The sequence below is a fragment of the Dermochelys coriacea genome, chromosome 1 (assembly GCF_009764565.3).
Source record: "Dermochelys coriacea isolate rDerCor1 chromosome 1, rDerCor1.pri.v4, whole genome shotgun sequence".
Taxonomy (NCBI): Eukaryota; Metazoa; Chordata; order Testudines; family Dermochelyidae; genus Dermochelys; species Dermochelys coriacea.
In genome coordinates this window covers 74,973,031-75,045,119 of record NC_050068.2, presented here as the reverse complement: position 1 = coordinate 75,045,119, position 72,089 = coordinate 74,973,031, and positions in this window count along the sequence as shown.

Sequence of the window (72,089 nt, the reverse complement as noted above, 5' to 3'; positions counted from 1 at the left end):
ATTTTTACCTTTCTTTTTTTCTTTTTAATAAAATCTTTTTTTAAAGAACCTGACTGATTTTTCCATTGTTCCAAGACCCAGGGGTTTGGGTCTAAGATCATTTTTTAACCAATTGGTTAGGCTATTAATTTCAAGCCTCCCCAGGAAAGGAGGTGTAAAGGCTGGGGGGGATTGCTGGGGGAAGAGGAACTCCAAGTGGTCCTTTTCCCTGGTTCTTTGTTAAATCACTTGGTGGTGGCAGCATATCTCATTCCAAGGACAAATAGAGATTTGTGCCTTAGGGAAGTTTTTAACCTAACCTAAGTAGAAATAAGCTTAGGGGGTCTTTCATGCAGGTCCCCGTGTCTTTACCCTAGAGTTCAGAGTGGGGAGGGAACCCCGACACTATGTCTATCTTTCCCTGGCCACCATCTCTTCCTTCCCACTCTGTGGGGTTTAGTTCCAGGAGCAGTGTTAGATTCCCGTAGTACTTGCATTCAGGGGTATGATTATGCCTGGGTGGTTGTGAAGTTCCTTGCATCCTTTCTCTCCCTATTTGCACACCAGTGCATGGGCCAGACACAAATGATCCCATGAATATATTTCTCTGAATCCCTTTTTGTTATCTTTTCATTTAACATCACTACAAACACATTTTACTGGTTTTCCAAATGTGTGAGATCCGGGCAATGTCTTTTCTTGTCAGTGACAAAATAACACTCACACATTTCTGACATCTTCTGTCAGACATTTAATACCCGGACCAAAAACAAACAAACATAATGCTAATGAGTAGCTTGAAGCACTAAAGCTAGAATCAAGCAAAAAAAATTTTAAGTGAATGAGTACATGGTAATTCTTCAAACGCAGCTTTAGAAAATGGCGCCCTCCCACTGAGTTGTGGAATTCATGTTGGTCTCCCCTGCAGATTCTCACTTTGGCATTCATGAGCCATGCTTCAGAGAAATGGAATAATTGCTGGTGGTAGACCATGCTAGTAGACTTGTGCACTAGCAGGGATATGAGTGTCTCAGAGCCCAAGAATACAATATAACATGTTCTGCCCAGAAACCTTTTGTTGCTAATGAAAAAAAAATCTCATAAAGGACATAATATTCTGGGTGTTGCAGAAAAGGGAAGCATTTTCTTATTGATTCACGAGGGATCTTTATACTCCATAAAAGAGATCTCTCAACACTGTTCTGACTGTGGCTAATGTCTGATATCCTTTATCAGGTTTCACAGCAAGGTTATGATGATTTTTGTTCACCCTAATTCAGGAGCCTTAGCTGTTTCTGTGGCTATTGAAGGGGCTGAAGAGACATTGTCTCTTATTTCTTCTGCATCAGTTCAATCAGGCACATACAACCTTAACTTAATTTCCCGCTTTGTGAGTGCTTAACTCTACAACCTCATTTCACCCCCACCCCCCCACAGGTTATAGGAGGGCCTGGTATGGAATAGATTGAGAATTGGGTACCATATCTGACCTTTGAATGGGAAATATTCTCAATGAATATTCCCACTGCCTTAAAGGTCTTTAAATGTTTCCATGTTTAGTTTCACAGTTCAGTTAAAAGAGTGTTAAAGAAAGCAAGTAAGGAAGTTGAGTAGTTGCTCAACTTTTCATTAACATCTTTAAAAATCACTGTATTCAGGAGAGATTCCTGAGGACTGAGAAGTGTCAAATATCACTTCACTGCTTCCTTTTAAATTGTCAAGAGACAGACTAGGGAACTAGATCAGTGAATTTATCAGCTGGAGGGGTAAGGGGGGGAATTATGGGAACTCTCATGTGAGGTATGTGATGTGCAGGGAAAGCAAGAATAGCACAGTTTGATTAAGGATAGCCAGCATAGATTCAGGCAGGAGAGGTCATGCTTAACTAACCTGCTGGAGTTTTTTGAAGATATTACTGCCACAATAGATAAGGACAATTCAGTGGATGGTATTATGTTTAGATTTGCAAAAAGAACTTAACCAGATACCTTATCAGAATAATGTCTAAGGTAAAAGTCATGAAATAGGAGGTAAAATGAAAGACTGGATTAAAAATCTTTGCCTGAAGGGAAACTTTTAATTTTGGAAATGGGGGGATACTGTAAGGATCAACCTTAAAATTTCTCTTCATAAGATATATTTTCAGCCAATAATTTGTATGCTGCCACTGGGAATGAAATCTCCACATATGTAGGTGAAGGTAAAATTAGAGACAGAATAAGTAAATGAAGAACAGTATAATGAGATTCAAAAGGATTTATATATCTTAGGCAATTTAATCATTGTAAGGATGTAATCAAACAAAAACTATAATAAAGTCTGAAATGGAAAGTGGAGCTATTTATTAGCTTAGACTACAATTATTCAAGAACATGAAACATGCTCAAGTTATTATACTGAAATGTGTAATGATTACACATTAGACTTTCTTCTTCTTGTATTAGCCAGTTAAAATGACAAGTTGAGGTGGCCACATTTGATGTGGCAAGTTGAGAGCAGCAGTGAACATTGCTGAGTGATGAGTTGGCAACTGACACACCTCAAGAAGGATGCTGGTATTTTTCAAAGAGATTTATTCTCCACTACCTTACGCTCTGGGTTAGTTATTTGTATATGTGCAATTTGCGTCTAACGTGCTTACCAATTATGTGAATGTCTACACTGTCGTCTGAGGTATTTTTCTGCATAAGTAGACATACCTGAACTAGCTTTACCTACACTGGCACAGGCTAAAAATAGCAGTGTAGATGCAGGAAGGTGAGTATGTACCCAGGATAATCCCAGTATTCTTGTATAGCCAATTTGAAGCCCGTACTTCTGCTTCTAGATTATTATGGTTAGCTGCAGGTAAAGTTAGTGTGTGGGTCTGTCTATTCATGCTGCAGTCAGACTTCAATGTAGTTCAATTCTTCATTTCAATTCTACTTGCCATGTAGACCTACTCTGAGTAGTAGTATTTTATTTGCAATTTGCCTTGCTTAAGGCAGTGGCAAATAGGGACCAAATAGGAACTACCTGAATGTACTCAAACCTTGAAGATTAAATACACTTAGGTCAAAACAACAACTGAAAGTTAATATTTCAATTTAAGAAATCAGCAGCCATGCGTAACGTTGAGAAAATTGATTCTCATCCATTCTTACATAAATTGGTGGCTCACTGCGGTTTATATTTTTTTTCATGTTGTTCAGCAACTTTCTGTTATAAACAGATGGATGAGTGGGATAGTGTAATTTAAAGAAGCTTTTCAGCATAGATCACTTTGGTGGCAATCATTTAAGGTCATCAGATATGAAAGATGTTCCAGCAGGGTACGGTGGTCAGAATGAAGAAATTGATATTGCTTATATAATTATAAATGATGTATTCAGTGTGCTACATTATAATCATAACAAAAACATAAATTGTTAGAACTCCTTATGCCTAAAGGAGCTGTTAGAATCAGAAAATTTTATAAAGGCACTTTAGAGTCAGATAAGTGTCTCTTGGTCTTATTGAGCTGACAAATAAAATCTGTAGGGGAAGGGATCCTCATTTAGGTCTGAACCATATGTCAACTTTAAGAGTTACTCCTGGGTTCATGAAGGCTGGTTTGAAAAGTTGTCATGCTTCTTTAAAGGTGAAATTAAATATTTTAAAAATGAACTCTGTAATATTCCAGATTACTAACAGAACAAATGGGAAGATTTAAAAATTACAAATACACCTATTTTAAATGGGAACTGGAAAGCTTTTAAGGGGTAAGGACCCAAATTCAGACCCTCCAGATGTGTTTCCTCTGCAACTATTGGGGACATGATTGTGACCAAATACACCTCTATATTCACACTCCATACTCTATTGTAAGAATTTTTGTAAAAATATGCCTTGTAACATATTATTTGAAATCTTTAACTCACTGGTCAATAATATATTGGTGAAATGTATGTAGTGACGTGTGTAAAGCTATGAAATTCCCTTTGTGTAAAGTTAAAGGCATATATTCAAATTCATATAGACCCGATTAGGCACAATTGTTCAAGCATGTCTTAAACAAAGGGATGTATAGTTACCTCAATTTACAATGTAATCTCTAAACAGAGTCCTCAGACAGTGAGAGGGAAAAGAAAGGAGACAAAGAAAATCTACATGTCAGCACATCCAGGTGAAAGAAAACCGCATGAAGCATCTTTGCTACTAGACTCCATGTCTACTGCTCAGCTGAATAGAACTTTATGAAAGGGGGCAGAACTATAAAAATCAGGGCAAACACCCCAAGCAATCTTTCTTCCTGTCCATCTCCCTCTTTGTACCTAAGGAAACAAAAAGAAACAGCTGATGGACTTAGAGGGAGAAGTCCTGGCCTGAAAAGTTTTGTCAGTAATGCTGTTGAAAGATGTGGTAAGACTTAAATCCAGTAGAGTCTGTTAAATTAGGCATTAGGATGCATTTTACCTTTATTTTTCTTGTAACCATTTCTGACTTTTTGGCCTCATTATTTATACTCACTTAAAATCTATCTCACTCTAGTTTAAATAGCCTTTTTTTATTATTTCATTGAAACTAATCCAGTGTGTTTAAATTAAATGTCTGGGTAACTCTGTTTAAGATGAGTACGTGTGGCACCTTAGAGACTAACAAATTTATTAGAGCATAAGCTTTCGTGAGCTACAGCTCACTTCATCGGATGCATTTGGTGGAAAAAGCAGAGGAGAGATTTATATACACACACACACAGAGAACATGAAACAATGGGTTTATCATACACACTGTAAGGAGAGTGATCACTTAAGATGAGCCATCACCAGCAGCAGGGGGGGGAAGGAGGAAAACCTTTCATGGTGACAAGCAGGTAGGCTAATTCCAGCAGTTAACAAGAATATCAGAGGAACAGTGGGGGTGGGGTGGGAGGGAGAAATACCATGGGGAAATAGTTTTACTTTGTGTAATGACTCATCCATTCCCAGTCTCTATTCAAGCCTAAGTTAATTGTATCCAGTTTGCAAATTAATTCCAATTCAGCAGTCTCTCGTTGGAGTCTGTTTTTGAAGCTTTTTTGTTGAAGTATAGCCACTCTTAGGTCTGTGATCGAGTGACCAGAGAGATTGAAGTGTTCTCCAACTGGTTTTTGAATGTTATAATTCTTGACGTCTGATTTGTGTCCATTCATTCTTTTACGTAGAGACTGTCCAGTTTGGCCAATGTACATGGCAGAGGGGCATTGCTGGCACATGATGGCATATATCACATTGGTAGATGCGCAGGTGAACGAGCCTCTGATGGTGTGGCTGATGTGATTAGGCCCTATGATGGTATCCCCTGAATAGATATGTGGACAGAGTTGGCAACGGGCTTTGTTGCAAGGATAGGTTCCTGGGTTAGTGGTTCTGTTGTGTGGTGTGTGGTTGCTGGTGAGTATTTGCTTCAGATTGGGGGGCTGTCTGTAAGCAAGGACTGGTCTGTCTCCCAAGATCTGAGAGAGCGATGGCTCGTCCTTCAGGATAGGTTGTAGATCCTTGATGATGCGTTGGAGGGGTTTTAGTTGGGGGCTGAAGGTGATGGCTAGTGGCGTTCTGTTGTTTTCTTTGTTGGGCCTGTCCTGTAGTAGGTGACTTCTGGGTACTCTTCTGGCTCTGTCAATCTGTTTCTTCACTTCAGCAGGTGGGTACTGTAGTTGTAGGAATGCATGATAGAGATCTTGTAGGTGTTTGTCTCTGTCTGAGGGGTTGGAGCAAATGCGGTTATATCGTAGCGCTTGGCTGTAGACAATGGATCGAGTGGTATGATCTGGATGAAAGCTAGAGGCATGTAGGTAGGAATATCGTTACCAGCACTCCCAGCTATCTTCGAGACACCACCGATTTCCTGAGGAAACTACAGTCCATTGGTGATCTTCCTAAAAACACCATCCTAGCCACTATGGATGTAGAAGCCCTCTACACCAACATTCCACACAAAGATGGACTACAAGCCGTCAGGAACAGTATCCCCGATACTGTCACGGCTAACCTGGTGGCAGAACTTTGTGACTTTGTCCTGACCCATAACTATTTCACATTTGGTGACAATGTATACCTTCAAATCAGCGGCACTGCGATGGGTACCCGCATGGCCCCACAGTATGCCAACATTTTTATGGCTGACTTAGAACAACGCTTCCTCAGCTCTCGTTCCCTAATGCCCCTACTCTACTTGCGCTACATTGATGACATCTTCATCATCTGGACCCATGGAAAAGAAGCTCTTGAGGCATTCCACCATGATTTCAACAATTTCCATCCCACCATCAACCTCAGCCTGGACCAGTCCACACAAGAGATCCACTTCCTGGACACTACGGTGCTAATAAGCGATGGTCACATAAACACCACCCTATATCGGAAACCTACTGACCGATATTCCTACCTACATGCCTCTAGCTTTCATCCAGATCATACCACTCGATCCATTGTCTACAGCCAAGCGCTACGATATAACCGCATTTGCTCCAACCCCTCAGACAGAGACAAACACCTACAAGATCTCTATCATGCATTCCTACAACTACAGTACCCACCTGCTGAAGTGAAGAAACAGATTGACAGAGCCAGAAGAGTACCCAGAAGTCACCTACTACAGGACAGGCCCAACAAAGAAAACAACAGAACGCCACTAGCCATCACCTTCAGCCCCCAACTAAAACCCCTCCAACGCATCATCAAGGATCTACAACCTATCCTGAAGGACGAGCCATCGCTCTCTCAGATCTTGGGAGACAGACCAGTCCTTGCTTACAGACAGCCCCCCAATCTGAAGCAAATACTCACCAGCAACCACACACCACACAACAGAACCACTAACCCAGGAACCTATCCTTGCAACAAAGCCCGTTGCCAACTCTGTCCACATATCTATTCAGGGGATACCATCATAGGGCCTAATCACATCAGCCACACCATCAGAGGCTCGTTCACCTGCGCATCTACCAATGTGATATATGCCATCATGTGCCAGCAATGCCCCTCTGCCATGTACATTGGCCAAACTGGACAGTCTCTACGTAAAAGAATGAATGGACACAAATCAGACGTCAAGAATTATAACATTCAAAAACCAGTTGGAGAACACTTCAATCTCTCTGGTCACTCGATCACAGACCTAAGAGTGGCTATACTTCAACAAAAAAGCTTCAAAAACAGACTCCAACGAGAGACTGCTGAATTGGAATTAATTTGCAAACTGGATACAATTAACTTAGGCTTGAATAGAGACTGGGAATGGATGAGTCATTACACAAAGTAAAACTATTTCCCCATGGTATTTCTCCCTCCCACCCCACCCCCCACTGTTCCTCTGATATTCTTGTTAACTGCTGGAATTAGCCTACCTGCTTGTCACCATGAAAGGTTTTCCTCCTTCCCCCCCCTGCTGCTGGTGATGGCTCATCTTAAGTGATCACTCTCCTTACAGTGTGTATGATAAACCCATTGTTTCATGTTCTCTGTGTGTGTGTGTATATAAATCTCTCCTCTGCTTTTTCCACCAAATGCATCCGATGAAGTGAGCTGTAGCTCACGAAAGCTTATGCTCTAATAAATTTGTTAGTCTCTAAGGTGCCACACGTACTCCTTTTCTTTTTGCGAATACAGACTAACACGGCTGCTACTCTGAAATCTGTTTAAGATGATAAGATGTTGTGTACTCTTCTCTTAAAGGGACAATGGACTTAATATCCCTGGACTGTCCAAGAAAGAGCTGGACAGAACACAACATACATTTTGGGGAGTAAATCTGGGTCTGAGAATATGTTGGTATTGTCCTGCAGAAGTAACTGAGGCCGATAAAAGCCAGAGTGTAATGCAAATGTGACTGACAGGTTGCAGTTACACACAGATACTGAGGGTCAAGCTTGACAAAGCCCTGGCTGGGATGATTTAGTTGGGGATTGGTCCTACTTTGAGCAGGGGGTTGGACTAGATGGACTAGATACCAACCCTGATATTCTATGATTCTATGGTATGAGTTACATGCTGGAAGGTTGTGTGTGAGCAGGTGGGAGCTACAGCAGCAAAGCATTGTAAGGTACCCAAGCCTGCAAAGCAATAGTGATGCATCTCCTCACTGATCTGGAGTGCACCCTGGAATATCACAATGGCAAAAAGTTTTCTTCATGATTTAAAATGAATTACCGGTAGTTAATAAATAAAGCGGAAAACATTAGATATACGAGATATCTAAAGAGAACTGCTACTGTTGCCAAGGTACATAATTCAGGCCTTGTGAGTCTCTTTCATTCTCATTCTCTTGAGACTTCCCAGTGGCTCTCAACCTACTGACTGGTCAATTGACTGATGTCAGGTAAACACAATTGGGAGTTGGACAGAAGTCAGTGGGACTTCTTACATAAATGTGAGTACAGAATTCACAACTGGCCCAAGCAACTGAGTCTATTGAATCATAAGCTAAATAGTTCAACTCCTGTACTATTTCTTTAAAAAAATTAGAGCTTACTTAAACTCTGGCTATATTCAGTTTCCCATTTTTACTCTGTGTGTGTGTGTGTTTTGTTTTGCTACAGTGACTAATCTTAGAGCCAATATTTTTTTTTCCAAACTACATCATCTCTTCTTCTTTGATTCCAGTCTGCCAGCTCAGCAGTAACAATGGGGACAAATGAAGTCTTTCCACCACTTTCTGTCCTGCAGAAGCTTCATGGTTTGTACATCTTTAAATGTTTTAGTTCAATGTCATTCTTCACTGTTTCTATCCAACACATCTTTGGTCTTCCCCTATTATTAGTTCCTTGCACTCTGTTATATATCAGCATGTATGGGTTCCTTTCTAGATCCATTCGTAACACATGTCCAAAGCCTGGCAGTTATTGCTCTTGAATCTTCTATAATAGCACTATTTCTTGCCCTTGCCATTTTCTTATCCCTTCATTTTTCACTTTCTGATGTTTTGAAAATCTCATTAATCCCGTCAGCCAGTTCATTTCTGCAGCCATTGTCTTTAATTGTCTGCTTTCTTTACATCCAACATTCCAACCTGTACAGCAGTATTGGCATGGCAGTTGTCTCATATACACTGATTTTAGTTTCTGTAAAAATGTCTGTATCAGATTCATAGATTCATAGATTCATAGATACTAATGTCAGAAGGGACCACTCTGATCATCTAGTCCGACCTCCTGCACAGCGCAGGCCACAGAATGTCACCCACCACTCCTATGAAAAACCTCACCCATGTCTGAGCTATTGAAGTCCTCAAATCATGGTTCAAAACTTCAAGGAGCAGAGAAGCCTCCCTCCAGTCAACCATGCCCCATGCTACAGAGGAAGGCGAAAAACCTCCAGGGCCTCTCCAATCTGCCCTGGAGGAAAATTCCTTCCCGACCCCAAATATGGCAATCAGCTAAACCCTGAGCATATGGGCAAGATTCACCAGCCAGATACCCAGGAAAGAATTTTCTATAGTAACTCAGATCCCATCCATCTAATATCCCATCTCAGGGGATTTGGCCTATTTACCCTGAATATTTAAAGATCAGTTACTTACCAAAATCCCATTATCCCATCATACCATCTCCTCCATAAACTTATCGAGTAGAATCTTAAAACCAGATAGATCTTTTGCCCCCACTGCTTCCCTTGGAAGGTTATTCCAAAACTTCACTCCTTTAATGGTTAAAAACCTTCGTCTGATTTCAAGTCTAAACTTCCTGGTGGCCAGTTTATACCCATTTGTTCTTGTGTCCACATTGGTGCTGAGCTTAAATAATTCCTCTCCCTCTCCTATATTTATCCCTCTGATATATTTATAGAGAGCAATCATATCTCCCCTCAACCTTCTTTTAGTTAGGCTAAACAAGCCAAGCTCCTTAAGTCTCCTTTCATAAGACAAGTTTTCCATTCCTCGGATCATCCTAGTAGCCCTTCTCTGTACCTGCTCCAGTTTGAATTCATCCTTTTTAAACATGGGAGACCAGAACTGCACACAGTATTCTAGGTGAGGTCTCACCAGTGCCTTGTATAACGGTACTAAAACCTCCTTATCCCTACTGGAAATGCCTCTCCTGATGCATCCCAAAACCGCATTAGCTTTTTTCACAGCCATATCACATTGGCAGCTCATAGTCATCCTATGATCAACCAATACTCCAAGGTCCTTCTCCTCTTCCGTTACTTCTAATTGATGCGTCCCCAGCTTATAACTAAAATTCTTGTTATTAATCCCTAAATGCATAACCTTACACTTCTCACTATTAAATTTCATCCTATTACTATTACTCCAGTTTACAAGGTCATCCAGATCCTCCTGTATAATATCCCGATCCTTCTCCGAATTGGCAATACCTCCCAGCTTTGTATCATCTGCAAACTTTATTAGCACACTCCCACTTTTTGTGCCAAGGTCAGTAACAAAAAGATTAAATAAGATTGGTCCCAAAACCGATCCCTGAGGAACTCCACTGGTAACCTCCCTCCAACCTGACAGTTCGCCTTTCAGTAGGACCCGTTGCAGTCTCCCCTTTAACCAATTCCTTATCCACCTTCTGATGTTCATATTGATCCCCATCTTCTCCAATTTAACTAATAATTCCCCATGTGGCACGGTATCAAATGCCTTACTGAAATCTAGGTAAATTAGATCCACTGCATTTCCTTTATCTAAAAAATCTGTTACTTTTTCAAAAAAGGAGATTAGGTTGGTTTGGCACGATCTACCTTTTGTAAAACCATGTTGTATTTTGTCCCATTTACCATTGACTTCAATGTCCTTAACTAATTTCTCCTTCAAAATTTTTTCCAGGACCTTGCATACTACAGATGTCAAACTAACTGGCCTGTAGTTACCTGGATCACTTTTTTTTCCTTTCTTAAAAATAGGAACTATATTAGCAATTCTCCAATCATTCGGTACTATTCCTGAGTTTACAGATTCATTAAAAATTCTTGCTAATGGGCTTGCAATTTCAGGTGCCAATTCCTTTAATATTCTTGGATGAAGATTATCTGGGCCCCCCAATTTAGTCCCATTAAGCTGTTTCAGTTTCGCTTCTACCTCTGATATGGTAATATCTACCTCTATATCCTCCTTTCCATTTGTCATGCTACCATTATCCCCAAGATCCTCTTTAGCCTTATTAAAGACTGAGGCAAAGTATTTGTTTAGATATTGGGCCATGCCTAGATTATCTTTAACCTCCACTCCATCCTCAGTGTTAAGCGGCCCCACTTCTTCCTTCTTAGTTTTCTTCTTATTTATATGGCTATAGAACCTTTTACTATTGGTTTTAATTCCCTTTGCAAGGTCCAACTCTACTCGACTTTTAGCCTCTCTGACTTTATCCCTACATCTTCTGACCTCAATTAGGTAGGTTTCCTTGCTGATCCCTCCCATCTTCCACTCCCTGTATGCTTTCTGCTTCTTCATAATCACCTCTCTAAGATGCTTGCTCATCCAGCTTGGTCTACAACTCCTTCCTATGAATTTTTTCCCCTTTCTTGGGATACAGGCTTCCGATAGCTTCTGCAGTTTTGATTTAAAGTAATCCCAGGCCTCAACTGCCTTTAGATCCATAAGTTCTTCAGTCCAATCCACTTCCCTAACTAATTGCCTTAATTTTTGAAAGTCAGCCCTTTTGAAATCAAAAACCCTAGTTGCAGATTTATTTTTGTTAATCCTTCCATTTAGTTTGAACTGAATTAGCTCATGATCACTTGAGCCAAGATTGTCCCCTACAACCATTTCTTCTATGAGGTCCTCACTACTCACCAAAATTAAATCTAAAATGGCATCCCCTCTAGTCGGTTCAGCAACTACTTGATGAAGGAATCTATCAGCTATCGCATCTAGGAAAATCTGAGCCCTATTATTATTACTAGCACTGGTCCTCCAGTCTATATCTGGGAAGTTAAAGTCTCCCATGATCACGCAGTTTCCATTAGTATTTACTTTATTAAAGACATTAAAAAGGGCTCTATCCATAACCAAATTAGATCCCGGAGGTCTATAGCACACACAGATCTTGCACAGTCTTCTGATTTCAGTACTGGTGATCTTCATTTTCCCTTCCTCCCAAGCTCTACTTGTTCTAGTTCTTTGTCTCCAACTTTGACCTTTACCTCTTCCTCTTGCCTTTCAGTTGCAATAATTTAGATTTGGTAGATGGGGTTCTGGAAGGACTTGACAATGTATGACACCCTTGAGAAATTGATCAAGTTGACAGCTGATTGATAAGTGCAGTAAGAGTAGACAAGCTGATGGAGTGGTTAAGGATGACCATAGGAGAGTCAAGAATGTGTGTTATCTCCAGATTTGTTCAGCATGGTGCTGAAAGCAGGAAAGGCTGTAGCACTGAAAGATTAAATGAAAACAGTCATGTTATGTGGCAGGATAGTGAATAACTTTAGATTCGCTGTTGATATTGACTTCAAAGCTTTGACCAAGATGGATATAGAGAGAATAACTGACAAGATAGCCTGGGGAAGCAGAAAATTTGAACGGAAGATCTGCACTGAGAAGACAAAAAATATGGCAACTGGAAGACAAAAGGGAGAGATAAAGATCAAAGCCAGAGACAATGAACTAGAACAAACAAAATACCCCCAAATTAGAATATTCTCTAGTTACAAACATCTTGACTTTAATTAAAACAAATATGAGAACTATAACTGTTTGCTCTTCTTTTCCATCATAACCCAATATAATATTGCATAGACTAAATTGATATATTTCAGTTTTACATTTCCACCAGTAGGTGGTGCTAATTTCTACATTTTCTAATAATATAACTTAAGCAATCTTTTCTCATACTAAGTAAAAAATGTTTCTGTTCTACTGAAAATAATATTTATAGGTGATGAAGTTACACTCAACAGATGTAAGAATGCAAGGCCTGATTTTAGATCAATCTAATGTACAATAATTGATAACTGAAATAAAGTGGCAGCTTAGCTTTCATTCTAAAAATGTAGTTAAAAGATTGGAAATTTTCTTTTGAAATTCTTTTAGAAATTGTTCCAGTGGCCCAGCTTTGTGGTTGTCAAGTCACAATTTTTCAAGATAAATCCGAGTCCTACATCCTCAATCAGTGAAGATGCTATATGTAGTATTATTGGGAGTCACCAGAGGGCAACATTACAAATAGTCCTAGAAGTTCTATTTAGCTGACAGTATCGGCAGTTGTTTGCAGTGTAGTTTTAGCCATGTCAGTCCCAGGATATTAAAGAGACAAGGTGGGTGAGGTAATATCTTTTATTGGACCAACTTCTGTTGGTGAGACAGACAAGCTTTCAAACTACACAGAGCTCTCCTTTAGGTCTGGGAAAGGTACTCAGAGGGTACAACTATGCTCACTGCTTAATTTATAATGAACGAAGTGTCAGGGTCAAGCAATTAGGTACTGGGGCTCAAGCAAGTTTTTTACATTCATAACTGATGCAGCAAGCCCAGAGGTGCCAGAGCTATGAACTGCTAAGTCTAGAGGTGTCGGAACTCAACCCTGGCACAAATTAAGCATTGTCTATACTGCAATTAAGCACCCATGGCTGGCCCATTTCAGCTGACTCAGGCTCGTGTGGCTGTAAAATTACAGTGTAGATGTTCAGGGTTGGGCTAGAGTCCAAGCTCTGCGATCCCGTGATGGGGAAGAGTCCCAGTGCCTGGGTTCCAGCCCAAGCCCAAATCTCTACATAGTAACTTTTGCAATGCTGTAGCCCAAGATCTGTGAACGTAAGTCAGCTAATATGGGAAGACTGTAGGTGTTTAATTGAAGTGTAGGTGTACGATGAGTGTCACAGTTAAATGGGCTGGAACAGATTGCTTAGTATAAGTAGATAACACATATTTTAAGGGACCATTCAAGGTGAAACGGCCAGTTAACACCCTTGCTGTCATAGGACAAAAAATGGGGGTTAGTGGGTTACAGATTGTTGTAATAAACCATAAATCTAGTGACTTTATTAATACCATGATTTTAGTGCCTATCAAAGTTATGAATTTAAGCTCCCAGGCTTGTCTTTTGAAGGTGTTGTACAGGTTTCCTTTAAGGAAGGGACTGATAGACCAGATACGGAGTGATAGTTTTATGAAAAGTTAAATCTTGGAGAAATACAGATTGTTCTTTTGGTGCGATTTTTTTCAGCATCTGAGCATAGAACAAGGAAGGTTTATTTTCTACTTGAGGTGCTCTCTGAATAAAATAAATCCTTAGATGCAGAGTGCTGCATACAGGGTATACCTATGCAAGAAAGCAAAACACTGCATGGCGTCAGGCACCTAGAACTGCGAAGAGGTAGCACTAGAAGTTCTGAAAGTTGAGGGCAATAACATCGAGGAAAGGGACATATTGGACTCTGTGGAATATGCTGGACTTTAGCAGTTCATGATCAAATGGAAAAGAATGAAATTTCCACAGGAGTGGCGAAATTCAAGCATGCAGAGCTGCTTTTCAAGAGTCCCATGAAATTCAAAAATAAGAGGAAAGATGCTGTCATCTGCTAATCTGGGTCGGTGAGCAAGAGAGTCATTTATGTTTGGAGATGTCTGCTAAAGATAAAAAAGAGCAAATGGCATATTACAAGAGACTTGATGAATATCTTATCCTCAAAGGATAGATTCCACTCATGATTTCATGGTCAGCAGGATAATTCTCCTCTTCCGTTTCACCTTCACAGGCCACCTTGGTATGCAGATATACTGCAATGGGTGATGAGAGAGAAAGAGAGAAGATGGTTAGCACACCTGTAGATCTGAGCCATCTGAATGAAATATATTTTTAAAAAAGGATCTGGTTAAAGTTAACTGGCTGCATCATAAAAAATATTATCAATTCCGGTGTGGTGGATGACTAGTAGGACAAAAAAAGAGGTTCCTTGCTTCTACCACAATATACACAAACCAAGATCATAAGATTTGTTTCAAGTGATGGGCAGTTTTGGTGACTTGTCTTCTTCCTCAGAGACTGATTTCAGTCCTTTCTGTAAAGAGGAAATTTCTTACTACTTTGGAGATAAAGATGAAGCAAATTACATCCAACTTGTCATTTTCTCTGGATAGAGGGTGGAATCTGGAGAAGATACAAGGATTAAGCTTTGAGTTTCAGCCAATAATACTCACTGAATCACTTGATGTGTTGGGAGGCCATCACCCACAGCCTGTCTTTTGGATCAATGTCATTCCTGGCTGGTGAATGACAACAGGGAGAAACTGGGTTGTTTAACGATGGGATTTGTGAATGGTTTCTTAAAGGAGGGGAAGCTCTCTAGAGGAACTTACTGTGCAGCTTTTCTCAAGAAACTAACACTTGATGCTGACAATCTGTCTAAATATATTACAATTTTGGTTAAGACTAGAGGCTATCGGAAAGGCATGTGAGCATCTAGATCAGAGGTGGGCAAACTAAGGCCTATGGGACCGACCTGCTTGGCCCCTGAGCTCCTCACCTGGGAGGCTAGCCCTACTGCCTCCCCGGCTGTGGGAGCCAGGCCACCGCATGGGCAGCGCTCTGGGCGGTGTGGCAGCGTGTCTGGCTCCGGCCGGGCAGTGCGGCTGCCAAACATGCTGCTCTGAGCAGCATGGTAAGGGGGCTGAGGCTGGGGGCGTTGGATAAGGGGTAGGGGGTTCTGGGGGACAGGGGACAGGAAGCAGGGGGCGGTTAGATAGGGCAGAGGTTCTGGGGGAGGGTGGTCAGAGGATGGGGAACAGGGGGTGTTGAATAGGCGTGGGAGTTCAAGGGGACCTGTCAGGGGGCAGGGGTGTGGATAGGGGTCGGGGCAGTCACAGGACAGGAAGACGGGGGGATAGGGGTGGGGTCTCAGAGGGTGGTTGGGGTGTGGATCCTGGGAGGGGGCAGTCAGGGGACAAGGAGCAGTGGAGGTTGGATGGGTCACGGGTTCTGAGAGGGACAGTCGGGGGCAGAAAATGGAAGGGGGCGGATAGGGAGTGGGGGCCAGGCTATTTGGGGAGCCATAGCCTTCCTTACCCAGCCCTCCAAACAGTTTTGGAACCCTGATGTGGCCCTCGGGACAAAAAGTTTGCCCACCCCTGATCTAGATGCCTCAGATTTCCTTTTACCATGTCATTCTGGGTACAGGACAGAAACTGCAGTAGCAATGGATGATATGCAGGTGTCTATACTGATATTTTAGATGTCATCTGTCTTCAGTTCCACAGATCATGAGGTGCTGCTTACTCCTCTGCAAACTTTAGTAATCCAGTATAGGGCTGCCCTGAGCATTCTGACTGTGGTGGTAGGTTGTTCTATTCACCTCTAATGGTCTTAACAGATAGCAGTCTAGGGCTCCATCTTATCTTCCCTCCTGTTCATTGTTTACATGGAGCCATTGGGAGGGTTAATGAGGAGGCCCTGGTTTCAAATATGCTGGTGACACCCAGGTGTGTATTTCCATATCACTTGACCATTCCTGTCAAACATCTGCTGCAACGTTTGGCAGATGCTGCAGCATGGATGAGAAGTAACTGGCTGAAGCTTAATCCAGATAAGATTGGATATGAACCTTGTTACTATGATCCCTGCTTTTGTCTCCTGGCAATTACACTGCAGAAACACTTACAACATGGAATCCTTGTGGCACCTTAGAGACTAACACATTTATATGGGCATAAGGCCACGAAAATTTATGCCCAAATAAATGTGTTAGTCTCTAAGGTGCCACAAGTCCTCCTTTTCTTTTTGCGGTTAGAGACTAACACAACTGCTGCTCTGAAACCTGTCATTATGCAAGATTTGGTTTGGACCTTCTATGCATGCTGCACTAGACGCTCCTTTTTAGGAGGACTGGGAAGTAATTTTTTCCTCACCACCAGATTGGCCTACGTGGAGTGGTTGTAGCTTTTTATTTTTGTCTTTACCACAGTAGGTTCAGGGAGGGCTTTGTTATGGTGAGTAGGGAAGGGTGTTAGGCTACGAGGTCATTGTACCAGTGTGGGGCAGATGGTCCATGCTGGTACTCCACAGGGAAGGCATAGAGTGACCAGATAAATGGCTTGGTAAAAGAAATAAAGAGAAGGTGTTGGTTAAAGAGGTGGAATGGGGAAGCACCAACCCCACTTTATTATAGCTCACCTTAACCCTTGTTCGGGGGGGGGGGGAGGGCAGGGGGGAAGGGGCTGGTAACATCCCAGCAATGGGTTGGCTGCATGATCTGGATGGATAAAATGGGGCGGGGGGCTGCAAATGGGGTGGCCGGCAGAAATCCCTTGTGTAGTTAAGGAATGAATATGAAGTTACCTGAATTGTACACTTTTATCTGCCAGGTAGTCTCAGACATCTAATAATAAAGTTGTGGCCTGAATAAAACCATAGCAAGTGTCATCAGTCCTTCCTTCAATGTAGCCGGATGAAGATTGAAATGCATGTATACTTTAAAAGTTACTTATTTATATAATTGCTGCTTTGTCTCTTGTACCATTTATGAAGTTGACCAGATGAGTTTATGTACTCTGGGGTTGTTTTGGTAGAGGATCTTGTATTTTATGTTCATTTGTTTTCTTTTAACACCCTATTTCATTTTTCTCACCTCCCCAAAGATTAGGTCTCACATCTGACACATCAATTTCCTCCTTATTTTCAGTTTACAATGTGTATTTTATTGCCTACCCTTTTTATCCCTGCAATCACATTTATTCGGTTGTTTAAGATTATATTTTAAAAAGATGCAAGCTGTACATTTGAGGTAAAGCTGCAAAATAAACACCATAATTTTATTAGGTGAAGGGCCATTACTTTTTAAAAGAACATCTGAAGTGAGAGCCAGACAATTATTTTCTCAATCTTCAAGAAGAATTTAAAGGGAGTTTGCTATCTTATCACTTGCTCACATCTGTGGCTCAAAACTGGAACTCAGACTTGTGCAAGTAATCCTTACTCACAAAAGTAGTTTCATTGAAGGAACATAGGGTACAAAACATTACAGCAGAAGGTTTTATTTTATGTGACCCTAATAATTCATGTCATAAGGAAGAAACTGATTATATTCACCACAAATTTCTGTTCCGAATAATATACTACACTATTTGTAATATATCTCACAATAGCATTAAATATCATGTGTATTCATTACTATAGTCATGATTTTATTGCATGTAGCATCACATTATAAGATATAGTCTTTGGTACAATAAAGCACTTTGGTGTGTGTTTAACTTTAAGCTTGTGAACAATCAATGCACATTTTCACAAAGGAGTGAATTCTTTGGGGATATTAATGTGCTTAACTTTAAGTATATATTTACATGCTTTGCTGAATTGGAGCCTACATAAATATAGGGTCTGCATGTAATACATTTCCTCTGAGGAAAGAGAAAAATTTTTAGATCATTTTTCATCTACTGTGTGCAAGTTTATTTCTAGTTTGATTACTGATTTTTTTTAGCTAGTAATTCTGATTAAGAGGACACTCATTATAGGAACTTCTTGGTATATTACTCTGTTACTTAATGACACCAGTCATTTTTCATTTATTTGTATCTGAGATACCCTTTCCTATCTTGAACATCATGCTCAACCACACACAAAAAATGATTTATTTCAGCTCAGCACTTTTTTCCCTTTTTTTTTTACTCTACCTATGTAATAAATTGATTGGTAGAAAAGTTATTTTTTGTACCTAACTGTAGACAGGCCATTAGTGCGTGATTCTGAATCACCAAGAGCAGATAGTGATGAATGGATATTGATCATAATTTTAATTGTTTCCGTTTGATAATGAATGTTGGCCAATGTTAGAAAATTACTATTGCTTAGAAAAAAAGGTATATCTTTTAAGAAAATGAGAGAGGGTATGGAAAGAATATCTTACAAACAGCTCAGGCAGCTGTAGAGCTGAGGAAAGCAGTTATATTTAAATAGTATAAATATTTAAACGTTAGCATCTCTTTACCATTTCTAAAAAGTCTCCAGAGATTAATAGACTGAAAGCACAAAAAGCACTCAGAGAAATGAAAGCATATTTTATTTTGGGCCAACACTCTAGAAACATTATAAGGTAAATATGTTTCATAATATTGGCACTGACAGCAGACAGACAGTCTATTGCTGTTAATGGCTCCAACTTGAAGAGGACAGAATGAAAACCTAATTATGTGACACACAGGATTTGTTGACTTTTTGGTTCCAAATTTAAAGCAGTTACATTTAACCAGTGAGCTGCCATTCTGTGTTTGGTACCTTTAAATTCTTTAACCCCATTTGAGTAATCACTGTAAGTAGAAGCTTTTGAATGTTACTCCTGATGACACCAAATGGCAAAACTTTGCCTTGTTGATTTGTTTGGGAGCAGAATCATGGCCAAGTATAGATGAAATCTGGAAATTTTGTCACAACAGCTGATGGATGTTTAATGAAATAATATGAAACACAGGAGTTTAGCAGATATGAATAAAGTTGTGATTTCCCTCATTTTAAATTTTAAAACATTCCAGTTTATGTATGCATGTATTTCAATTTCTGATCCCAGAAGTGCCTTTCCATAACTTGTGTAGCCATTTGGACATCAGTCAAAAGTTACAAGTGTAGTAGTTAGTCCAGGGGTTCTCAAACTTCATTATACTGCAACCTACTCTGACAGCAAAAATCACTACACGACCCGAGGAGGGGGGACCGAAGCCTGAGCCCCACTGCCCCGAGTGGGGGAGTCAAAGCCTGAGACCTACTGCCCTGGTCAGGGTAGGGGACAAAGCCAAAGCAGAAGGGCTTCAACCCCAGCCAGTGGGCCTGTAATCTGTACCCTGCTGCCCAGGGCTGAATCCCTCAGGCTTCAGCTTTGGCCCTGGGCAGTGGGGCTCAGGCTTCAGCCCTGAGCCCCAGCAAGTCTAAGCCAGCTTTGGCGACCCCATTAAAATGGGGTCATGTCCCACTTTGGGGTCCCAACCCACAGTTTGAGAACTGCTGAGTTAGACTAATGAAACTCATTGTTATGCAAAGAATGTCATACAGATTGCTTAATTTAAAAGCACGGATAACAAATTAAGTGACAAGTAAATCAATTAATTAATGAAGATCTGGCAGATAAACAAATATATCAAGTGCTGTGCTCTTTAGGGTCCCCATAGTAGTGCAATTATATCAACACAGTTTACTAAATGAAAAAAAATATTAAAAATTATTCAGCTTATGTTCTGTTCCCTTTTCCAGAGACAATTCAGTTTGTTTTAAATTTATCAGAAAAAATCTATCAAGACTTCATTTCATAATGTATCTGTAAATGTTTCCTTGCAAGAGCAGAAATGAGCAGTTACTTGTTTCCAGTAATCTCAGTTAACTATCAATATAAAGTCATTTTAAGAATATATAATCAAATAATAGTATCAGATGCAAGCTCTTAGGGAATCTTCATCCACAGTAAAATAGAATCAGCACAATACTTGGACAGTACTCAAGCAATCAGTTTCTATTTGGAAATTTGCAAATGTTTTTTTATAAGAAGCAAATCTGAACATTCAATAAACCAAAGGAAAAAAATCTGTACAAAACATTGCAAACCTTGGGAAGATTTAAAGAATTTCTCATAAAGATTGTAGTGCTCCAGCACAGCATTCTTCTTTACATTATGTATTGCCTGCAGGATTGGGAAAGCAGTAATCTGATAATGCCTTTTTAGTGAATATGGGACTTACATTCATTATTCAGTTTAGTTTACATTATTTTTAACAAACTCAGAAACTCAAAGACAGTAATTTGATTTCTAGCACCATAGTTCTAGATTAGGAAAGCAATGGCAAACTTATTTAAAAAAAAACTACTTGTCTATGTATGTCGACAGAAATTACATCTATTTAAGAGGAACTTTCATGCCACAGTTATCAAATTTGTATAAACGAATATATTATATTATTATAAAGTGTTTTATAATTTATTTCTATGGGACTGACCCAAAGTCCACTGAAGTGAAATTACCTTTGACCACAATGGACTTTGGATCATCCCTATAAACCATTCAAATATATTAAAGTACTTTGCCATAGTGAACAACTGAAATGCTGTAACTCAAGAACTGAACCAAAAACTGGGTTCATCTTTGACTCAGACCTCTCTCTAAGTGCTCACATCCAGATCTAAACCTTACAATGATTCTTCCTTCATAATCTCTCTAAGATGTTACCTTTCCTATCCACCCACAGAGCTAAATTCATGCAATCAAAGCTTTCATCATCTCCTGTCTTGATTATTGCAAAGTTCTGTTCTCTGATCTTGACAAATGCAATCTTGCTCCATTCATATCCATTCAGAATACTGCTGCAAACATAATTTTCCTAAGCCATCATTCCAACCATATTATACTCTCTTCTCCATTGGCTCTCTTTTCTCTAGTATATTAAACATAAGCTGATTTGTCTTCATTTTCAAGGCCTTTTGTGGCTTATCACCACACTGCATGTCCTCTTAAATCCTCTATTGATATTGATTTCCAGCTCTGTTCTTCCCATGATGTCAGCCTCCATTTTATACTTGTTAAATTTTCAAACAGGTCCCTTTATGCTTTCTCCCATACTGTCCCTCATGTATGGGAGTTCCCCGTAAACATCTGCAAAGTTCCCTTTTTATCCTCCTTCAAAATCTTCCTTAAAACTCTCCTTCATCATGATGCCTACAATATACTTTAAAATATTTAGGTCACTGCTGTGCTGATACCACTGTCTATCATGCTGACTAATACTGTCTCATTGTTTTCTTGTATTCTCCCATTTGTCTGTACTCATTTGATGTCTTTTGTCTTATACTTAGATTGTAATGGGCTATTTGTTCTGTATTTGTACACCTAGCAAAATGGGATCCTGACTAGGGCTTCTTGGCACTATGGCAAAACAAATGATTAATAGCAATAATGGAGGTTTTCAAGAAATCAAGGCTAATTAATAGGATAATGTTTTATATGAGACATATTATGAAGGATATTGTCAAATTGGAAATGTAAATGTTTTTATATCAGTGCCTCCTCTCCTCCACCTGAACACATAAGTAAACTTGGTATTTCTTTAAAGGTAAAGGATTACATACATGCTCCAGTGTGGAGCAGCTTGCAAAATCGGGGGCCAGAGAGTATGAAGGAAAATATTATGCTGTGGGTTGAAAAATTGATTTAGAGTTACTACTATGGTTAGCTTGTTTAACCCAAGGAAACAATTTTCTATAAAAACTAAAAAAACCTGTGATTTATATCCTTTTACAACTCAATATATTTCCCCACTTAATGTGCTGCATCTTTTGTAATCACTATGTAAAGATCATGTGACTATATCAGCTAAAAGCAGTAACAATGATAATAAACATCTTGAATAAATGTAAGTACAATTGTTACAATAGTTTGTATAGCCTTTATCCTTCACCTTCACTCTAGAATTTTATTTTTAACTCTGAACAGTTTTGTATACATCAGTGAGTATTTCCAAGTATTTCTTTGTTGCTTTTTTCATGCCCTTTACCATCAATTTTGGTGTATCTGACAAGCCTAAAAGTAAAAGATGGACTTGGATAGCCGTGTTTTGATTTTCAGCTTTTACCTTTTGCCTTATAGCAATAGTCTCAAAGAGCTTAATCTATTTAGCTTAACAAAGAGAAGGTTAAGGTGATTTGATTACAGTCTATAACAGGGGTTCCCAAACTTGGTTCACAGCTTGTTCAGGGCAAGCCTTTGGTGGGCTGTGAGACATTTTGTTTACCTGAGCATCTGCAGGTATGGCTGCTCACAGCTTCCAGTGGCTGCGGTTCTCCGTTCCTGACCAATCGGACCTGCAGGAAGCCGTGGGCCAGAGGGATGTGCTGGCCGCCACTTCCCGCACTCCCATTGGCCAGGAATGGCAAACCGTGGCCACTGGAAGCTGCAGGGGGCCGTGCCTGTGGACGGTCAACATAAACAAAATGTCTCGCGGCCCACCAGTGGATAACCCTGATGGGCCGTGTGCTGAAGGTTGCCAACCCCAGTCTATAAGCATCTGCATGGGGAAAAAATATTGAATAGTGGGCTCTTCAATCTAGCAGGGAAACGTATAAAATCATCCAATAGCTGAAAATAAGGCATATATTTTGTATTTTTAGTATTTGTGTGTGTGTGTGTGTGTGTGTAGGGGCCTTGTGCTGGGAGAGAAGCTGAGCCCTGATTAGGGGGTGGGGCTTTTCCGACTAGGGGTCCTATAGAGGTAGCCAGCCAGTCAGGCCGCAGCACAGACAACTGCAGCGATAGAGGAGCCAGCAAACAGAGCTGTAAACAGGGGAGTTTGAAAGGGGAGTTTGTATTGTGGTGCTTGTTTGGGGTTTGCTTTTGCTGGGGGGGGGTCTTTCTGGTGTGGCATGTGTTTCCCAGATTAACAGGATTTAGGTGGGAAGGAGATGACAGATACGGAGGCAGCTGTGGGAGTGACTCGTGTAGTGGAAGACACAATGAGGATGACTGGATGTGGAAGCTGTGGTATGTACATGATCCTGGAGGGGGGACCTGGTAAGAGTTTTTTCTGCATGAAATGCCGTCTGATAGAGCTGATGGAGGAAAAGATCCAAGGTTTGGAGATGCAGGTGGAAAGTCTGGTTGAGTTTAGGAAGGGGTTTGAGCAGATGATGGAGCAAAGATATGAGGTATCTGAAGGGAAAAGCTCAGACTCACAGATGGAAGCAGGGCTGGGGAATTTTGAGGGGAGACTGGGTAAGGAAAGTGGTCAGTGGAAGCATGTGACTAAAAGAACCAGGCAGAGGAAAAGACGGGCTAGTGAAGGAGAAATAGAGCTTAGGAACAGGTTTGCAGAGTTGTAAAATGAAGAAGGGGCTCAGCAGGTACTTGTTGAAGGTGGAAGGGTAAGAAAGAAGAGAAGAGAGGCTAGTCCTATAGGAAAAGGGGAAGAGTCAAGGGAGACTACACCAAATATGAGCCCCAGGGGGATACAGGATGGGTTAGAATCATAGAATCATAGAATCATAGAATATCAGGGTTGGAAGGGACCCCAGAAGGTCATCTAGTCCAACCCCCTGCTCAAAGCAGGACCAAGTCCCAGTTAAATCATCCTAGCCAGGGCTTTGTCAAGCCTGACCTTAAAAACCTCTAAGGAAGGAGATTCTACCACCTCCCTAGGTAACGCATTCCAGTGTTTCACCACCCTCTTAGTGAAAAAGTTTTTCCTAATATCCAATCTAAACCTCCCCCATTGCAACTTGAGACCATTACTCCTCGTTCTGTCATCTGCTACCATTGAGAACAGTCTAGAGCCATCCTTTTTGAAACCCCCTTTCAGGTAGTTGAAAGCAGCTATCAAATCCCCCCTCATTCTTCTCTTCTGCAGACTAAACAATCCCAGCTCCCTCAGCCTCTCCTCATAAGTCATGTGCTCTAGACCCCTAATCATTTTTGTTGCCCTTCGCTGTACTCTTTCCAATTTATCCACATCCTTCTTGTAGTGTGGGGCCCAAAACTGGACACAGTACTCCAGATGAGGCCTCACCAGTGTCGAATAGAGGGGAACGATCACGTCCCTCGATCTGCTCGCTATGCCCCTACTTATACATCCCAAAATGCCATTGGCCTTCTTGGCAACAAGGGCACACTGCTGACTCATATCCAGCTTCTCGTCCACTGTCACCCCTAGGTCCTTTTCCGCAGAACTGCTGCCGAGCCATTCGGTCCCTAGTCTGTAGCGGTGCATTGGATTCTTCCATCCTAAGTGCAGGACCCTGCACTTATCCTTATTGAACCTCATTAGATTTCTTTTGGCCCAATCCTCCAATTTGTCTAGGTCCTTCTGTATCCTATCCCTCCCCTCCAGCGTATCTACCACTCCTCCCAGTTTAGTATCATCCGCAAATTTGCTGAGAGTGCAATCCACACCATCCTCCAGATCATTTATGAAGATATTGAACAAAACGGGCCCCAGGACCGACCCCTGGGGCACTCCACTTGACACCGGCTGCCAACTAGACATGGAGCCATTGATCACTACCCGTTGAGCCCGACAATCTAGCCAGCTTTCTACCCACCTTATAGTGCATTCATCCGGCCCATACTTCCTTAACTTGCTGACAAGAATGCTGTGGGAGACCGTGTCAAAAGCTTTGCTAAAGTCAAGAAACAATACATCCACTGCTTTCCCTTCATCCACAGAACCAGTAATCTCATCATAAAAGGCGATTAGATTAGTCAGGCATGACCTTCCCTTGGTGAATCCATGCTGACTGTTCCTGATCACTTTCCTCTCCTCTAAGTGCTTCAGGATTGGAGAAGGGCTACTAAGATGATCCGAGGAATGGAAAACTTATCTTATTGGAGGGATTAATAACAAGAATTTTAGTTATAAGTTGGGGACGTATCAATTAGAAATAACAGAAGAGGAGAAGGACCTTGGAGGATTGGTTGATCATAGGATGACTATGAGCTGCCAATGTGATATGGCTGTGAAAAAAGCTAATGCGGTTTTGGGATGCATCAGGAGAGGCATTTCCAGTAGGGATAAGGAGGTTTTAGTACCATTAGACAAGGCACTGGTGAGACCTCACCTAGAATACTGTGTGCAGTTCTGGTCTCCCATGTTTAAAAAGGATGAATTCAAACTGGAGCAGGTTCAGAGAAGGGCTACTAAGATGATCCGAGGAATGGAAAACTTATCTTATGAAAGGAGACTGAGGACCTTGGCTTGTTTAGCCTAACAAAATGAAGGTTGAGGGGAGATCATGAGCAGATCGAGGGACGTGATCGTTCCCCTCTATTCGACACTGGTGAGGCCTCATCTGGAGTACTGTGTCCAGTTTTGGGCCCCACACTACAAGAAGGATGTGGATAAATTGGAAAGAGTACAGCGAAGGGCAACAAAAATGATTAGGGGTCTAGAGCACATGACTTATGAGGAGAGGCTGAGGGAGCTGGGATTGTTTAGTCTGCAGAAGAGAAGAATGAGGGGGGATTTGATAGCTGCTTTCAACTACCTGAAAGGGGGTTTCAAAGAGGATGGCTCTAGACTGTTCTCAATGGTAGCAGATGACAGAACGAGGAGTAATGGTCTCAAGTTGCAATGGGGGAGGTTTAGATTGGATATTAGGAAAAACTTTTTCACTAAGAGGGTGGTGAAACACTGGAATGCGTTACCTAGGGAGGTGGTAGAATCTCCTTCCTTAGAGGTTTTTAAGGTCAGGCTTGACAAAGCCCTGGCTAGGATGATTTAACTGGGACTTGGTCCTGCTTTGAACAGGGGGTTGGACTAGATGACCTTCTGGGGTCCCTTCCAACCCTGATATTCTATGATTCTATGATTCTATGAGATATGATTGCTCTCTATAAATATATCAGAGAGGGAGAGGAATTATTTCAGCTCAGCACCAATGTGGACACAAGAACAAATGGGTATAACCTGGCTACCAGGAAGTTTAGACTTGAAATTAGATGAAGGTTTCTAACCATCAGAGGAGTGAAGTTTTGGAATAGCCTTCCAAGGGAAGCAGTGGGGGCAAAAGATCTATCTGGTTTTAAGATTCTACTCAATAAGCTTATGGAGGAGATGGTATGATGGGATAATGTGATTTTGGTAAGTAATTGATCTTTAAATATTCAGGGTAAATAGGACTAATGCCCTGAGATGGGATATTAGATGGATGGGATCTGAGTTACCCAGGAAAGAATTTTCTGTAGTATCTGGCAGGTGAATCTTGCCCATATGCTCAGGGTTTAGCTGATCGCCATATTTGGGGTCGGGAAGGAATTTTCCTCCAGGGCAGATTGGAGAGGCCCTGGAGGTTTTTTGCCTTCCTCTGTAGCATGGGGCACGGGTCACTTGAGGGAGGCTTCTCTGCTCCTTGAAGTCTTTAAACCACGATTTGAGGACTTCAATAGCTCAGACATAGGTGAGGTTTTTCGTAGGAGTGGGTGGGTGAGATTCTGTGGCCTGCGCTGTGCAGGAGGTCGGACTAGATGATCAGAATGGTCCCTTCTGACCTTAGTATCTATGAATCTATTTGTGACAGTGATGATAATTAGCCACTGGAACAATTTACTTAAGGTCATGGTGGCTTCTCCTTTGGAGGAAATTCAATGTCCTGTGTTATCCTGGAGGTCAGACTACTTTTGTAATAACATTAAATATATATTAAAAATAAAGAGGACCTGGAACATAAAATACATCCTGGTGAGTACAATAACAAAAAATGTCCTGCAAATAAATTGGGTCACAGCAGGAAAGGCTCTGAATGTAAGCAGAAGGTCCTAAAATTGATCAGTTGTCTCACTGAAAGTTAATGGAGCTCTCTCAATATAGAAACAATATAGTCAATCATACTTGATAGTAGTAATTAACTAGTGATGAAAATTAGAATAAATTGAAAATATTCCAAGGATGCAGCAGGAAGATCAACAAAGTTGCTGATTTTCTGGCTTCTCTAATGCCAGAGGAAGATGATGAATGTATGTATTAAGTATTAAGATACGAAGCAACCAGTCTAGAAATTGTACTGTGCTTCCTCAAATTACTTCTAAACTGTATCATGTTTTGAAGATATAATGTTAGTTTTACCAATAGGGCCCCAACCAAAATTCCAGATTTGATCTAAACGTCTTTGTGACGGCGTGTACTTGGTCCTTTGTGGCCCCCTGCTGGAGGTCCTGTGGTCCTACTATACATTGCCCCAAAAAGAAGCAGTGAAGGTGGGTTCTCCAGGCAGGCTTTGAGAAGATGCATAATAACAGCCCAGCAAGCTCAGATAAAGGAAGCTGGAAGGCCTTAGCAGGGCACTGCTTGGCCACAGGCCTTTGACTAGCTGAGTTTGCTTAGCTGGAGGAGAGAGGACCTGACCTTTTAACTCAAAGCTAAAGGACCAGGAACAAAAAGGCCCAGGAATGTAGCAGCAACTAATTAAAGTAGTGGTACATGCCTGCTGTTTATAGGGTCCCAGGATTGGAAACTGGAGTAGTGACTAAGGCTAGGTTCCCCCAGTGGTAATGTGGTCTAACCCCTGAGAAGCGGACAAGACTCTTTTAAAATTCAGGTGAAGGGGGGATTTAAAAATCCCAGAGATGGAGCTGAAGACCTTGGTAAGAGCAGACAGACATTTTGTTGAACTCCATGCTATCCTGGAAGGGATCCATTTTGACTGAGTGACAGGCTAGAGGGCTGAACCATCTAATTAGATCAGAAAACTACAGAGGGTTGCAGGAGAGGGAAAAGATTGCAGTGCCACACCCAGCTGCTAGGAGGCTCTCAAGAGGTTGGTGCCTCCATCTCCCATATTACAATTTAGTACAAGAAGAGAGGTTTCTTGGACTGGCCCCTGAAACAAGGGGACATTGGAATAATTGATAAAACTTTTAGCCCAGCAGCAGCACAGCTCTGCTGAAACTCAGCATGTACTAGCTGAAGGGTAACAAGAGGCCTGGTTAGCCACCGAACAACAGCAGGCTGCATTGCTGGAGGTGATTCAGCTATAGCAACAGCAGTGACTCCAGGAGCACCAGGCTTTGCAGGGAGCCCAGTGCTATGGGTTGGATCACAGAAACCCCCTGGGAGCTGCCACCTGATGTGCCAAGACTTCTTCTGCTCCTCCTTTAGTGCCCTGCCTGGTTTGAGCCGGACCTGCTAGCCTGCTGCCAACCCAGACCCAGGTCTAAACCACTTATTAATTAACCAGAGTATGTATTAATACTTGGGGGGAACAGCTGTGCATATCTTTCTATCAGTGTTATAGAGGGCGAACAATTTATGAGTTTATCCTGTATAAGCTTTATACAGGGTAAAACGAATTTACTTAGGGGTTGGACCTCATTGGGAGTTGGGCATCTGAGTGTTAAAGGCAGGAACACTTCAGTAAGTTGCTTTCAATTAATCCTGCAGCTGTTAGGGGACATAGTTCAGTCCTGGGTCTGGGTTTGCAGCAGGCTAGTGGGTCTGGCTCAAACCAGGCAGGACACTGAAGTTTTAAGCTGACAGGGCAGAAAGCAGGAGCAGAAGTATTCTTGGCACATCAGGTGGAAGCTCCCAGGGGGTTTCTGTGATCTAACCCATCACACCTGCCATCCACGACAGCATCCAAATAAGCCTAGCTATCACAAACACCAAAAGGAAATGGGATCAGACAGGCCAACCCTGGGGATGCAGGTACTGTGGACAAATGGGGCATGAAGTATGGGCTTGCCCTTATACAGATCCTGATTGTAAGGCTGGCCTGATTACGAGTACCAGAGAAATTAGTGGGGCCACGCTACTGTGAAAGCAGAATAGAGGATGGTGGGGACTCCATTTGGCACAATCTGTTTGGGTTGTGGAGAAATGTGGCACATACAAAGGTGTTGCCCTGGGGAAAAAAAACCCTCAAGCTCTGGAAAACAAGATTGTTACTATCATGAACCCAGGCTTCATAGGAACTGGCTCGCTTGGATTTGACAAGGAAAGAGGACTGAGGACCTTAAGTTAAAAGTGGAAAGTCAGTCAGGAGTTTTAAATGCCCCTTTTTCTGAGGGCAAGACCCAGCATCTAGTATCAACCCCAGGGAAGAGAATTTGGGAATATATATATATTTTTACAGGAACTGTAAATCAGAGCTAGGGGGCTAAAAAGACTCCAATGGAGAAGAGCCCAATGACATGTTGTGGGGACAGTACAGTTCCCTGACTGGAACTGTTAGAGAAAGGGGGGATCTGTTTTGCACAATCTGAAATCTCATGGAAATGCTGATAATCAGAACCTTGGATGAGTACCAAGCACCCCTACAAACTACAGAATCAGATAATGGTTCTCTGGCAGAAACCAGATAATAGGATGAAGGCTTATGCGAGCCCAATCCAGGGAATACTAGTGTTTCCAAGTTATGAAGAAGCTGATCAAATAGCTGGAACAAACCAAGAGTGCAAAGCAGGTTCTGAAGACTGAATGTACAAATGAAAATTAAAACAAGTCTACCTGGTGAAGAAAATATTGGTCAGACACACAAGGATGTGACAGAAAGACAAGTAAGCTCAAGGAGCAGCCCAAGACAACCAATCTTTTTGGAAAGTAAGGTCTGGTCTACACTAATAAGGTAAATTAATCTAAGTTCCATTAGTTATGTAAGATATTTACAGAGTATTTTAGATTGACTTACAGTGGTGTCTACACTGCACTTTGTTAATGGGAGATGCTCTCCCGTCGATATAGCTTCCAGATCTCTGGGAGGTGGAGTACTAAAATCGGCAGGAGAGTGCTCTCTCATTGACTTATCACGTCTTCACCAGACTGACTAAATCAATTCCTGCTGCATTGATTGTAGCAGTGCTGATTTAGCCCATAGTGATGACAAACTGTAAAGTATTTAAGCCAGTGGATAAATTTTTAGATCTGGGGAAAGAATGTCCAGTCTAAATGATATCTGAAAGGAGTGGGAATACTTGCTTCTTTTGGAGAGGGATCCAGTAGACTGGAGACCTGAAACTGGCCAAAAAGATGTTATGGTTGTGGCCAGATGGGACATTTAAGAAGGGTGTACCCTTGGAATAGAGAGAACCCTGAATAAGGAGAGTAAAGAGTGTGACAAGCTCTCCAGGCAGAAATGCCTGGTAGAGTAGACCCTGAACAAGCAGGGCAAAGTCTGGATAGGAGGGAATGTTACCCACAGATCAAACTACCACCCCAAATCCTTTCAGGGGGGAAGTATATGATGGGATTACCTGGAGTTCCTGCAGTGCTACTATACCCTGCCCCAGGAAGGAGCCATGAAGGTGGGTCCTACAGGCCTGCCTAGAAAGACCTCCTAAAAGCAGCCAATCAGAGCCCAGCAGGCTTAGATAAAAGCCTTAGCAGGTCAGGTTTTTCTCTGGCCAAAGGAGCATATCTGACTACATTTACTAGACCCAGGAGGGAGAGGACCTGAGAACTTTAACCCTAAGGAAATGGGTAAAGATAAAGAGACCAGGTGGGAAGAGGCCCTGGGAATGCAGCAGCAGCTAATTAAAGGAATCTGAATGTGGCTACTGCTTTTGGGATCCCTGGATTGGAACCCAGAGTAGTGGGTGGGGCCAGGATCCTCTACTGGCAAAGTGCTCTCAGCCCCCAAGGGGGGGGACCAGGCTCTTTTAGAAGCCCAGGCAAAGGGCTGAATTTAAAGGGCTCAGAGAAGTGGCTGTAGACTCTGGTAAGGGCAGAGAGTTTCTTTAACAATTTGCTATCTGGAAGAAATTCACTTTGACTGTGTGACTTGGCCACTGAAGACCCACCTAGCGATTATTGAAAGCCCTCATGGGGCATCAGGAGTGGGGGAAAAGATTGCAGTGCCACACCAGCTGCTAGGAGGCACTCATGAGGTGAGTGTCCTCTTGTTACAAACTTTCCCCTTTGAACTATGAGGAAATGCAGGTCTGGTTCCCAGATTTATGACTCAGCAACATCGGTAAATGTAAACTTTCAGAAATGGCATACAAATCTTTGATATTCAGCTCCTAGTAATTTTAAGACATTGCAGTCTGTATGTCAGTAGACAATCAAACATCAGGTAATGAGTATGAATCATACTTCAATGAGTAAATTTTAAAATGAACAAGGACAGTGAGTGATAAACCAAATTCAATGACATAGGCAAAATAATAAGACTTCACAGTCAGGATCATCAAATTCCGTAGACTAGTCCAGCATGGGGAAATCAGAAAGTCACCCCTGTCAGCAGACAACATGAAGTCACTGCAAACTTGTACAGCAAATGTCTCAGTGCCGTGAACTGGATGGAAGCCAGGTTGAAATTGATTATATAAATCATGCCTGTGTGTTTCCAAATAAACTATGGCTGAGTGACAATCGCTTTTCAATAACGCTTGGTAATAACAATAGTTTTTTAAATTAAATGGCAGTTTTCAGGGTCATCTCTTGTCAGGACTGGTTTCCTGAGGATTAGTGGTAGCATAATTACTTTTTTAAAACAAAGTGGTACTGTTTTTGCTGATATAAAGATGTGAACTAGTGTTAAATATTAAAAATAACCAGACCTAGGATACCTAATCAACTAAAAAGCAGGAATCCACAATTGTTTTCTTAGCCTCAGCTGCCAGTGGTAGAGTTAATATGCACTTTGTCAGATAAGATTTTTTTTTATTTTTTAGAATAAAGAAAGCATATGGGGCCCAGTCCAATGGGAGACTTTTAATTGAATTCATTGAGTTTAACAATAAGTGTGGATACACTTGGTGCAGCTGGAGATGTTTGCAATAGGGCAGAACACAATGGTGCTCTCACTCACTGTGTTTGGGACAGATACAGGCCTGATTTGAGGGAGAATGTCCAGTAGTGTCTCTTGCATGTGTTACATAAAGATGCAGTCTGTGCTTTCCCTTGTACTTGTGGTTCTCCTCCAAGTGCTGCCAGATGTCTAATGGGAACCCTTGGCCCAACCAACCTGGCCACACACACTTATGGCAATGGACCCATGTAGTTTAAAACCAGATGGGACCATCAAGGTAATCTAGTCTGACCTTTGGCCCTCACCCACTCACTCCAGTAAACTCAGCCAGAGGTTATGGGTCTAATTACAGAAGTCCTCAAACCATGATTTAAAGATCTCAAGTTACAGAGAATTCACCATTTACACTACTCTAAACCTGCGAAAGATCCATGTCCCATGCTGCAGAGGAAGGCAAACCCCCCTCCCACCCACAAGATCTCTGCCAATCTGACCCAGGGGAAAATTCCTTCCCTACCCCAAATATAGTATAGTTGGACCCTGATCATTTTTGCAAGACAGTTAAACATCTTGTAAAAATTCTTTATAGTAACTCTGAGCTCTCCCCATCTTGTGTCCCATCGCCTGCCATTGGGGATATTTGCTGTTAATAATCACAGATCAGCTACATGCCAGTTTCATCATACCATCCCCTCCATAAATTTATCAAGCTCAGTCTTGAAACCAGTTAGATTTTTTTTTTTGCCCCCATTGGTCCCCTTGGAAAGCTGTTCCAGAACTTCATCTAATTCCAAGTGCTGATGAATTTATATCTATTTGTTCTTGTGTCAACATTGGTGTATAACTTAAATAACACCTCTCTCTCTCTGGTATTTATCCCTCTGTTGTATTTATAGAGAGCAATCATATCTCCCCTCAGCCGAATTGTGGTTAGGCTAAACATGCAAACTCATAAGGTAGGTTTTCCATTCCTCTGATCATCTGAGTAGCCCTTCTCTGCACCTGTTCCATTGCTATGTCTGCTAACTGCCTCCTTCTTTCACTCAAGGACTAGTGGTGTCCACAGACAAATGCACTTTGTTCTCAAATATCACCATGATGGATACAGTGATAGGAATTTATGCCCTGATCCAATGCCTGTTGAACCAAATGGAAAAACTCTTGCTTTCAATGGGCTTTTGGATCAGGGCCTAAATTTGTAGGTAGATGGGAAGATGCTCACCTGCTCTTCCTCATAGTGTACCTGTGGAAGGCAAGGCAGAATTTCATCCTTAAGGTAATGCATACCGCCATAATAAATACCAATCATCAATACTCCATGGTATATTAAGTCTCACAGATTTTGAGAAGAAGCAGTAAGCAACATAAATGATGGAGTACATTGAAATGGTGTTCAGAAAGATGAAGAGGAAGATACCAGTCCTGTGGTACTGATGGCTGACCTGCTCCTGAAACTTTATATACCAACTACCTTATCTCCCAAGCTTACAAAAGAATACACTCTGTAACATTCACTTGTAACAGACATTTTCCCCAGGTGTGCAAGAAGTAGGGAAGATATATGAAGCCAGTGAAAAGTTCATGAGCCTGCAAGCAAACCACACATCAGAAACCTTTTGTAAGAACTAATCAAAAGTTTACTCAGTTTAAATCTGCATATGGAATAAAAGAAACAGATCTTCTCCATTTACAAGGATTATATCGTATGCAGGTACTTTCATGTTAAGAAATACTTAGCTGAAACTGAAAATGTCCAAAGAAAAGAAAAAAGGAGATACATAGAGATATAGTAAGACTTTCTGTGTGTATGATAAAAGACCGTAAATCCTCCATCTTACGAAGAGAGGGAAGAACATCTTTGCCAGCAGGCTGGCTAACCTAGTGAGGAGGGCTTTAAACTAGGTTCACCGGGGGAAGGAGACCAAAGCCCTGAGGTAAGTGGGAAAGCGGGATACCGGGAGGAAGCACAGGCAGGAAGGTCTGTGAGGGGAGGGCTCCTGCCTCATACTGGGAATGAGGGGCGATCAACAGGTTATCTCAAGTGCTTATATACAAATGCACAAAGCCTTGGAAACAAGCAGGGAGAACTGGAGGTCCTGGTGATGTCAAGGAATTATGACGTGATTGGAATAACAGAGACTTGGTGGGATAACTCACATGACTGGAGTACAGTCATGGATGGTTATAAACTGTTCAGGAAGGACAGGCAGGGCAGAAAAGGTGGGGGAGTAGCCCTGTATGTAAGGGAGCAGTATGACTGCTCAGAGCTCCGGTACGAAACTGTGGAAAAACCTGAGTGTCTCTGGATTAAGTTTAGAAGTGTGTGCAACAAGAGTGATGTCATGGTGGGAGTCTGCTATAGACCACCAGACCAGGGGGATGAGGTGGATGAGGCTTTCTTCCGGCAACTCACGGAAGCTACTAGATCGCATGCCCTGATTCTCATGGGTGACTTTAATTTTCCTGATATCTGCTGGGAGAGCAATACAGCGGTGCATAGACAATCCAGGAAGTTTTTGGAAAGCGTAGGGGACAATTTCCTGGTGCAAGTGCTAGGGGAGCCAACTAGGGGGAGCGCTTTTCTTGACCTGCTGCTCACAAACCGGGTAGAATTAGTGGGGGAAGCAAAAGTGGATGGGAATCTGGGAGGCAGTGACCATGAGTTGGTTGAGTTCAGGATCCTGACGCAGGGAAGAAAGGTAAGCAGCAGGATACGGACCCTGGACTTCAGGAAAGCAGACTTTGACTCCCTCAGGGAACAGATGGCCAGGATCCCCTGGGGGACTAACATGAAAGGGAAGGGAGTCCAGGAGAGCTGGCTGTATTTCAAGGAATCCCTGTTGAGGTTACAGGGACAAACCATCCCGATGAGTCGAAAGAATAGTAAATATGGCAGGCGACCAGCTTGGCTTAATGGCGAAATCCTAGCGGATCTTAAACATAAAAAAGAAGCTTACAAGAAGTGGAAGGTTGGACATATGACCAGGGAAGAGTATAAAAATATTGCTCGGGCATGTAGGAAAGATATCAGGAGGGCCAAATCGCACCTGGAGCTGCAGCTAGCAAGAGATGTCAAGAGTAACAAGAAGGGTTTCTTCAGGTATGTTGGCAACAAGAAGAAAGCCAAGGAAAGTGTGGGCCCCTTACTGAATGAGGGAGGCAAGCTAGTGACAGAGGATGTGGAAAAAGCTAATGTACTCAATGCTTTTTTTGCCTCTGTTTTCACTAACAAGGTCAGCTCCCAGACTGCTGTGCTGGGCAACACAAAACGGGGAAGAGATGGCCAGCCCTCTGTAGAGATAGAGGTGGTTAGGGACTATTTAGAAAAGCTGGACGTGCACAAGTCCATGGGGCTGGACGAATTGCATCCGAGAGTGCTGAAGGAATTGGCGGCTGTGATTGCAGAGCCCTTGGCCATTATCTTTGAAAACTCGTGGCGAACGGGGGAAGTCCCGGATGACTGGAAAAAAGGCTAATGTAGTGCCCATCTTTAAAAAAGGGAAGAAGGAGGATCCTGGGAACTACAGGCCGGTCAGCCTCACCTCAGTCCCTGGAAAAATCATGGAGCAGGTCCTCAAAGAATCAATCCTGAAGCACTTAGAGGAGAGGAAAGTGATCAGGAACAGTCAGCATGGATTCACCAAGGGAAGGTCATGCCTGACTAATCTAATCGCCTTTTATGATGAGATTACTGGTTCTGTGGATGAAGGGAAAGCAGTGGATGTATTGTTTCTTGACTTTAGCAAAGCTTTTGACACGGTCTCCCACAGCATTCTTGTCAGCAAGTTAAGGAAGTATGGGCTGGATGAATGCACTATAAGGTGGGTAGAAAGCTGGCTAGATTGTCGGGCTCAACGGGTAGTGATCAATGGCTCCATGTCTAGTTGGCAGCCGGTGTCAAGTGGAGTGCCCCAGGGGTCGGTCCTGGGGCCCGTTTTGTTCAATATCTTCATAAATGATCTGGAGGATGGTGTGGATTGCACTCTCAGCAAATTTGCGGATGATACTAAACTGGGAGGAGTGGTAGATACGCTGGAGGGGAGGGATAGGATACAGAAGGACCTAGACAAATTGGAGGATTGGGCCAAAAGAAATCTAATGAGGTTCAATAAGGATAAATGCAGGGTCCTGCACTTAGGATGGAAGAATCCAATGCACCGCTACAGACTAGGGACCGAATGGCTCGGCAGCAGTTCTGCGGAAAAGGACCTAGGGGTGACAGTGGACGAGAAGCTGGATATGAGTCAGCAGTGTGCCCTTGTTGCCAAGAAGGCCAATGGCATTTTGGGATGTATAAGTAGGGGCATAGCGAGCAGATCGAGGGACGTGATCGTTCCCCTCTATTCGACACTGGTGAGGCCTCATCTGGAGTACTGTGTCCAGTTTTGGGCCCCACACTACAGGAAGGATGTGGATAAATTGGAAAGAGTACAGCGAAGGGCAACAAAAATGATTAGGGGTCTAGAGCACATGACTTATGAGGAGAGGCTGAGGGAGCTGGGATTGTTTAGTCTGCAGAAGAGAAGAATGAGGGGGGATTTGATAGCTGCTTTCAACTACCTGAAAGGGGGTTTCAAAGAGGATGGCTCTAGACTGTTCTCAATGGTAGCAGATGACAGAACGAGGAGTAATGGTCTCAAGTTGCAATGGGGGAGGTTTAGATTGGATATTAGGAAAAACTTTTTCACTAAGAGGGTGGTGAAACACTGGAATGCGTTACCTAGGGAGGTGGTAGAATCTCCTTCCTTAGAGGTTTTTAAGGTCAGGCTTGACAAAGCCCTGGCTGGGATGATTTAACTGGGACTTGGTCCTGCTTTGAGCAGGGGGTTGGACTAGATGACCTTCTGGGGTCCCTTCCAACCCTGATATTCTATGATTCTATGATTCTATGATTCCTAGGATTATTTAGCCTAGATTATGCTGTTTTGTATCATTCTGTAGGATGGGGACAATGGATTTAAATAAATGGAGAAAGTATTTTTAAAAATGAAGGAAAATGTTCTTCACACAACCTCTGGAATTCAGTACTATAATCAGAGGTCAAACCTAGATTTTTGGGTTTATTTTTATAAGGGGAAGGGAAGATTGTGTTACTGATATCAGCATAATTAAATGCTTCATGACGTAAAGATAATCACATGTCATGATGCAGGGTGTAAGCTCTTTGCTGCAGAGGTCAACAAATGGGTGTATTCTGTTTTAGCTAGTTCATTTTTTCTTATGGTGATTTTATGAGTATTCTTGCATGGACTTCTGGGATCTGTAATTCCAGCAGGTGGAATTACTAGCAGGGAGCAGACTTTCTTTCTTTTTTTGTATATTGCAAGAAAGTAAGTCAGGCCCTCAAATGAGCTCTCTGGGATATTTCTAGGATACCTGCTACTTAGAGACACAGTAGGAAAGAAGTGATGAGCTGACTTTCAGGTGAAAGAGCCAAGGAGAAGAGTTAAAATAAAATCTTTATCCAGAAGACAGCAATGGGTAAATGGGGACCCTGGAGGTTGTGTGAGAGCAAAATAGTGTCAAGGTAAATTGGCCTTTGCCAGACTTTGAATTCAACCAGATCCAAATCCAGAAGATGGATCTGGATTCAGAATTTTATATTTAAGTGACAAACAGGCCTGAACTGAACTTTGGAGACATCTCTAAAATGTAAAAATAATTGCAGTGTGGGGTCTGTCACAGTTGCAGGTTTAACTACATCCTGGTCTTCCTCAAGGGCACCCACTCAGTTTTCAGGATCCCAGACTTCACCTCTCTTGGGCAGAGACTCACATCTGTCTCCATACAGTGTCGGGGTTTAGGCTTGAAGTGCCTCTGCACCTCACAGTGATTTCCCTAGCAGGTCTATCCAGTGTCCAGCACTTATGGGTGGCATTCCACCAAGGGCTACAGCAGTTTGTACCAGTTACCAATCAGCCTTCACAAAGCAAAACGTGTTTATTCTTAGGATAAAAGCATTATAAAGAAAACATTCCTATACACACGCAATAAGCTTACCAAAGGTCACTCATCAGTCTTATTAGGTCCCAGTAAGCCAAAGTCTTTTCAACCCTTCTACAATGGTTTCCCTTCCCCCTCTCACCCCCAACCTGCCTTCCTTTGGACAGATGGCCCTGTGCCTTTGCTGAATCAAAAGAAGGCCCTGTGTCTGTATTAATTCACTGTTTCAGTACCAAAAAGCCTTTTCTTTGTCTGTTGGTCTCTGAAAACCCATTTTGAAGCAGAAAATACAAACCTCCACGCAAATATCTCTTTGTAGGTATTTAGAACCTGAGTGCTTCACTTTGTCACCCAACTGTTTTTGGTTCCTGAAGGAGCCGTGGTAACCCTCCTCCCTGGGAGTTGCTTACAATCCCTACCCACAGTCATACATAAGCCATTCATAAACTTAATACAATATGGTCCCCAAAGATATTGCAAACTCACGCGATATATCTCACAGGGGCCTTTTGATTCCAAAAGCATAATTGCCACTCTAGGTAGCTAAAAGCCACAATTCACCATTGGTCTCATTTATCATCCTTCATCAAAGGGGAGAATGGATAATTCCCAAATCAAATCTGGATTGTACTTTTGGCTCCATAGAATCATCACAAGCAAGTTTTAATGTCAAATATGGACATTCTTATTTCTTAATTTCCAAGATTTGCCTTTTCCACTTTTTCCTGGCTTATTTTTCTTCAATCTTCTATATTAAAATGATTAATCCTTGTTGTGTGAATTCCATGAGAAGCTCAGAAACATAGAGTGGGAACACTTACTTTTAATTACTTAGTCTATATTGTGTTTTAAGTTCCTTATGCAATGCTTACTGAGGTCACTGTGGGTTTTACGTTGTTCATTGGTCATTGGTCAAGCCTTAAATCAGAATATAAAGTAAAAAGGGAAACATTTTGTAAAAAACACATTTTTATGAAAATGTTTTTCTCCAAGGTGAATAAAATAAAAACAGTTATGCAGGTGTCATTTAGATAAACCACTTAGGACCCCATGAGTTAATCAAGGATATTTTTATTTCCCTTTTCTTCCTCCATTTTTCTCTGTTAATGCAGATAGAAAATGTACTTATTAATTGCCTCAGAAATTATTTTCTTTACATCTGTGTGGGGGAAGTAAGAGTAATTCTGTCAAAGAATCTAGCTAGTTAAAATCAGTGGAGTGGCTTTAAACTTGTAAGTATCAATTTACATCCTAATTTGAACACTCTTTTTATAAGGACTTGCATTGAAAGTGTGGGGTTCAAGTTAAGAAGCTTTGGAATTCTTGAAACATTTGCGGTTAAATCAAACATATTGATGTTTAGGTTCATTAAGCTGTAATCAGCAATTTGCTAGTAGACAATTATACAAATGAGCCAAAGTTGGAAGTTTTGGTTCTAGACAAATGTGCATAATGGTTTTTAAAAGACACTTATTGGAAAAGAGTAAGGAAAAGGGCTGTTTAAAAAAATCATATTACACTAAAGCCAACATTTTCAAACCTCAATTAATAAAACTTAAACTTGTGTGCCCCTAAATCGGGAAATGTAAAGGGGGATTATTGTAGGGCTGTTCCATCAGCTCTGCACTGCTCTGGGCAGCTCTTTATGCTCAGATTAATGCAGAGGGATCATTTTCTCACACATTCTCTTTATGTCCTGAAGCAGAATGAAGAATTGGCCCCAGAAGTAGCTGTTAGTTCTCAGCACCTTTAAAAATTGGGAAACTTTTCTTCAGGTGTGTGAATGTGGATTACAAGGCCTAATATTAGACAACCAAGTTTGGTCTAGAGATACGTTATGAAGCCCAATATCACAACTAATAACTAATAACTAATATAACTAATGTTAGCCCAAGCAGTCTAGAGTGAAGTAGAAAAAGTGGGCATAATAGCTAAAGGCACTGCAAATCAAATGAGTTGGCTAATGTTGACTCAGTAATACCTAGCTCTTATACAGTGCTTTCCATTATATAGATGTCCAAGCACTTTGCAAAGGGAGGTAAGTATTATTATCCCCATTTTAACTGCATGATTAGAACACAGGATATGGTTATGACATAACTTTAACTCTCAGAATACAGATGTCTTTGTAATTTTTATTCGTGGAAGTTTTGTCATTCCTCTTTCTTTCAGTTTTCCCATCATCGGGGTCAGGTCATCATGCAAGCATCTGCAGTCTTTGTCTGTCCACGGCGGGATTAAGAGCCACCTGCTTGCCATCTGATTTGATGCAATCCATCCATAACTTTTTTTTTTACCCTTCCTTGGGGTGTCTCTCCTACCACCTTCTCCCACCATGCTATCTTCGCCGGATGCTTTTTCATTCGTTCTTTGCATGTGTCTGAACCTGTGAAGTTGTGCTTCTTGGATTTTGTCAGCCACATCATGGACTTTGATTCCATCACAGTGCTTTCATTTCACAATCTGTCCGTTTGCGTAACTTTTTATTGCATGAAGATATCTCATCTCAAACACCTGTAGGCATGGAACCTACTCTCTTTACAGATCATGCTTCTGCATAAGACAGCATTGTGGGGAGCACCATTTTTCCATACAATTGGGCTTTCAGTCTCAGGGGCATATACTTGTCAGATACAACCCATGAGTTGTTTGTTCCACACTCTTGCAGCACTCCTCAGTATGGATGTATCTCATGTTCAAGTTTGCCATCTTCCATAACCTGGCTTCCCAGGCACTTGAATTGATGAGTCTGGTTTGGCCACACTCCATTAATCTCTAAATCCAGTTTGACTGTCATCTGTACTGGCCCATGTGACCTCTGTCTTAGTCATGTTCATTTTCATCCCAGGCCTGCTTAGTTGGTCATGCCACTAGTTAACTATTTCCTATAGGTCTTTTGAGGATGTATTGCTATGTTGTCTACAAATAGTAGCTTCTCACCTTTTCCCAATGAGATATTCCTGCTGACCTAGTCCAGCAATAAGATAAATAGCAGTGGACTAAGGGCTGACCTCTGTTGCACTCCTACTTCTACTTCACTGGGGCTTGTCATTCTCAGACATGTTAGGTCACCTAAAACAGTGATCCTATGCAGTGTATTCACCATAGTTATTAAACCCTCAGACCCTCCATATTTCCTCAGCACATGTAAAAATACTTCAGTCCATTTTATCATATACCTTTTCTAAGTCTATAAAAACCCAGAGGCTATCCTGTTGGTACTGTAGCCACTTCTCAATCACTTGATGAATTACCTAAATGGCATCTGGTCCCTTGTGCTTTCCTAAAGCTAAACTGTTTGAGGAAGGGGTTGCACCATTCTCATAATCCTAACATCCAACAGGCATTCTAGTGTCTTCATCCCACACAACAGTTACATTATCCCTCTAGTTTTCTCATTCATGGATGTCCCCCTTCTTTTTGTACTGGGTCCATCATAGACCTGCACCAGTGTTTGGGAACTTTCATATGTCACCATATAGCTTAACCACTTTGCTCATCAATCTTGTGCCACTCTCTCATCCAGGACTTTCATCAGGTCTGATATCACTTCATCCAGTCCTGCTGCCTTAATGGTCTTGATTTTTCTGGCCTGCATTTCTAATCTCTCCCTCCATTATGTCAGTCTCAGGCACCTCATTAGGCTAAGCTGTTGGCAACTCCACCAAAAAGGTATTTGTCTCATTTCAGAGATCATCACAGTATTCTTTCCATTTCTTCTTCACCTGTTCAGCTGTTACTAACAGTCTCAGAGTCTCACCTAGAAAAGGAGTACTTGTGGCACCTTAGAGACTAACAAATTTATTTGAGCATAAGCTTTCATTGGATGCAGTGAGCTGTAGCTCACGAAAGCTTATGCTCAAATAAATTTGTTAGTCTCTAAGGTGCCAAAAGTACTCCTTTTCTTTTTGCGAATACAGACTAGCACGGCTGCTACTCTGAAAAGTCTCACCTGCTCATCATTTATAAATGGTGTTGCAATACCATTCTCCTTCCCTTTATATCTCACTTTTGCAATGCTGTATATCTCTTTGCCAGCTATCCGTGGTTCATGTACAAGCTCAGCATACAAGTCCATCTAGGGCATTCTTTTTGGCCTTTTTACCCTGTCTGCTTGGCAGCTCATTTTACTTCTTTGTATTCACTTTCATTTACATTCAAGACGTTTTTCTTTTGACACAACATTTTCTTGTTTCATATTGATAGCTATACTACTTTGGTTCATCACCACTACTCTTTCCTTTGGTTTTTCTCCATCTGCACTATCCACAAACCTCTTCCTCCTCTGCAGTCAACATTCTTCTGAGGTGGTTCTACTCCTCTTCAGCTGATAACAAATCTGTTTTCAGATGCCTATCCTGTGCTATTGGCACAAACTTTTCCGCAACCCTTCCCCTTTATTTTCTGTATTTTAATCTTGTTTCTTTGAGATCAGTTCCCTCTTTGTTCAATGCTCTCTTTTTTTTAACCACAAGATGCTCATGTTTTAATGCTACTGTCTTATTAAGCATCACTTTGCAGTCCATAAATTGACTCCTCTGACATTGATATGATATTGTTTCCACCATTGATATGTGCCCAAATGACTCACATAGTTCCAAAATAGGGTAAGTATTGGCTTTTTCTCTTGAAGAAAAGGAGTACTTGTAATAAATTTGTTAGTCTCTAAGGTGCCACAAGTACTCCTTTTCTTTTTGCGAATACAGACTAACACGGCTGCTACTCTGAAACCTGTCTTTTTCTCTTGCATATTTTTAATACACATTCAGAAATACTTTCTCTTTCTCATTCATAGTGGATAGACTGAAAGCACGTCGTAACACCTTCAGTTTTTGCCTGAGTGTGCATTCATATCATCCAGCACCAACAGCAGCTCCTCTGGCACTGATTTGTTCTCTAGTGCTTGCAAGTCTTCGCATAAACTCTCCTTTTCTTCTTCATCCCATCCTTGTTGAAGTGCATATGCTGATATCACAAACAGAGCATGCTCTCTACCTTGGACTCTTAGAGCCATCTAAAAACTTCAATCACCATCGTCCTCAGCTCTCCTCTCTCTTCCACCCCAACTCCTTATACCTTCTTCTGTCATGCACAATGAAGAGTTTACAAACTAAGCCCAACTCCTTCACTGCATTTGCCATTCATTGTGTTTCCTGTATGCAAAGACCATCAATACTCTCCTTACCATCCTCTCAGCTACTTCCACACCTTTATCAGTCAAGCTGGATACAGTCAGTGTTGCAACTTCTATAATACGGTATTTCTTTAGCTGTACAGGTCACTGCTTTTCGTCTGACTCTTTACTCTAGCTTCTGGTCCCCCTAACCCTCTAGAGGACAACTCAGACACCAGAAATCCTATTAGCCTGAGGTTGCCAAGCTTGAGGCAGGCAAACTTCTATCATAAGGCTGAGATGCCCTTCCATCGTTACCAGTAGTCCCCTGGTGAAGAAGCATACAGGACAGTCTCACCCTTCCACATAATGGGTATCCAATATTGCCCTTTGGTAATTCACCAAAAAGAAGAAAGCTGCTTGCACAAACAGTCACCTGGCACTAGAAACTATATAGCGTGTTGGTAGGCATCACTGACATACATCACAGTGAGAAGGCCTTTTGCCAGTAGAACTAAGTGCATCTTTCAACCTTGTTGCTGTAGATCTGGTGGATGACTAACAGATGGTGCTAGTGTTGCAGCTGCCCTTCACCAGGCTTCGTTTAACCTATGGATTGGGGTGAAGGGGGGGTTTGAAATTTGGTGTTTTCTTTCTCCTACATAAGCTGCCCTCCCAAACTGAAGAGCCCCAGATGCCCTGAGTTGTCTCCTTGTTTTTAAAAAGGCTTTTTATACCTGCCTTTCACATCCCTAGTTTTAGTACAGACACCCCACCTTAACTCCCCATTACTTACCTTCATGTGGCAATCGGAGCTGCTGGCTTTTTTATGTGTGTTGGGAGTTCATATCCAACCCAATCCCACCGCAGCCATAAATGTCCTTTTGGGAGATTTTGTATTTTCCTTTATATATAATCACTGTAAGATTCTCCAAAATGTGCACTGCTCTGCTAAATGACATGCCTTGGTGGGATGAAGGTGCATGTACCCTAGACTTCAGATATATTCCTCCCAGCTCTTGAAACATTGTCCACAGTGTCCGCTCTTCACATACACAAATCGATAAACTGGGAAAAAAGTAATGTGTCAGCTGAAAAAAAAAAACCCATCACATGCAAACAAAAGTGTGTAACCTAGAGGTGATAAATCACAGCAACAGTGAGGGAAATGAGAGAGAAAGCGATACCCAGCTGTTCATACAGTTTGTATTGTACACAGGTAAGACCTGAACTCAGAATCTTGACTCAAGTGCAGTACAGCTCCCTTCAGGGTAACAGATGCTCAAACATTTGGAAAGGCTTTTCAGTGTAGCAAATTATACAGGTGCAGGTTGAACTTAAGGGCAGAGGCAGGTAGCCAATACCATAGCCTGATTCTTCTATTTTTGAAGTACATGAAGGAGCTCCACAGTGTGGAGTCTCGTTTGGGGAGATTGGTCAGAGGGAGGGCCCAGGCTGTGTTACCCATTTCTGCTGAGCCCTCATTCACACTCTGGAATCACTCTTACCACTTTTTTACTCATATTTTTAAAGTAGGTTCTGGAAGCCACAACCAAATGCCATTCTAATGCATCTCAGTGACGACATAGTGCATGTGGAAGTTGAGAACTGAGCCACTGAAATATAGAACACAACAATGTAGCTGGCCATTTGTCCTGAGGATAGAACCACAGCTTATTCCATGCTAGGGGTATGCTCTGCTCCAATCTCCATGGAATGATTTAGGAGTAACTCCTGGGAGAGGCTGATCCAGTAAAATGATATCTTCTGTCATCTAGAAATCAGATGGGAGAGTTCTAACACTCAGTGGTCCAATATTAATGCATTCTGTGAATTTCATCAACTAGAGAGCCCAAATAAGTAATCAGAAATGCATTAATGCATGGTTTTGGGTGCACTGGCATGGAGTCAGCCATCTTGAAAGAGACTCTGGTAATACTATAGTTGCATTTCTTTATGGTATTCTTCCTAAAGTTAAAGAGTTTGGCTGGGTATTTGATCAATTTATAATATGAATAGTTCAAATGCATTATTCAGTTCAGTGCATTATTCTTAAAAAGGATCTGTCAGAGGCATTTACGCTCCCTGTTGAAGGTTGTCTGACAGGAAATATGCGGTACAGTGTGGGCTTGATTTTTCTGCACTCAGATGAACCAGAGGAGGGAGATGATTTGCAGCTCCACAATCCTAGAGCTAGTTCAGGACTGCACTAAATTATGCCCCTGTTGTGTATGGCTCCCAAAAAGTATTCAACCAGCTGACTTTTGTAGGGTTATGACACTCCAGCAGTCAGCACCTATCTATGCCAGGGATTGGATTTTTGGTGATATGATTACTTGAGAATGACCTTAGATCAGCGGTTTCCAAACTTGTTCTGCTGCTTGTGCAGGGAAAGCCCCTGGCAGGCCTGGCTGGTTTGTTTACCTGCCGCGTCCGCAGGTTTGGCCGATTGCAGCTCCCAGTGGCCACGGTTCACTGCTCCAGGCCAATGGGAGCCACTGGAAGCGGCAGCCAGTACGTCCCTTGGCCCGTGCCACTTCCAGCAGCTCCCATTGGCCTGGAGCAGTGAACCGTGGCCACTGGGAGCCGCAATCGGCTGAACCTGTGGACGAGGCAGGTAAACAAACCAGCCTGGCAGGGGCTTTCCCTGCACAAGCGGCGGAACAAGTTTGGGAACCACTGCCCTAGACAATGGGTCAAAAGATAGCTGGTTTCTGTGGATAGACTGAGCCCAGATCCCCTGGACTGGAGTAAGTGATGCTAATCCAGCCAATTAAATAGGGCTGGGCTACCCCTGGGCCTATAAAGGGTCGCTAGTAGGCAGCTGGGGAAGGAAGGACGTACTCAGATACACTGAGCCCTGGTCAACAAAGGCCACAGTGGAGTGGTGCTATCTCTTGTAGTGGGCCCCTTGAGCAAGGGGGACCAGGGCTTAAGGAAGCAACCCTGCAGCTGTGGCTCCAAAAGAGGAGCAGACGTGGAGGAGGAGGCAAGGAAGCTGCCAGGAGCTGGAAAGCCAGAGACCCCTGGGAGGCTGAAGCCTGGGACCAGATATTGGTTTAGAATTGCCTTCTGTTTGTTAACCTTTGTTATAAAAGAATAAACTCCTTGTAGTACTGGGTGTGGCAGTCCATGCTTGGAGACTGGTGGTGGGAGGAGTGGTGGCCCTCCCTGGTGACAGTGAAACTAGGTTTTAATTAACCTCAGGACTTTTTAAAATAGTCTCCATAAATGATTGTAGCAACATTCTAGAAGCTTCCAGGTAGTGCTTTTTATTTGTGTTCATATGCAGTACTCTGATTTCAGTGTGTGATTTAAAGCAAACAAAAAGACATCTGCTCTGTCAACTGATTGATAGAGTAAAAAACCAGCCTGCTGAGATCCTTACGAATCTGTGACAAACATGTGCTGTGAATAATTCCCCCAGATAGAGGTACACCTGCTGCTTATTCCACTGCAGAGACACACTGAGATAAGTAGTAGATTCACTAGAATAGAAAATAGACTCTCTCTAGTCACAAATAGACAAACATTAGCTTCAGGTAAAGTAAAATGCCTCTGGGGGAATGTACATGTGTGGACTGCTGATAAGATGCATTTGTTTAGCTCCATTCCAGTTTCATGCATTTGTATTTATTATTTTACTAATACATTTCTGATAACTTATTTGGGCTCTTGAGGTGATATTCACAAATGCTTAAATCTATGTCTCTTCCTAGGAAAGGCCCTTTATTAAACTCCATGGTGTTACATTTCTATTGAATTTTCTCTTTAGTTGCATGCCTTGACCTCAAATCCAGATGGAATTCAGTTTTTTAGAGCTTTAGAAATAATTTAGCTAAAATACAGACTTGATTCATAAGCACCTGGAGAGTCTGTAAGAAACTGCAAGCTGTAAGAAACCCTAGACAACCTTGAAAAATGAAGTCCAGAGTTGGAGAGGCCTCTAGAAGGAAACCAGTCTGTCCCTTTTCCTTCCACTAGATCTTGTATCCTGGACTTGACTCTGGAGTCCTACTGTCGCATCAGCTGAATAGAAGTAGCTTGAGGACAACAAGTAATCTACTCTTCCTCCAGGAACTAAGTGATGTTGTCTCAGACCCCATTAGTCTGCCTGATTGTAGTTGGTTTGGATTCTGTTTTAAAGTGCAGGGCTCTTGTGACACTATACCTTGGGGGAGCACCCATATTCATCATTTGCATATAGTTGTGATCTTTAATGGGAAGGGCTATGATCTGCTGAAAGCCATTGTTCTATCTAAATAGTACATAATTAGTACATATGAAATTATGCTGTACAGTTGTCACTAAAATATGCTGTGAGTTTGGGACTCACCCAGATATTAGGTCCCCAAAGATGACAACAAGAGAGGCAACTAATGCCCGGGCACATGTCGAACAGCCATACGTCAGCAAGGGAGTTACATGCAATGACTCACTTGCATAAGGCCACAGCATGGGAATTGCTTTACCTTGCCTTGGGCATTGCTAAATCACCATAATGCCTGGACTTGTGTTCTCGAAACACATGGACTAAGGATATAAAATAGGGGACAGAGACCATATGGTTTGTCCTTCTCTTCTCCACCATGCTGAAGGCAACGAGAAGGGAACACTGGAGCTGAGGAGACTGGTCCCCAGGCTAAGACGGAGAGCCTGTGTATGATAGACTGTAACTAACCTGCAGTATGCAGTGGGGTGAGGAAAGCTGCTAAGTCCAGATATTGCCTAGTATAATAAACCTGAGAATTTAGACTGCATGCTTATTTTTTATTTTCCTTTGGTAGCTACTCTGACTTCTGCCAATCACCTGAAAATCCATCTTTTGCAATCTTATTCTAATCTTTATCCTTACCAGTGAGTTTGACTGAAGTGCTTGGTAAATCTGCTCAGGTTACAAAGGCTAGTGTATGTCCACTTTCCATTGATGAACTGGTGAACCAATGAATAAATGTGCACTGCTCAAGAAAGGGTCCTGAGCAGTGCAAGATGGTATATACCAGTGGTACAGAGCTGGGGAATCTGGCTGGTGCCTTTCTCTGTGATTCATGAGTGGCTCTGGGAACATTCATTCAATCTGGCTGGGTGTGAGGGCTCCACATGCACTTGTACTGAGTGATGATAGCGCTTGGAAGGGTCTGCTGCTTAACTCACAATGCCTTACTGGTGATAACCCAGATTAGTGAGTTTAGGGGGCACAGTAATCCCACAGTCTCAGATGAACACTGGGGATCCTGTTATAGCTCTCTGAGAGCTGGTCAAAATATGCAGAAATGATTTCATTATCTTTATTTTAATTTCCAAGTTTTCTATTTCATGGAATTCAAGACTCTGAATTTTCATTGTTTCAAATCTTCAAAGTTGTAAAATTTCAAAGTATTTTCTCCTTTGTGCCCCATTTTGCCATTTTTTTTTACCATGAAGAGCAATAAAATTAATCATGTCAGATTCACTTTTCCTTTTTTCCTTTTGCTACTTTAGTTTTTCAAAAAATATACTCAAATTTGCCAAAGTTACTTTCTTTTTTATTTTGTTCTGTAATTTTTTTCCAAAATTGAGTAATTCTTGAAAATGTAGTGACAAAACCAGAAAGAAAAAAAATGCAAAAGTGAAATAAAACCCTTAGACTTAAATTCTTTTGCAGCTAGTGTCAAAGAAGAATAAAGGGGGGGGGGGGTGAAGGAGAAACAAAACTTACAATTTTAATTTTTTTTTCTAATTTGTAGTTGAGATGAGAGAATCGAGGGTGTGGGGGTTTTTTTGCTTGTTTTTGTTTTGGAAAAACTTAAATTTTGGGAAAGTTTTGGGTTTTGAAAAAGATGCAAAAATATTTTGAATGGAAAAAGTCAACATTTCTACACCATATGGATTTAAAATTGTGGAGTTCAATGTCATGACGTGTGGACTTTAGGAGGCCTTAATAAAGAGCAGGGGCTAGAAACCTGCAATTTGGCTCTACTGCTAACTTGCTGTGAGACTTCATAACTCTGAGGTTCTACTATATAACAAAGTTTGGACACCTCCAGAATGGTGGTTGTCCATAACTCTGAAATGTTCGTAACGCTGAACAAAACACAGCTTCAGCTCCAGCAGTTAATACTCCAGGCCAGGTTCCAGAGGCAGTTTCTGATGGGGCAAACTTGTCCCCTTTCCAACCAGGGTGGGTAAAAGGTGTGGTAGTGAAAACAGTGTGCACCCCTCCTGGTGTGTGTGTGTGTGTGTGTGTGTGTGTGTGTGTGTGTGTGTGAGTGTGAAAACAGCCCCTCCCTCCCACCCCAGCCAAAGGAGGGATGTGGGTGAAGATAGCACCCACAGCTTGCAGGAAAATAGGGAAGACCCCAATGCTGTTCCTGCTCTGGCTACCTGGGGTTGGCAGCAGCGGTTCACAGCTTTACCTGCAAATCTCAGCATCTTCAACTCCTTTTGTGGGGCAACCACTTAAAGCTTAGAGGTGGGGACAGGCTGCCCAGAGGTGCCTACCTTTAAGATGCAATAAAGGCACAGTACAGTAGTTCCTGTTTGGTTTTTTTTACTTCTCTGCTGCCAGATTGGTTGGTTCCGGTTTCACATGATGTCTGGCTGACCAGTCAGTCTGTAATTCTGGTGTTTGTAGCTTTGAAACGCTACTGTAGTGCTCCAGTCTTGCCAACTCTTGTGATTTTTATCATGAGTCATGCAATATTGTCTTTTTTTTTCTTGAAGCCCCCTTGCTAGCCTGCAGGGGGCGGGCATTAGGGTGTCTGTGTGTTTGCGTCAGGGAAGCCTGGCTGTTTAAAAATAGCCAGAGCCTCGCGAACCAGCTGAGCAGCGGGGACAGCAGAGCAGCTCACAGCAGGAGTTTGCCTGGGAGTTCGCCTGGAGTGAGCCCAGTGAGGCTTACATCTTGCCAACGTCTCTGAGGAAGCTCATAGTAGGTAGGTGATATGGAAGGGGGGGGTTCAGCTGTTGTGACCTGCACTGGATGTGCCATGTTTGTCTTTCTTCCACAGGACAGAAGCGACTTTGTCTGTACAAAGAGCAAGCTGGTCTCCATATTGGAAGAGAAGATTGAAGGTCTGGAGCAACAGGTAACGACCCTGCGTTGTATACAAGAGACTGAGGATTTTCTGGACCAAACTCAGAATAGGCTTCTAGGGGCACAAAGCTCCAAAGATATAGAGCAGGTTGCACAGAGGAGCCAAGAGGCCAGTGAAGAAGCTTGGCAACATGTGACCTCCAGAAGAGGTAAGCGGAATGTCCGGGTTCCAGTAACACAGACACAGGTAACTAACCGCTTTCATGTTCTCTCCACAGGTACCATTGCGGAGAGTGGACCAGATGATAGGTCTGGGGGGAGAAAGCAGAAGGAGACTCCGCTGGTTGGGAGGCATGAGATGCGATGTCCTGAGGTTGGGGGTTCCACGACCACCACTCCCAAGAGGAGAAGGCGGGTGGTGGTGGTCGGGGACTCTCTCCTCCGGGGGACTGAGTCATCTATCTGCCGCCCTGACCGGGAAAACCGAGAAGTCTGCTGCTTGCCAGGGGCTAAGATTCGTGATGTGACGGAGAGACTGCCGAGACTCATCAAGCCCTCGGATCACTACCCCTTCCTGCTTCTCCACGTGGGCACCAATGATACTGCCAAGAATGACCTTGAGCGGATCACTGCGGACTACGTGGCTCTGGGAAGAAGGATAAAGGAGTTGGAGGCGCAAGTGGTGTTCTCGTCCATCCTCCCCGTGGAAGGAAAAGGCCTGGGTAGGGACCGTCGAATCGTGGAGGTCAACGAATGGCTACGCAGGTGGTGTCGGAGAGAAGGCTTTGGATTCTTTGACCATGGGATGGTGTTCCATGAAGGAGGAGTGCTGGGCAGAGACGGGCTCCATCTTACGAAGAGAGGGAAGAACATCTTTGCCAGCAGGCTGGCTAACCTAGTGAGGAGGGCTTTAAACTAGGTTCACCGGGGGAAGGAGACCAAAGCCCTGAGGTAAGTGGGAAAGCGGGATACCGGGAGGAAGCACAGGCAGGAATGTCTGTGAGGGGAGGGCTCCTGCCTCATACTGGGAATGAGGGGCGATCAACAGGTTATCTCAAGTGCTTATATACAAATGCACAAAGCCTTGGAAACAAGCAGGGAGAACTGGAGGTCCTGGTGATGTCAAGGAATTATGACGTGATTGGAATAACAGAGACTTGGTGGGATAACTCACATGACTGGAGTACAGTCATGGATGGTTATAAACTGTTCAGGAAGGACAGGCAGGGCAGAAAAGGTGGGGGAGTAGCACTGTATGTAAGGGAGCAGTATGACTGCTCAGAGCTCCGGTACAAAACTGTGGAAAAACCTGAGTGTCTCTGGATTAAGTTTAGAAGTGTGTGCAACAAGAGTGATGTCATGGTGGGAGTCTGCTATAGACCACCGGACCAGGGGGATGAGGTGGATGAGGCTTTCTTCCGGCAACTCACGGAAGCTACTAGATCGCATGCCCTGATTCTCATGGGTGACTTTAATTTTCCTGATATCTGCTGGGAGAGCAATACAGCGGTGCATAGACAATCCAGGAAGTTTTTGGAAAGCGTAGGGGACAATTTCCTGGTGCAAGTGCTAGGGGAGCCAACTAGGGGGAGCGCTTTTCTTGACCTGCTGCTCACAAACCGGGTAGAATTAGTGGGGGAAGCAAAAGTGGATGGGAATCTGGGAGGCAGTGACCATGAGTTGGTTGAGTTCAGGATCCTGACGCAGGGAAGAAAGGTAAGCAGCAGGATACGGACCCTGGACTTCAGGAAAGCAGACTTTGACTCCCTCAGGGAACAGATGGCCAGGATCCCCTGGGGGACTAACATGAAAGGGAAGGGAGTCCAGGAGAGCTGGCTGTATTTCAAGGAATCCCTGTTGAGGTTACAGGGACAAACCATCCCGATGAGTCGAAAGAATAGTAAATATGGCAGGCGACCAGCTTGGCTTAATGGTGAAATCCTAGCGGATCTTAAACATAAAAAAGAAGCTTACAAGAAGTGGAAGGTTGGACATATGACCAGGGAAGAGTATAAAAATATTGCTCGGGCATGTAGGAAAGATATCAGGAGGGCCAAATCGCACCTGGAGCTGCAGCTAGCAAGAGATGTCAAGAGTAACAAGAAGGGTTTCTTCAGGTATGTTGGCAACAAGAAGAAAGCCAAGGAAAGTGTGGGCCCCTTACTGAATGAGGGAGGCAAGCTAGTGACAGAGGATGTGGAAAAAGCTAATGTACTCAATGCTTTTTTTGCCTCTGTTTTCACTAACAAAGTCAGCTCCCAGACTGCTGTGCTGGGCATCACAAAATGGGGAAGAGATGGCCAGCCCTCTGTAGAGATAGAGGTGGTTAGGGACTATTTAGAAAAGCTGGACGTGCACAAGTCCATGGGGCCGGACGAATTGCATCCGAGAGTGCTGAGGGAATTGGCGGCTGTGATTGCAGAGCCCTTGGCCATTATCTTTGAAAACTCGTGGCGAACGGGGGAAGTCCCGGATGACTGGAAAAAGGCTAATGTAGTGCCCATCTTTAAAAAAGGGAAGAAGGAGGATCCTGGGAACTACAGGCCGGTCAGCCTCACCTCAGTCCCTGGAAAAATCATGGAGAAGGTCCTCAAAGAATCAATCCTGAAGCACTTAGAGGAGAGGAAAGTGATCAGGAACAGTCAGCATGGATTCACCAAGGGAAGTTCATGCCTGACTAATCTAATCGCCTTTTATGATGAGATTACTGGTTCTGTGGATGAAGGGAAAGCAGTGGATGTATTGTTTCTTGACTTTAGCAAAGCTTTTGACACGGTCTCCCACAGCATTCTTGTCAGCAAGTTAAGGAAGTATGGGCTGGATGAGTGCACTATAAGGTGGGTAGAAAGCTGGCTAGATTGTCGGGCTCAACGGGTAGTGATCAATGGCTCCATGTCTAGTTGGCAGCCGGTGTCAAGTGGAGTGCCCCAGGGGTCGGTCCTGGGGCCCGTTTTGTTCAATATCTTCATAAATGATCTGGAGGATGGTGTGGATTGCACTCTCAGCAAATTTGCGGATGATACTAAACTGGGAGGAGTGGTAGATACGCTGGAGGGGAGGGATAGGATACAGAAGGACCTAGACAAATTGGAGGATTGGGCCAAAAGAAATCTAATGAGGTTCAATAAGGATAAGTGCAGGGTCCTGCACTTAGGATGGAAGAATCCAATGCACCGCTACAGACTAGGGACCGAATGGCTCGGCAGCAGTTCTGCGGAAAAGGACCTAGGGGTGACAGTGGACGAGAAGCTGGATATGAGTCAGCAGTGTGCCCTTGTTGCCAAGAAGGCCAATGGCATTTTGGGATGTATAAGTAGGGGCATAGCGAGCAGATCGAGGGACGTGATCGTTCCCCTCTATTCGACACTGGTGAGGCCTCATCTGGAGTACTGTGTCCAGTTTTGGGCCCCACACTACAAGAAGGATGTGGATAAATTGGAAAGAGTACAGCGAAGGGCAACAAAAATGATTAGGGGTCTAGAGCACATGACTTATGAGGAGAGGCTGAGGGAGCTGGGATTGTTTAGTCTGCAGAAGAGAAGAATGAGGGGGGATTTGATAGCTGCTTTCAACTACCTGAAAGGGGGTTTCAAAGAGGATGGCTCTAGACTGTTCTCAATGGTAGCAGATGACAGAACGAGGAGTAATGGTCTCAAGTTGCAATGGGGGAGGTTTAGATTGGATATTAGGAAAAACTTTTTCACTAAGAGGGTGGTGAAACACTGGAATGCGTTACCTAGGGAGGTGGTAGAATCTCCTTCCTTAGAGGTTTTTAAGGTCAGGCTTGACAAAGCCCTGGCTAGGATGATTTAACTGGGACTTGGTCCTGCTTTGAGCAGGGGGTTGGACTAGATGACCTTCTGGGGTCCCTTCCAACCCTGATATTCTATGATTCCTGAAGTCATGGTTTTTATTTTAAACAAAAAATGAGCTTCTCATAAAAGTACATTTCTAGTCCTCCTCATAGCAGAGAAAAGCTCAAATATGTAGTTTGAGAATGAGAAAGCAAATATTTTTTTTAACCTCATGATTTTTAAGCCCAACTAATTGTTTTTTGGGGCTTGACTCATTATTTTTAAATGCTGGGGGGTTGGGGTGACATTCCCTTGGTGTTAGCAGATCACTGGTCCAGATAGGTCACACCAATCCTCAACTCTTGGAACCAGCCTTTCCCTGCTCTGCTGTGAGATCCCCCAACTCCCGGGCTGTTCACACACAGTCTCTAGCATGTAAGCTACTCCCAGCTACATGAGTGAGCACTTTTGGCCAGTCGCTGCTTGGATTGTGTAACCAAATGACACTAGCCAATATTTCCGGTCCCAGACACAACCCTAGGAACCTTCATCTTGCAGTGTCCGGTTATGACTGTTGGACGCTGAAAGCGTATATGAGTTTGTCAATTTAACAAAGAAATTGATTTGTGCCAGGCTTGTTATCCCAAGGGGAGTCTCTGACATGTTTCAAACATGCACTCCCTTTTACACATACACCAAAGCTTGCATGACTTTTGGGAAATATATTCTCTATCATATCAGCCCGGTATAGTATGGCATAGGTGTACATGTGAAAAGATCAAGGGTTGGACTGCCAAAGCTGCTTAACGAGCTGTGAAAACTGTTCATATAGAACTTCCAAACCTAGTTGAACTAAGCACTACACAAGAATGGCCATGCTGCATCAGACCAATGATTCATTCCGATGAAGTGAGCTGTAGCTCGCAAAAGCTTATGCTCAAATAAATTTGTTAGTCTCTAAGGTGCCACAAGTACTCCTTTTCATCTAGCACAGTGCCATGACTCTGACAGGGGATAGTGCCAGATGCTTCAGAGGGAATGAACACGGCAATTTTTAGTGATCTATCCACTGTCATCCAGTCCCAAATTCAGGCACTTAATTCATGGGATTGTGTCCTTGACTATCTTGGCTTATAACCATTGATCCTTCATGAACCTACCCAATTCTTTTTTTAACCTATTTATACTTTTGGCCTTCACAGCATCCCATGGAAACAAACTCTAAAGGTCGACTATGCATAATGTCATCATCTTAACATATACACAATGTGCCTCAGGTGGCACGTGACTAGGATTCATCACTGAATTTTGCCCGCTGGTTGTATCATTAGCTTGCCATCTCAGGTTGGATACTGGTGCGGAGTACAACGTGAACGCTGATCCATACATTATATAAGGAAGTATTTCCTTAGAATCATAGAATCATAGAATCATAGAATATCAGGGTTGGAAGGGACCCCAGAAGGTCATCTAGTCCAACCCCCTGCTCAAAGCAGGACCAAGTCCCAGTTAAATCATCCTAGCCAGGGCTTTGTCAAGCCTGACCTTAAAAACCTCTAAGGAAGGAGATTCTACCACCTCCCTAGGTAACGCATTCCAGTGTTTCACCACCCTCTTAGTGAAAAAGTTTTTCCTAATATCCAATCTAAACCTCTCCCATTGCAACTTGAGACCATTACTCCTCGTTCTGTCATCTGCTACCATTGAGAACAGTCTAGAGCCATCCTCTTTGAAACCCCCTTTCAGGTAGTTGAAAGCAGCTATCAAATCCCCCCTCATTCTTCTCTTCTGCAGACTAAACAATCCCAGCTCCCTCAGCCTCTCCTCATAAGTCATGTGCTCTAGACCCCTAATCATTTTTGTTGCCCTTCGCTGTACTCTTTCCAATTTATCCACATCCTTCTTGTAGTGTGGGGCCCAAAACTGGACACAGTACTCCAGATGAGGCCTCACCAGTGTCGAATAGAGGGGAACGATCACGTCCCTCGATCTGCTCGCTATGCCCCTACTTATACATCCCAAAATGCCATTGGCCTTCTTGGCAACAAGGGCACACTGCTGACTCATATCCAGCTTCTCGTCCACTGTCACCCCTAGGTCCTTTTCCGCAGAACTGCTGCCGAGCCATTCGGTCCCTAGTCTGTAGCGGTGCATTGGATTCTTCCATCCTAAGTGCAGGACCCTGCACTTATCCTTATTGAACCTCATTAGATTTCTTTTGGCCCAATCTTCCAATTTGTCTAGGTCCTTCTGTATCCTATCCCTCCCCTCCAGCGTATCTACCACTCCTCCCAGTTTAGTATCATCCGCGAATTTGCTGAGAGTGCAATCCACACCATCCTCCAGATCATTTATGAAGATATTGAACAAAACGGGCCCCAGGACCGACCCCTGGGGCACTCCACTTGACACCGGCTGCCAACTAGACATGGAGCCATTGATCACTACCCGTTGAGCCCGACAATCTAGCCAGCTTTCTACCCACCTTATAGTGCACTCATCCAGCCCATACTTCCTTAACTTGCTGACAAGAATGCTGTGGGAGACCGTGTCAAAAGCTTTGCTAAAGTCAAGAAACAATACATCCACTGCTTTCCCTTCATCCACAGAACCAGTAATCTCATCATAAAAGGCGATTAGATTAGTCAGGCATGACCTTCCCTTGGTGAATCCATGCTGACTGTTCCTGATCACTTTCCTCTCCTCTAAGTGCTTCAGGATTGATTCTTTGAGGACCTGCTCCATGATTTTTCCAGGGACTGAGGTGAGGCTGACCGGCCTGTAGTTCCCAGGATCCTCCTTCTTCCCTTTTTTAAAGATGGGCACTACATTAGCCTTTTTCCAGTCATCCGGGACTTCCCCCGTTCGCCACGAGTTTTCAAAGATAATGGCCAAGGGCTCTGCAATCACAGCCGCCAATTCCCTCAGCACTCTCGGATGCAATTCGTCCGGCCCCATGGACTTGTGCACGTCCAGCTTTTCTAAATAGTCCCTAACCACCTCTATCTCTACAGAGGGCTGGCCATCTCTTCCCCATTTTGTGATGCCCAGCACAGCAGTCTGGGAGCTGACCTTGTTAGTGAAAACAGAGGCAAAAAAAGCATTAAGTACATTAGCTTTTTCCACATCCTCTGTCACTAGCTTGCCTCCCTCATTCAGTAAGGGGCCCACACTTTCCTTGGCTTTCTTCTTGTTGCCAACATACCTGAAGAAACCCTTCTTGTTACTCTTGACATCTCTTGCTAGCTGCAGCTCCAGGTGCGATTTGGCCCTCCTGATATCTTTCCTACATGCCCGAGCAATATTTTTATACTCTTCCCTGGTCATATGTCCAACCTTCCACTTCTTGTAAGCTTCTTTTTTATGTTTAAGATCCGCTAGGATTTCACCATTAAGCCAAGCTGGTCGCCTGCCATATTTACTATTCTTTCGACTCATCGGGATGGTTTGTCCCTGTAACCTCAACAGGGATTCCTTGAAATACAGCCAGCTCTCCTGGACTCCCTTCCCTTTCATGTTAGTCCCCCAGGGGATCCTGGCCATCTGTTCCCTGAGGGAGTCAAAGTCTGCTTTCCTGAAGTCCAGGGTCCGTATCCTGCTGCTTACCTTTCTTCCCTGCGTCAGGATCCTGAACTCAACCAACTCATGGTCACTGCCTCCCAGATTCCCATCCACTTTTGCTTCCCCCACTAATTCTACCCGGTATGTGAGCAGCAGGTCAAGAAAAGCGTTCCCCCTAGTTGGCTCCCCTAGCACTTGCACCAGGAAATTGTCCCCTACGCTTTCCAAAAACTTCCTGGATTGTCTATGCACCGCTGTATTGCTCTCCCAGCAGATATCAGGAAAATTAAAGTCACCCATGAGAATCAGGGCATGCGATCTAGTAGCTTCCGTGAGTTGCCGGAAGAAAGCCTCATCCACCTCATCCCCCTGGTCCGGTGGTCTATAGCAGACTCCCACCATGACATCACTCTTGTTGCACCTTAAATTTGTTTAATCAGCAGCCTATTAATTTCATCAAAAAGAAAAGGAGGACCTGTGGCACTTTAGAGACAAACAAATTTATTTGAGCATAAGCTTCCGTGAGTTACAGCTCACTTCATCAGATGCATTCAGTGGAAAATAGAGTGGGGAGATTTATATACATAGAGAACATGAAACAATGGGTGTTACCATACACACTGTAACCAGAGTGATCACTTAAGGTGAGCTATTACCAGCAGGAGAGCGGGGGCAGTGGTGGGGGGAACCTTTTATAGTGATAATCAAGGGGCCATTTCCAGCAGTTGACAAGAACGTCTGAGAAACAGTGGGGGGTGGGGAGGGAATAAACATGGGAAAATAGTTTTACTTTGTGTCATGACCCATCCATTCACAGTCTCTAATTCAAGCCTAAGTTAATTGTATCCAATTTGCAAATTAATTCCAATTCAGCAGGCTCTCATTGGAGTCTGTTTTTGAAGTTTTTTTTTGTTGAAGAATTGCCACTTTTATCTCTGTAATTGAGTGACCAAAGAGATTGAAGTGTTCTCCGACTGGTTTTTGAATGTTATAATTCTTGACGTCTGATTTGTGTCCATTTATTCTAGAGACTGTCCAGTTTGACCAATGTACATGGCAGAGGGGCATTGCTGGCAAATGATGGCATATATCACATTGGGAGATGTGCAGGTGAACGAGCCTCTGATAGTGTGGCTGATGTGATTAGGCCCTATGATGGTATCCCCTGAATAGATATGTGGACACAGTTGGCAATGGGCTTTGTTGCAGGGATAGGTTCCTGGGTTAGTGGTTTTGATGTGTGGTGCGTGGTTGCTGGTGAGTATTTGCTTCAGGTTGGGGGGCTGTCTGTAAGCAAGGACTGGCCTGTCTCCCAAGATCTGTGAGAGTGATGGGTCGTCCTTTCAGGATAGGTTGTAGATCCTTGATGATGCGTTGGAGAGGTTTTAGCTGGGGGCTGAAGGTGATGGCTAGTGGCATTCTGTTATTTTCTTTGTTGGTCCTGTCCTGTAGTAGGTGACTTCTGGGTACTCTTCTGGCTCTGTCAATCTGTTTCTTCACCTCAGCAGATGGGTATTGTAGTTGTAAGAATGCTTGATAAGAGATCTTGTAGGTGTTTGTCTGTCTGAAGGCTTGGGGCAAATGCGGGTGTATCCTCACCCTTAACTATTTCACATTTGGGGACAATGTATACCTTTAAATCAGCGGCACTGCTATGGGTACCCGCATGGCCCCACAGTATGCCAACATTTTTATGGCTGACTTAGCCAGTCGGAGAACACTTCAATCTCTTTGGTCACTCAATTACAGACCTAAAAGTTGCAATTCTTCAACAAAAAAAACTTCAATAACAGACTCCAAGGAGAGACTGCTGAATTGGAATTAATTTGAAAATTGGATACAATTAACTTAGGCTTGAATAGAGACTGGGAGTGGATGGGTCATTACACAAAGTAAAACTATTTCCCCATGTTTATTCCCTCCTCACCCCCCACTGTTTCTCAGACGTTCTCGTCAACTGCTGGAAATGGCCCACCTTGATTATCACTACAAAAGGTTCCCCCCACCACCGCCCCCGCTCTCCTGCTGGTAATAGCTCACCTTAAGTGATCACTCTGGTTACAGTGTGTATGGTAACACCCATTGTTTCATGTTCTCTATGTATATAAATCTCCCCACTCTATTTTCCACTGAATGCATCCGATGAAGTGAGCTGTAACTCACGAAAGCTTATGCTCAAATAAATGTTTGTCTCTAAAGTGCCACAAGTCCTCCTTTTCTTTTTTTGAATACAGACTAACACAGCTGCTACTCTAAAACCTGTTAATTTCATCAAGTGACTCCTAGTTCCTGTGTTTTGTGAAAGTGTAAATAACACTTTTTTTTTCCCTCCACACCATTCCTGATTTTATAGCCTTCTATCATAGTCTCCTCTTAGTCATCTTTTTTTTTTTTAATAACCTGAACAGTCAGTCTTAAATCTTTCCTCATATGGAAACAGTTCCATACCCATAATCACTTTCATTGTCCTTCTCTGCACCTTTCCAATTATATTATCTTTTTTGAGATGAGGTGACCAGAACTGCATGTAGCTTTATGACATTTACTGTCATATTATCTATCCTTTTTCCTAATGGTTCCTAACATTGTTAGCTTTTTTTTTTACTGTCACTATACATTAAATGGCTGTATTCAGGGAATAATCCAGTGACTCCAAGAACTTTCTGAGTGACAACAGCTAATTTAGATCCCATCGTTTATATGTATAGATAGGATTATATTTTCCAATGTGTATTACTGTGCACTTACTAACACTGAATTTCATCTGCCATTTTGTCACTCAGTTTAGTGAGAACCCTTTTTAACTCTTCACAGTAGTCTTTGTATTAAACTATCTTGAGCTATTTGTATTGTCTGAAAACTTTGTCTGCTCACTGTTTATCCCTCTCTTCCAGATCATTTCTGAATATGTACAAGAGCACAGGTCTTAGTACAGATCCTTGGCGACCCTGCTATTAACCTCTTTCCACTGTGATAACTGGCCATTTATTCCTATCCTTTGTTCCCTATCTTTTAACTAGTTTCTGATTCATGAGAGGACCCTTTCCTCTTAAGCAAACTAATCATTCATGGGATAAGAGCCATTGGTGAAGAACCTCAAAGGGTTTCTGAAAGTCCTAGTACACTGTATCCAGTGGATCATCCTTGTCCATATGCTTGTTGACTGAAACAAAAATTCTGAGTCCAAGATTTCCCTTTACAAAAGCCTTGCTGACTCTTCCACAGCATAGTGTATTTTGTGTCTGATAATTGTGTTCTTTACTATAGCTTCAACTAATTTGCCTGGTACTGGAAGTCAGGCTTTCTTGCCTGTAATTGCCAGGATCGCCTCTAGAGACTATTTTAAAAACTAGGTGTTACCATGGGTATAAAAGGTCCCAGGAGGGCTCTGGACTCCAGGGAGATTACTGATGAACTCAGGAAGCTAAGTAGCAAATACTGCTTCGTCAGCTGCTCCAGAACATACCTGGGCATATCAAAAAGTGGTTGTTCTTTGCAATAGGGTTGCCAATTTTGCTTGTATGTATTCCTCAGTTTCTTCGCATGACAGTCTTTAATTAAAGATTAATCTTTAATTCCTGGAGATTCCAGGCCAATCCTGAAGGACTGGCAATCTTTCTTTGGGAGGATAAGCTGGCTTTTCCCAGGCAGCTTGGGGTCTGGGCAGGGGAGATGTGGTGGCTAGCTTTCAGCTCCTCCAAGCAAATGTGGGGGGTGGGGTTGGGGCTCCTTTGGGCAGGTGGAGGGGTGCTTGGGCTTCTGGCTAGCTCAGGGCTCCTCTGGCTGAAAGGGCAGTGAGGGGGGCTCAGGGCTCCAGACTGAGGAAAGGGGTTATGGGTGTAAGGGGCAGAGCTGGCAGCTAGCTTCCCTGAAGGGGAGCTCCACCCACTGTCCATGGGTGTTACATTAGCTGCTACTCCAGTCATTTTGGTACAGAGGCAGACTTAAGCATTAGGTTACATACCTAAATATCTACAGATAGTTGTTTTGCAGTTACATGTTTGAGTTCTTTCAGAACTGTTGGGTGAATACCATCTGGTCTTGGTGATTTTAGTGCTTAATTTATCAACTTGATCTGGAACCTCCTCTATCTGGGATAGCTACTCATATTTGTCATCTAAAAAGAATGACTTGCATGTGGGGATCTCCCCCATATCCTTTCCAGGGAAGGCTGATGCAAAGAATGCATTTAGCTTCTCCGCAATGGCCTTGTCATTCTTGAGTGTTTCTGATTCATTAGTAGGCTTCTTGCTTCTGTTGTACTTTGTTTTTGTTTTTTTAATTACTTTTTTCTTAGCTAATTGATCTTCAAATTCTTCTTAGTCCTGCCTTATTATATTTTTACACTTGACTTGCAAGAGTTTATGCTCCTTTCTATTTTCCTCACTATAATCTGACTTCCAGTTTTTAAAGGATGCCTTTTGACTCTGCTGTTTAGTCATGGTGGTATTTTTTCCCTTTTTAATTTGGGGTATACATTTTGTTTGTGCTTATATTTTATAGAGGCTTAAAATAGTCAGTGCAGTTTGCAAGCATTTCCCCTTTGTGATACTTTTAATTTCCATATAAATGGCTTCTTCACTTTTTGTGTAGTTCCCCCTTTTGAAGTTAATGCTAGTATGATGGGTTTCTTTGACATTTTACCCCTTCAAAGATATAGAATTTAATGACTTTATGTTGCCATTATCAAGTTTTTCATCATATTCACCTCTTGGACCAAATCCTCTATTCTATTTAGGGCTTAATCTAGAATTACCTCCCCTCTTGTGGATTCCAGGACAAGCTTCTCCAAGAAACAGTAATTTGTGGAGTGTCCAGGAATTTTATATCTGCATCCTGTCTTGAAATGATGTACCCAGTCAATATGAAGATAGTTGAAATCCCCCATTATTGTTGCATTTCTGCCTCTGTGATCTCCCTGAGTATTTCAAAATCACTGTCCCTGTCATGGTAAGGTTGCCAGTACTATATTCCTACTGCTATACCATTGTTCAAGCATGAAATTTCTGTCTATAGAAAATCTATGACAGTTTGTCATTTTAAGATTTTTACTTTGAGTCTATGCTGAGTTTGTTCCCCAGTTATGGTCTTCAAGTTTTTTTGTAGTAGTCATCCCAGGCTGTTCTCACAACTGTACTCTGCAAACTACAGTGCCCCCCTCCAGCCCTACCCTAACATGCACCCACCCCACCACACCTTCAGGTGCCCAGGGATTCCCCACATTGAACTATTTATCAGACTTGAAACTCCAAGCAAACCTGCCTGGGCTGATTCATTGCATTCCCTGTGGACATACCTGCATTTAGTGGATCTGTAGTGAAACTGGACCCTCAACCTGACCTGAATCTTAGACTCCAAGCCCTTCAGAGTAGAGTCCATGTCTCCACTTGTGTTTGTACACCATCAAGTACAAGAGGCCTTGGACGATCAGTGGGCATAGAATGTGCATTCTTTCTGTCCTGTGCAGTAATTGGGGTTAGGTTGCCTAGCTGCATTTCTATTCTGACTCCTTTCCACAGGATTTCCATTGTTTTACTTCTCTCTACAGTGCACCAGACAGCTTAGGCCCCATGTTTCTAACAGATGCTGAAGTCTTGACGTTTCCCCCATCATTGGATTTTGCCTGGCCTAGTAATATCTCCCAGAAAGGTAGGCTACCATATTAGAATGATGGCATTTCACACTCCCTTTGCACAGGTATATTATTGCTTATCATGTCTACTGCATTAGCACCCATGAGCGTGTGCACACACGCACACGCGTACACACACACACATGTAAAAACAGAGCTTATTAACTAATTGAAGACAAGTGTAAATTGCTGCACAAGATGCAAAGCAGTGACTAATCTGGTTCACAGGTCTTACAAAAGAGACATTCCTAACCTCTTAACTCATTTAGTCCATCTTTTTGCTGATGCATGACTGATCCCTATAATAAAATCTTCATTGTTTGTAGTACAGTCTAGTTTTAAATAGTTCACAAGATAAAATATATGCACCATTTCTGAAACACAGTTAGTGTTAGAAGCAACCTGTTGTTGACCTGAATTCTGACTGCAAAATACATTGTTTAAAAAAAGGCGGTTAACTAAAACATCTTGAGTTGCAGCATTTTTCCTCCCTCTACAATCTAACTAAAAAATGGCTGAAGGAAATTTACAAAACTTAAAAAATGAGAACAAGCATGACAAATTTTAGCTTAAACAGTAATTCCATATCCTGCCCCCCAGAAACTAAGGGCTTTAAAGCGAGTATCTGTAATTGCCTCAGCCTTTACTGCAGCAACAGGACCATATCACTATAACAAGCACAAGTGGCTGCAGTAGAATTTTAGCAGCATATATTTTTGCTCACTAAAGACAGGACACTTCTCAGTTGTTCATCAATATCTCGGTGCACTTCTAGGACAGCCAGAGCCAGGTTGGTCATTTCACTGTTACACTAATTCATATCTGTGAAAGCGTAATGAGGAAATGCAGATGTGAAAATAATCCCCCATGGTGGTATTGGGACCTGTGCCTTTATTTGGTACAACTCCCCAGACAGAAAGTCAGGGTGGGGGGTATTTGATGACCTGGTACGGTAGAAGCTTATTCTCTACTGTGGAGGGACAGAAGGGAATGATGTCACTGAATAAAGAGGATCCCTTTTAAACACCACAGTGATTCTAAAATATTCAAAAATCAGAGTTAGCGTAAGGTTCCAGATATAATTTTCTACTATAGTTGATTAGAATCAACAAAGCTTTGACTTGCCCCAGTCTGCATAATCTGTATTTTTTTTCCTATTTCTTCCCTTCATAGTTATTGCTCCTGTCTATTCCTTTGTCCTGGAATCTCTGGCCTAGATCATCTCATGCAACTTGTGCAACACAAACAGAAGGCAATCACTAACTCACCCATGTAGGTAGAGAAGAAGAGTAACCTGGGTAAAATCCATTGCACAAATAGTATCCCACTGCATGTGGGCTTGGATTTAGCAGCTGCGTACACAGGAAGCATGTGTTATAAATGGTGAGCCTGGAAACCTGAAAAGGAGTTGGCAGATAGATCAAAGCCCTTGTGAAGTATGAGCCTGTTCTTAAAACTGATGCTGAACTGATGCTGAATAAAGTAGGTTCCCTTTATGCCCATAACTACACATTGGCAAGCATAGGTCCATTCTGTTTAAAGTATCGTGGGCCTTAATTTGAGGTCCTAATTCTCAGATGGTTTGTACCAGTAACTTGAGATTTTGCTTTCAGAGAAATAGGTGGAGGTGACACCTGCACTACTATGCATTTTTGAAAGAGTACAGCCATAACATGGAGGCCAGGAGTCATGCATCAAGCACCCTTAGACTAAATTGACAAATGTTCTCCTCCCAGAGGTGTTCTCTCCACTCCATCTCCCAAGCAATTATCTATGTAAGTTGGAGAGCAGATGAGCTGACTAGTGCCCCTGCACCTTGTCAAGTTGTGTTGGTTTTATATTTTTTTTTAAAAGGAAAAAGGGGGAAGTGGAGGGGGAGAACAGGACAGTGCAACAGTGCACCTCTGTTGTAATCCCTGTGCACATCAGAAGACTTTTACAATAATGTGCTTGTCCAGGGCCATAGACGGAGCCAGAGTCTTAATGAGGATGAGAAATTAGAAGTTGCTGATGCCTGGTCCAATGTACAAATTCCATTGCCTCTAAAAGAAAATGGAGTTCAGGGTTCCAAAAACTATCTGTTCAGGTGTATCTCTACCCCATGGTTATCACCAAAAACATTTTAGCTGTACTCCAGTGCAATTATATTGTTAAGTCTGTGATGCTGAGATCTGATCCAGTTCTTCTTCACTGTTCCAAGAAACCTAAACTAAGCCACTTCTGTTGTACAAATGTAAAACCAATTTCCTTCTCTTCAGCTCTTTCTCTTTGTATTTCATATTCACTAAGTCTTCTTTTCTTGACCATCTTTCTTAGTCTTCCTTCCTATATTTTATTCCACTTCCTGTCAGACACAGCCTGAAGTATGTATGGGTTACCTAGGGAGGTGGTAGAATCTCCTTCCTTAGAGGTTTTCAAAGTCAGGCTTGACAAAGCCCTGACTGGGATGATTTAGTTGGGGATTGGTCCTGCTTTGAGCAGGGGGTTGGACTAGATGACCTCCTGAGGTCCATTCCAACCCTGATATTCTATGATTGTTTGATGTATTCATTAAAATATCTCTCTCACTTTCCTTATTGCTTTTTCCCTACTTTTTTTTGTATTTTCATATATTCTGTTATTTCCATTTAAAATTGACCTCACTCTTTTTTTTCTTAACTTTACAAAACACAAAAGTACTACCATACTCAACTTTTGTTTTCCTTTTTTCTTCCTCATTTTAATTCCTTGACTTATTCCTCTATTAGTGGGATAAGATGAACTCCGCTTGGAAGATGGTGGGGGGAGAGAAAAGTGATTCCTCTTGTCATTCAATTTTTAACAGAAGCAAGAAGAAGAAGTGCTAGTCAGTCATCTTCTTTTGGTTGTGTCTCAGATGCCCCACAACACTGTAATTGCAAGTGTTAAGTTCATCTTAAGTTCAGCCTGTCTCTTCCTTTAACTTACTGTTTTTGTCTTTATTGTCAGTATCTTTATTTATTCTTTCAAGCTGGTTTCTCCTTGAACTTTCATCTTCCATTTTTACAAATGAACACTTCAACTTGTCCATTTTTTTTCAGTAAGGTGTAATATCTCTCCTCTCTTCTCGATCAAAATTGTTTTTGCCTCCCTTCCCTGACTACAATAACATCCTTCATTTTGATCTGCCTTCACATTCTCCCTGTAAGGAAACCTTCTTTTTTTTTATTTTTTTTAAATATGCTGTTTGCATGTTCCTTTCAGTGTCCAAATTCTGAAGTTTAAACACTGTGGCTAGTAAATATGTTTTTGTTTCATATTTAATGTTACCTTCTGTATTAATTCTCAACCAATACTCAGCACAATATAATATTAACAAGGGGAAAGGAAAATAATCTAAAATGGGGAAACAGGTTAAAGAATATTTAGGTAAGTTAGATATATTCAAGTCGGCAAGGACTGATGAAAATCACCCTGGAGTACCTAAGCAATCTTGGAACAGTTAGCAATTATCTTTGAGGACTCATGGAGGACAAGGGAGGTCCCAGAGGACTGGAAGATGGCAAAAATAGTACCAATCTTTAAAACAGGGGAAAATGGAGGGTCCAGGAAATTAGAGAGGTCAACCTAACTTCAATACCTGGAAAGATATTGATATAAATTATTAAACAATGAGTTTGTAAGCACCTAGAGGATAATAGGAATATAAGAAAAAGCCAGCATGGAATTGTTGAAAACAAATCCTACCAAATCAATCTAATTTCCTTCTTTGAGAGGGTTACTAACCTAGTGGATAGGGGAAAGCAGTAGACATGATCTATCTTAATTACAGTAAGGCTTTTGATACAGTCCAGGTGGTGTTCTTATAAGCAAACTAGAGAAATGTGGTCAAGGTAAAATCACTAGAAGGTGGGTACATAACTGGTTGAAAGACCATACTCAAGTAGTTATCAACGATTCACTGTCAAACTTAGAGGGTGAATCTGGGACCCTCCAGTGTCAGTCCTGGGTCTATTACTAGTTAATATTTTCATTAATATCTTGGGTGATGGAGTGGATAATATGCTTATAAAATTTGCAGATGACACCAAGCTGGGAGGAATGCCAAGCATTTTGGAGTAAAATTTTAAATTCAAACATGACCTTGGAAAAATTGGAGAATAATTTATCTGAAATCAACCAGATGAAACACAATTAAGATAAGAACAAATTAGAAAAGAAAAAACAAATGTACATCTACAAAATGGGGGATAATTGATCAGGTGGTAACACTATATTAAAGGATCTTGGGATTATAGTAGATTGCAAACTGAATGAGTCAACAACATGATGTGAAAAAGGTAAATATCATTCTGGGGTTATTCCCGGGGGAATTCAGCATCACTGCACATGTGTGAAATGTGTCCTGAATATTTTTTTTCTCCACAGAAAATACATTCTGATGGAGAGGCTTTGCACGTATGCCTTTCACCCACTGGGGGCTGCTGTTGTGCCAGAACAGAAGCAGCCTGCTCACGGCTCACTGCCAATCAGGAGAGAGCAGAGGCCCCGCCTGCAGGGCCAGGTGAGGGGACACATCAGATATGCGGCAGGGGAGACTAGACAGTGTAGGGCACATGAGGCTGCTGGGGGGTCATATTGACTGGGGTTTAACATGGCTAGTGGGGGGACAGACTGGAGTGTGGGGGGGGTGAATGGGAGTGGGGGTGCAGGGACACACAAAGACGGGGCAGATGTGCCTGATTAATTGGGAGAGGATGGGGTCAGCCAGGGTCGTCTTGGGTGAGGCTTCCCAACTCCCTAACGATCCCTCAATCATTTCCCAACAATCCTCCAGGTTCACTCCCAGGCTTCTTTCCAGAAATTACTTCCCTGACTCCCTCAATCTCAATGCACCACTGCTTCTGAGGGGTGCAAGAAATACATTTCTGTATTTTAATATTTCATTGAAACTGCTCAATGTTCTGTATTAATATGCCAAGTAAGGAATCTATTTCTCAAATGTTTTCTGAATCTTTTTTGTTGTCGTCTGTATTGTTAAAGACATAATTGACAGGTATTTTTTAAATAAATTACCAAAATAATTTCAAACTGACATTTTATTGTGTTTTGACAAATAAAACTTTCAGAATTTTAAAATATTGTGGCAGAATTTTTAATTTTTTAATGCCCTTAATATACCCCATAGTCCTGGGGGAATACAAGGGTGTTTTATTTAATACACAGAAGGCAGTTGTCCAACTTCATTTGGCACTGGTGAGGCCTCAGCTGGAATACTATGCCCAATTCTGGGCTCTACACTTTAGGAAAGATATTGACAAATTAGAAAATCTAGAGGAGAGCAAAAGGAGAACAAAAATTGTGAGATTTAGAAAACCTAACCTATGAGGAAAGGTTTTAATTGGGGGGGGGAGGGGAAACTGGTCATGTTTAGTCTTGACAAAAGAAGGCTGTCATCAGGTCTCCCATTCAGTCTTCAAATATGTTAAGGGCTGCTTTAAAAAGGATTGCGATCAATTATTCTTCATATCCATTAAAGGAGGACAAGAAGTAATGGGATTAATTTGCCACAGAGGAGATTTAGAATAGATATTAGAGAGAACTTTCTAACTATAAGGGTATTTAAGTACTGGAATAGGCTTCCAAGGAAGGTTGTGAAATCCCTGTCATTGGAGGTTTTTTAAGAACAGGTTAGACCAGGAGTTGGCAACCTTTGGCATGCAGCCCATCAGGGTAATCCGCAGGCAGGCGGTGAGATGTTTTGTTTACGTTGACTGTCTGCAGGCACAGCCCCCCGCAGCTCCCCAGTGGCCAGGAACAGCGAACGGTGGCCACTGGGAGCTGTGGGGGGGCTGTGCCTTCAGACAGTCAACATAAACAAAACATCTCGCCGCCTGCCTGCGGATTACCCTGATGGGCTGCATGCCAAAAGTTGCCAACTCCTGGGTTAAACAAACATCTGTCAGGGATGGCCTAAGTTTACTTGTTCCTGCCTCAGTGCAGGGGGCTAGAATTGATGACCTCTCAAGGTGCCTTCTAGCTCTACATTTCTAGGGTTTCTATTGTTCATTAAGGGTGAAATTCACCCTATGCAATGCTCTAGACACCACTGAAACCCTTAATACAGGGTTAAGGTGTCCTCCTGGTGTTTAAACAAATTCTGATTAGTTAAAGCAAACTGGTGGTGGTGGTGGTGGTAGTTTGGTTGTGTGTATGTGTGTTTTTGTTTGTTTCTTATAAACAGGTAAAGATCAGAACCCCCTTCCCCTTTTTTAAATATCTTGTAAATTCCTCACAACTTCATCACTTGATAAAATGAGCTCATTTCATTTTGTTCACTCTTTACAAAGACAAATTTGTCTGAGATTAAGCATGATAATGTTATCTCAAAAGGATTTTAAAAAAACATTTATTCTCAAAATTAGAAGGGGGTAAAAATAGGGGTTAGAAAGGAATGGAAATGCAAATTTAATTATTGACTGTGGCAGAGGAATAGCCATGATGCGTGGAGGTCACGGAGCAATGAAACAATTGAAAGGCTTTGTGTCTTTTCATCTCTCTCCCTCCCCTTCCTTCTATTTCCTCATTTCATTTTTGTTCAGTGGTCTGTTTTGACTGCATTCAGTAAGAATACGATCATATTTGTGTTTAATTCAAGTGTACTTGGTGAGTATTTACATAAAAAACAGCACATTTCCCATCCTTTCAATGGAATTCCCTAGCCTTTCTGAGAGTTGAAGACAAGGTGAAATCAAACAAGTGTAATATTGTCATCCCCTCTCCAAACATATCCCATTATTGTGATTTAAAGGATTGTGTGAGCTTGCTCAATAACTGTTATGCTTATTGAGTTTCACAGAATCATACCAATCTCTGTCTGTAGCAGAACTTGGGAGAAGTGATGAGTATTTTCATTGCGGAGGGTGAATTATACAGTCTCCTCTTCTATCTCTTTAGAGGCTTTAGCATTTGAGAAAATACAACTCCTCATTATAGCTCATAGGCTGCCACATAGAAAACTTCAAAATTTACAATTGGCTGCACAGCTGTACTTGTATTATACTGCATCCTGTTTCTCTGGATACTGCGTGTGATTCAGAACTACTCTGGCATCGTATACACGTCTCAGCACCCACATATTTACACTGTGTTCAATCCAACTCATTTCCACTTTGATGCCCATGTAGTGATGGGATAAGATCTTTGTGTGTAAGCATTTACATTACATTGCCTTTTTCAGTATGCTGAACTTTAACAAATTTCATTTTTTCCAAGAAGCCCTCAGTCTAAACGACTGAGACATTGCTTCAGCAAAACTGGTGATGAGTAAGAATTTAAGATCAATTTGGGAGAATTATAATGAGCATATATTTTATATTTTCAGTATAATGGCTGTTACTAATATCATTCAAAGTCCCTTTAGGCATGTGAATTAAGGGTGAAGCATGAAAGTGACTTACGCAGTGGGGTTCAGTGAAACTTCAGACACTTCAGCTTGGCTCACAGGAGTAATCCAAATTTAGATGTGTATGTATGGTTCAATCAAATGCCCATTTTTTCCATTTACTTCAGTACACTTCATTTGGATCAGTTCTTAAAGCTAGTCCCAAATATCTAAAAACTCAAGGGGTTCCCAAGCTGCACTGAAAATCTCAGGAGCAGAAACTTTCTTGCAAAATTTCCAATTATTCCTTTTGGCCCAGACATAACACAAGGATGTTTCTCTCTTTTGGCAGAGATGGGGGTTATATTGCCACTACCAAACTACAGCCAGGAACCAGTTCCCAGATGGAAGCAGGAAATGTACAAGCCAAATGATGATTAATAATGAAAATAATGCATAATGCACTTTTTCAAATGATCAAAAAAGTTCAATTTTAGTTTGGGGCAAAGGCTTTTGGGAGTTCTTATGTTATCAGAACCTCTTACTCCATCCCTAATGTCAACAATGTATTATTGTTAGTTAAATTTTATATGTAATTTAAAATGCTAAAAACCTATGCCTTAAAATGTTTACCAGGCTTTGTAAAGTTTGTTTTCAATGTACTGTCTTCTCTGTTCTAACAAATCTTTATGCATACCACACAATTTCTCTGGCATATGAATCTTTGGTACTTCAAAAACATTTTGGAAAACATTCAGGTGAGGACTGATTTTGAATGGGATAATTAACCTTGACAGTAATTTCTTCAAATCTGAGCCAAATAGCAGTTGGAAAGATGTATTCACTTTTCACAGAGTGCTAGGTACTTATGGCCTGGAAAAAGACCATAATGTGCTCAAAGAAAGTGTATTTCAAACAGACACTGAAAAGTGTTCTAACAGAGATCCATCCATCAAAATCCTGAAGGACATGCTTCACACGGGGTTGGGGGGGATGATGGATGTTTGCAGTATGCTTTAGTAATATTCCTAAACCACTACATTTCTACAGTAGTTTGATTATACCTTAAACATTGAAGTTGCTATTTCCTGAGTAGATGTGATCCCACAATAGAACTACACATGAATTGTCCTAATCAATGGTTTACACCTGGTTTTCCCCCATCATATATTTAGGAAACTGGGACTAATTAGTCAAAATTATATCAGTCCCAGATCAGTAGCTGTGTGGGTGAATCTGCTTGCACTGCCGCTTCTAAAATATGTTTTTCTTGTGTCTGTTTTAGACTTTCGCATAAATATTTTTTAATTTGTTGATTTCTCATCATTTGTTAGGATTTGCTCTGCTGTTTGTACTGTTAGTTTACTGGTTTTTGTATGAGAGGCTTTAGGATGAGCTGGACTCCTGTGAAACATGTTTGCATTTTTTTAGGGTAGGGACATCGATTTAAAATGTCACTGGTTCTGAGGATGCAAGTTTAAACTGTGTGTGTTTGTACAGCTCCCAATTTGTATGGGGAGGATGAAGGCAATTAAAAAATATCACAATGTGTTGGCACAGGGCTTTTTAAAATTTCTATCTATGTCAGGAAAAGTCATCTGCTGCATACATTCCATGTGGTGATGCT